Source organism: Delphinus delphis, chromosome 7 (assembly GCF_949987515.2).
Source record: "Delphinus delphis chromosome 7, mDelDel1.2, whole genome shotgun sequence".
In the NCBI taxonomy this organism is placed as follows: domain Eukaryota; kingdom Metazoa; phylum Chordata; class Mammalia; order Artiodactyla; family Delphinidae; genus Delphinus; species Delphinus delphis.
The window spans coordinates 31,922,986-31,995,074 of NC_082689.1; the positions used below are offsets into that span (position 1 = coordinate 31,922,986).

General features: G+C 39.7%; 1 protein-coding gene across 1 annotated transcript; it reads right to left on the minus strand.

Annotated features, from left to right (window-relative positions):
* Nucleotides 1–23,380: 23,380 nt before the first annotated feature.
* On the minus strand, nucleotides 23,381–43,380 carry ICOS (inducible T cell costimulator). The gene is made up of 5 exons (XM_060015395.1): nucleotides 43,323–43,380; nucleotides 27,977–28,315; nucleotides 27,151–27,257; nucleotides 25,792–25,876; nucleotides 23,381–23,466 (listed from the first exon to the last, which is right to left on the minus strand). Exons 1-5 carry the CDS (start codon nucleotides 43,378–43,380, stop codon nucleotides 23,426–23,428), a joined length of 630 nt encoding a protein of 209 aa, XP_059871378.1. The 3' UTR covers nucleotides 23,381–23,425.
* Between the last annotated feature and the right edge of the window lie 28,709 nt (nucleotides 43,381–72,089).

The window sequence follows — 72,089 nt, forward strand, 5'->3', positions numbered from 1 at the left end:
ATTCCCTTGTATGTTATTTGTTGTTTTTCCCTTGCTGCTTTTAATATTTTTTCTTTGTATTTAATTTTTGATAGTTTGATTAATATGTGTTCTGGCATGTTTCTCCTTGGATTTATCCTGTATGGGACTCTCTGTGCTTCCTGGGCTTGATTAACTCTTTCCTTTCCCATATTAGGGAAGTTTTCAACTATAATCTCATCAAATATTTTCTCAGTCCCTTTCTTTTTCTCTTCTTCTTCTGGGTCCCTATAATTCGAATGCTGGTGCATTAAATGTTGTCCCAGAGGACTCTGAGACTGTCCTCAATTCTTTTGATTCTTTTTTCTTTATTTTGCTCTGCAGTAGTTATTTCCACTATTTTATCTTCCAGGTCAGTTATCCATTCTTCTGCCTCCGTTATTCTGCTATTGATCCCTTCTAGAGAATTTTTAATTTCATTTATTGTGTTGTTCATCACTGTTTGTTTTAGTTCTTCTAGGTCCTTGTTAAACGTTTCTTGTATTTTCTCCTTTCTATTTCCAAGATTTTGGATCATGTTTACTATCATTACTCTGAATTCTTTTTCAGGTAGACTCCCTATTTACTCTTCATTTGTTAGGTCTGGTGGGGTTTTGCCTTGCTCCTTCATCTGCTGTGTGTTTCTCTGTCTTCTCATTTTGTTTAACTTACTGTGTTTGGGGTCTCCATTTTGCAGGCTACAGGTTCATAGTTCCTGTTGTTTTTGGTGTCTGTCCCCAGTGGCTAAGGTTGGTTCAGTGGGTTGTGTAGGCTTCCTGGTGGAGGGGACTAGTGCCTGTGTTCTGGTGGATGAGGCTGGATCTTGTCTTTCTCGTGGGCAGGTCCACATCTAGTGGTGTGTTTTGGGTTGTCTGTAGCCTTATTATGATTTTAGGCAGCCTCTCTGCAAATGGATGGGGCTGTGTTCCTGTCTTGCTAGTTGTTTGACAAAGAGTGTCCAGCACTGTAGCTTGCCGGTCGTTGAGTGAAGCTGGGTCTTGGTGTTGAGATGGAGATCTCTAGGAGATTTTTGCCATTTGATATTACGTGGAGCTGGGAGTTCTCTTGTGGACCAGTGTCCTGAAGTTGGCTCTCCCACCTCAGAGGCACAGCACTGACTCCTGGCTGGAGCACCAAGAGCCTTTCATCCACACGGCTCAGAATGAAAGGGAGAAAAAATAGAAAGAAAGAAAGAGGATAAAATAAAGTAGGATAAAATAAAATAAAGTTATTAAAATAAAAAATAATTATTAAGAAAAAAAAATTTTTAAGTAAAAAAACAAAACAAACCCGGACGGTCGGAACCCTAGGACAAATGGTGAAAGCAAAGCTATACAGACAAAATCTCACACAGAAGCATACACATACACTCTCACAAAAGGAGGAAAAGGGGAAAAAAATAATATATCTTGCTCCCAAAGTCCACCTCCTCAATTTGGGATGATTCGTTGTCTATTCATGTATTCCACAGATACAGGGTACATCAAGTTGATTGCGGAGCTTTAGTCCGCTGCTTCTGAGGCTGCTGGGAGAGATTTCCCTTTCTCTTCTTTGTTCGCACAGCTCCTGGGGTTCAGCTTTGGATTTGGCCCCGCCTCTGCGTGTAGGTTGCAGGAGGGTGTCTGTTCTTCGCTCAGACAGGACGGGGTTAAAGGAGCCGCTGATTCGGGGCTCTGGCTCCCTCAGGCCGGGGGGAGGGAGGGGTGCAGATGCGGGGCGAGCCTGCGGCACAGAGGCCAGCATGACGTTGCACCAGCCTTAGGTGCCCCATGCATTCTCCCAGGGAAGTTGTCCCTGGATCACGGGACCCTGGCAGTGGCGGGCTGCACAGGCTCCCGGGAGGGGAGGTGTGGATAGTGACCTGTGTTCGCACACAGGCTTCTTGGTGGTGGCAGCAGCAGCCTTAGCGTCTCATGCCAGTCTCTGAGGTCCGCGCTGAGAGCCGCAGCTCGCGCCCGTCTCTGGAGCTCCTTTAAGCAGCTCTCTTAATCCCCTCTCCTCGCGCACCAGGAAACAAAGAGGGAAGAAAACATCTCTTGCCTCTTCGGCAGGTCCAGGCTTTTTCCCGGACTCCCTCCCGGCCAGCTGTGGCGCACTAGCCTCCTTCAGGCTGTGTTCACGCTGCCAACCCCAGTCCTCTCCCGGCGCTCCGACCGAAGCCCGAGCCTCAGCTCGCAGCCCCGCCCGCCCTGGCGGGTGAGCAGAAAAGCCTCTTGAGCTGGTGAGTGTCGGTCGACATCGATCCTCTGTGCTGGAATCTCTCCGCTTTGCCCTCCGCACCCCTGTTGCTGTGCTCTCCTCCGCGGCTCCGAAGCTTCTTCCCCTCCACCACCCGCAGTCTCCACCTGAGAAAGCGGCTTCCTAGTGTGTGGAAACCTTTCCTCCTTCACAGCTCCTTCCCACTGGTGCAGGTCCCATCCCTATTCTTTGTCTCTGTTTTTTCTTTTTTCTTTTACCCTACCCAGGTACGTAGGGAGTTTCTTGCCTTTGGGGAGCTCTGAGGTCTTCTGCCAGTGTTCAGTAGGTGTTCTGTAGGAGTTGTTCCACATGTAGATGTATTTCTGATGTATTTGTGGGGAGGAAGGTGATCTCCATGTCTTACTGTTCCACCTTCTTGAGGCTCCTCCTTTAATCCATTTTGAGTTAGTTTCTGTGTGTGGTATAAGAGAGTGGTCCAGTTTCATTCTTTTGCATGTGGCTATCCAGTTTTCCCAGCACCATTTATTGAAGAGACTCCATTGTATATTCTTGGTTCCACTGTCATAAATTAATTGAACGTATATGCATTTATTTCTGGGCTCTGTATTCTGTTCCACTGATCTGTGTATCTGTTTTTATGTCAACACCTCATGTTTTGGTCACCATAGCTGTGTAATATAGTTTTATTATTTATTTATTTATTTATTTAATTTATATTTTAAATTTTGGCTGCATTGAGTCTTCGTTGCAGCAAGCGGGGGCTACTCTTCATTGCAGTGCCCAGGCTTCTCATTGCGGTGGCTTTCGTTGCAGAGCACGGGCTCTTGGCGTGTGGGCTTCAGTAGCTGTGGTATGCAGGCTCAGTGGTTGTGGCTCGCAGGCTCTAGAGGGCAGGCTCAGTTGTTGTGGTGCACGGGCTTAGTTGCTCCATGGCATGTGGGATCTTCCCGGACCAGGGCTCGAGCCCATATCCCCTGCATTGGCAGGCGGATTCTTAACCACTGAGCCACCAGGGAAGGCCTGTGTAATAGTTTTAAATCAGGAAGTGTGATGTTGCCCACTTTGTTCTTCTCAAGATTGTTTTGACTATTCAGGGTCTTTTGAAGTTCATACAAATTTTAGGATTGTTTGTTCTATTTCTGTGAAAAATGCCATTGAAATTTTGATAGGGCTTACATTGAATCTGTAGACTGCTTTGAATAGTATAGACAGTTTAAGAATATTAGCTCTTCTAATCCTTTTAGTCTTGGTAGGTTTTATGTTTCTACGAATTTATCCATTTCTTCTAGATTGTCAAATTTGTTGGTGTATAATTGTTTGTAGCAGTCTCAGGATCTTTTGTATTTCTGTGGTATCAGTTTAATGTCTCCTCTTTCATTTCTGATTTTATATTTTTGAGTTCTGTCTCTTTTTTTCTTGGTAAGTCTAGCTAAAAGTTTTATTTTTAAAAAAATCTTTTCAAAAACCCAGCTCTTAGTTTTATTGATCTTTTCTACTGTCTTTTAGCTTACGTTTCATTCATTTCTGCTCTGATCTTTGTTACTTCCTTCCTTCTACTAACTTTGGCCTTAGTTTGTTCTTTTTCTAGTTCCTGGAGGTGTAAAATAGTGTTTATATGAGATCTTTCTTGTTTCTTAATGTACACATTTATCGCTATGAACTTCCCTCTTAGAACTACTTTTGCTATGTCCCATACATTTTGTTATGTTGTATTTCCATTTTTGTTTGTCTCAAGCTTTTTTAAATTTCTCTTTTGATTTTTCTTTGACCCATTGGTTTTTTTGGTAGCATGTTGTTTAATTTCCACATATTTGTGAATTTTCTAGTTTTCTTCTGGTAATTGATTTCTAGTTTTATACCATTCTGGTAGGAAAAGAATGCTTGATATGATTTTTAATCTCCTTAAATTTATTAAGATTTGTTTTGTGGCCTAACATATGATGTGTCTGGAGAATGTTCCATGTGCACTCGAGAGGTATATTCTGTTGCTTTTGGATGGAACATTCTGTAAATGTCTGTTAAGGTCATCTGGTTTAATGTGTCACTTAAGTCCAATGTTTCCTCATAGATTTTCTGTCTGGATGATCTGTCCATTAATAGTCCTCTACTATTATCATATAGCTGTTTATTTCTCCCCTTAGGTCTGCTAATATTTGCCATATATATATAGGTTTTCCTATGTTGAGTACATGAATATTTACAAATATTGTATCTTCTTGTTGGATAGTCAAGAATTCTTTATGTCATACCATTTCTACCACACAGCCCTCACTGTCAGGAACACATGCTTGGCACTCAATCATGCATTGCCTTGTGACATCATTCACAGGGTATCAAACAAGGGAATGGAATCCATGGCAATCTGTATTATGTGAGGGAAGGTAAATTATTGCTAACTCACTTCTCATGTGCTGGTGACTTTTTACCCCCAAAATTTCTAAGTTACTTCCAATAACCATGTATTCAATGTCTGTGAGAATGAGGACATGATCTACCATCCAGAGGAAAGCCTGCCTCTTCTCTCTCCCCCACTGGCTGTACACAAACAGTCTGGAAGTCATGTCACTCTGATTCTTCAATATTGCTCAGATTGGTTATTTCATTTATACCACTGCCACTATTGCCTTAGTGCAGGTGCTCACTGCATCTTCTTCTAATTTTTTGCCTCCCTCACTCCAATCCATCTTTTTCACTCTGCCATTACGTGTCACTCCTCTCCTTAAAAACCACCAGTGTTTCTTCACTGACTACAAGATAAAGTCCAATCTCCTTAGTATGACCAGAAGTTCTTTTCCTTCCAGAAGTTCCTTGCCACTCCTGCCACTTCAGGTGTTCTATGATCCCACAAAAACCTACCTACCTTTATCTGAACATCCCAAGATTTTCATCCCCTTGTGCATTGGCACATACTGTATATTCTGCTGTTTTTTCTCCTCTCACTGTTGAGAACATTGAACTCCATGTTTCAATGCTTACCTCAAAAACCACCTCCCTTGGGGCTTCCCTGGTGGCAGTGGTTGAGAATCTGACTGCTAATGCAGGGGACACAGGTTTGAGCCCTGGTCTGGGAGGATCCCACATGCCGCGGAGCAACTAGGCCCATGAACCACAACTACTGAGCCTGCGCGTCTGGAGCCTGTGCTCTGCAACAAGAGAGGCCACAACAGTGAGCAGCCCATGCACTGCGATGAAGAGTGGCCCCTGCTTGCCACAACTAGAGAAAGCCCTCGCACAGAAACGAAGACCCAACACAGCAAAAATAAATTAATTAATTAAAAAAAAAGATTAAAAAAACCCACCTCCCTTAAATATATACTTCTATTAATTTTATTTATTTATAACACACACCATGACAAAAAAAATAAGATGATATAACGTCACCTACAGAGATACATACTATATAGCAAAGTGAAATATAGTCTAAAATTTAGCAAATGATAGGAAATTAATACAAAGACAGGAGTCATGTTAGGCCACAAAGTGCTTCTCAAACAATCCTACACATCTGATAGCCCCTCAGAGTTATTCACTTCAGTCTCTGGGGGTCTTTATGTGTTTATGTTTCTTCCTTCTCTCCTAGATGTTGAGTCCTTGAGGACAAGAAATTCATATTATTTATTTCTCTATTTTCAATGTCTCGAACAATGTCTAGCACTTGTTAAGCACTCAGTAAATGGTTATTGGATAAATGAGTAAATGAATGCTTCAGGGGCTGTCATACTCATCTTTATTCCCTCCCACTACTGAATAATTTATATATAATGTATAAAACGATAGAATTCAAAGAAAAATATCCAAGTACATGGAAATACAGTCATCCTCTTTGGAGAAAATAGATTAATTTGGGGGAATGCACTGAATATCAGAAAGAAAACTTGGAAATAAAAGAAATGGAGAAAGGAACCAGTGAAAGAGAACAAAAGAGTGTCAAAAAGGAAGGAGCAGTAAGGAGGCAGGGAAGACAGAAAGAGTGATGAGTTAATAACTACGAATGTTCAGGCTCAGCGAGCTCGTCTTGAGCCTGATATGTTTTGCATTCACTCTGCCCTCTATATATTTTGTACTAAATAAACATAGTCATGTCAGAAGTTGGGCAGAGAAATGTTAAATTCCCAAGTCTGAAGCACAGAAGGGTGAGTGACTTCCTTGTCCTCGGATTTAGTCTGTGCCCTCATGTGAACACATCTTCATACTATTTGCTATGTTTGTATTTACATCATCTTTAACCACTTTTGGCTACCTTTTCCTCTAGACCCTAGAGCTGTCAAAAACAACCTGTTTGTCTACACTTACCCACCCTGCTTGTTAACTCTTGAGGAATAGGCATTCTTTCCAGATCCTGGTTGATTTCTCATCTGCCTAGGTATTCCTGACTTCCTCATGCCCTGGGATGTAACCTGTGGGTCTTCCTATGCAGTCCTGAGTAATCTCACCTAACCCTTCAAATGTGCGTTTGCCAACCTGGGCAGATACATGGCTCAGAAATTCTCATCTTCCCCATTCCCAGCCTTGACCTCTCTTGGCTCTGACGGGCTCAGAGATTGAAATGTTCTTTGTCTCTTGGACTAAGTTTTTGAATTTACTGAAAAAGAAGACTGTTGCTTTGGTTTTTTTCCACTATAGCTTTACTGAAAATCACTATAAATTCTTAAAAGACTGACAGCTGGTAACAAAAGACAGTGATTACATTGAAATACTCTGTATAAAATCTGTACCATGTTTTGTGAGAAATTTCATCCAACTGTTTCTGCTTTTGAAATTGCTCACTTGTAATTGCTATTTAAGTCCAGGAAGCATTTAAATTGCCATCTATAACATTTTTAGTTTTTCTCTTTAAAATCACTTAAAAGAAGCTTTTACCACATATATTCATATTCTGCAAACCTAAAAATTAAGTGGTTGCTAATTCAAACATATTACCCACATAGAATTGCCACAAATAAAACTGCTTGTTTTAGTTTGCAAAGTCATTCATTTCCACCCATTCTAATAGGGGCAATCCTTTTCTCTCCATCTAACTTTCAAGGGGAAAAATACTCACAATATAAAAATACTAAAAATGGGGAAATTGGCACTTCCAGATTGAAGAAAACCAAACTACCTCTTCTCTAAACAAGTTGTCAAAGGGTAGAAGGTGGAAGTAGAAAATATCTTGTGATTTGGGTGATTTCTGAAAGCTTCGGAGCTTTCAGAGTTTCCCAGAAATTAGAGAAGTAAATTGCAGAATGCCTGACTATACAGCTTTAAGAAGTACAAGGCCTTACCAAAAAAAAAAAAAAAAAAAAGGAATGCATCTTGCCAATGTAATTTATGATGCTTTACATACAAGCATGGTCATCTCACCCACCTGAGGAAAACCAAGAGCTGAAGTACACATTTTCATCAGTGAACTGATAGACTCTGATAACTTCCAAAAGGATCACCACAAAAGGATTTTAAGAAATGCTGAAATTCAAGTGCTGGGGATGGAGCTAAAGATTCTAAAATGCTAGAATAGTAAAATTATAGCAATAGAGGAGACTTCAGAAGCTATTTTGTAAATGAGGGAAAGGAGAGCTTGAGTGTATTTGACTGGCAGTGAAGTGACTACTCAGTCACTTTGAAGATAAATGCACAGATAAAAGGCAACACGCTTTGAGTAATAAGAAAAATTATGTGCGAAGGTTAAAACTAAATGGGATTGGGTATAATTGGGGTGGGATACGGTGGCTTCATCTGCAAAAACCCCAAGCTTCAATCCAGGATCACCTATAGCACACTCTGAGCTTCCTCCCCCGTGAGTACAAAGAAGTTGGCAACAGTGAAAGTGGTAATATAAAGAAACTGAAAAATTCAAAGCTAGTGATAACTGTGAGAAAATGAAGAGGTGTGAGGTATGAAAGCCAAAAAGCTCACAATAATTATGAGAAGAGAAAATTGACTAATTTTAGACAAATTATTAGTGAAAATTGTATAATTACATTCTAAACTTTCTTTCAATCATGTAATTAAAAAAGGTGTCCTCACTTACTTTTTAAGGGTCATTTTTGAATTCAGGTTTGTTTTTTTTAAAGATTCTTATGTGAATTCATTCTACAGCAACACTAGGTACCACTTCTTTAGAAAAGCAAATTATACTTGGAAAAAGTGCTTAGCAAGAGCTTCTGTTTTGTTCTTTGTGGCGGTGACAACGTTTGTAGATCATAAGCACCAGAAGTCAATCTCATTTCCTCTCTGAGCACGACGGGGTCTGAACTTTGCTCTGCCTTTAAGTAAATATGGTTCCCAAATGGCCCCAACAGCCACCGTGGTTAAAGGTGCTTTACAAGTAAGCTGGGTGGGGCGCTTGAAATTGTAATATTCAGTGCCTCCAGGCACCAGAGATTGCTGTTGATAATGAAGATAATAAAAGGAGGGGAAAACCCAGATGACTTCAAATAAGCCTAAACTTCAAATATTCAAAACCTAGAGGCTGGTAATTTGAGTTAAGGATCTTCTGTGGGTTGACCCTGACTTAATTGATGCCCTGGCCCTGCCTTAACCAATAATATATTCAAAAAAGGAAATTGAAGTTGTCTTTTGGAAATCGGAGGAAGGAAAAATTAGGTCCATTTGGCCTAAGAAGAGAAGGTGGAGAAAAGGTTTACTAACCACCTTCAAGGATATAACATGATATCATGAGAGGGTTGGTGGACTTGTCCTAGCAGGCGTTCAGTGATAGTTACTGAATAAGTTATTTTCATTAATGGCAGGAAGAAATGAGTTTAAATTTCAACAAACAAATACATTCTAGTGAGAACTAATGAAAAATAACTATATGGGAAACATCCACCTCGAATATTTTAAGAATAGAGTAGAAGGCAGCAGAATAGATTACATGTTCTCAAGATCATATCATACTTGAGCACATCAAAGTTCATCTTATGTATTAATTGCTCTTGTAATATCTCTAGCATTATTTCAAGGGAAATTAATGTATTTGTCTGTGTGCTCCCAAATTCCTATGTATAGGTTTTACACAAGGAAGAGAGAAAAGCTTTCTGAGGCTACGTGCTTTCCTTGTTAAACCTACAAGCAGCAGAGAATGAAGGAGGTGGGCTGAGAAGCCTGGGAGGGAAGGAGAGATGAGAATGCTCAGAATCAGAGGACCATCTCAAACCCAAGGAAGCACATGACTGCTGAGTCAAAACAGAAATCAGGGATCCCACTTCCACCGGAGCCCAAGCTGGGGGATAGGCTTCTGGGAACACTGATTATAAGGTGAAGATAGTAGCTACCAACTCGGACTGTCCTACACCATGTTAACTGAAACCAAGTTTGTAGAACTCCTCTCAACCCCTAGGAGATCACCCTTCCTTGAAACATCCCAAGTCAAGACAGGAAACAAAGTTTTCAGAGTTGATTCCTTATTAAATTGACCAAGATATATCAATATTTTCCAAACTTTTCCATCTCTTCTGAAGCTACCAGACTTTCTAAAACTTGGGAAGAATAATATCTGATGAAAACTCTCAACTATCAGTTCTCTAGAAGATCACCAGAAAAACCTGTAAATCAAGCAAAGCTAAATATACTAAATGTATTGAAGTAAGGGAGGACACCACTTTGACAGTCTCAAAATAGAATACTGAGACAGGTTATCAATAGTGTTTTAGGGCCTAGACTAGATGACTTTAAGGTAGGTCTTCCAAGGCAGCAAACTGGTTGGGATTGGAGAGTTTATGACAAAATAAGTTGATTTAGTAAGCACAGTATGCAAGGTCGTGAAAACAGGTCTTGATGAGCAAGCAGTTAGAAGTAAGCTATAGAGCTGACATTATAGGTTGGGTTCTCCATGAAGCAGATTCTGGGGCAGTTTAGTATTTCAGATGGTCATTAGGGTGTGCCCTTGAGGTCAACACCTGTGAAATGGGGAGTGGGGGAGGAGAGCCAGAATGGCCAGGAGGAGAAGTCAAGCTGTGATGCAGGCTCCACAATCCCAGCCAATCCCCCATAGGGAGCTCTATGCATTTTAAATGACTCATCAGAAATGTCCCTCACTGGGCCATGTCACTGTACATAGCCTACCCCTGGAAGGAAGTTATGGTTAAGGCAGTTTTGACCAAGTAATTAATGGTCAATTGCAGCTGAGGCAATCTTGGAAAGGAATGACAGATAAAGACATTTAGCCAACAACATTCTCCAGCAGCCAGGGGAGCAGTCTTTCCTTAAAGAGGGATCTGGACTGGGTGGCCCACAGTCTCATCATACATGAGCACACACTCCCTAAAAAGCAGCCATTGTTATTTGCTTGGTCTCAGCACTAATTAGCATAGGAATAGGAAAATATGTCTCATCCCACTATTGTTTAACACAAGAACAAGGAATTAGGAGAGTTTGTTTTCAAGACAAGTTCAGCTTCTCTCCTCCCCATATGAAATTTGTCTGGATCTCAGAAGAGGAAGTACCCTTCCTTTGTATCAGTTGGGCTCTCTATCCCATCCCTCCTCACCCACTTTTCTCCACTCATGTGTTACGTGTGTTATTCCTTTATCCTCTGCGTATCCCATTGTCTGTCACCATTGATAACATTTCTGCCAAAAGTTTTCCTTATAAATGAATAAAATTTGATTTATTTGGGCTTGTAGATCTCTATATAATCACCCATCTTCCTTTCACCATCAAATGGCTTCACTTAAAAAAGAGAAAAAATAGTTCTTATTGGCTTCATTTCTCTTACCAACCCTTCCCATTCTAACTTTGCTATTCTTTGGAAACTACTCTTTGGGAAGTCATCGGTAATCTCCCTTGATATTTACAGTATTTGTTCATATTGACCACCTTCTTCTTAAAACTTCCTCTTGACTTCTTGTATTCTGCAAGTTTTCCTTCTGCCTCTAACACAATTCTTTCTTTGTCTTGCCTTTTCTTCCTCTTCGTCATTTCTCTCAAAAATGAAGATGGTTCCCATTTCTATCTTTTCTACTCTAGCTATACTTTCCTAATTGTTGATCTCTACTCATATAAACAGCACCTTCATGTGAATACTATATCCCTGTTTTTCTTCAATCTCCATTTGCTAGAAATCTAGAAGTGATTCATTTGTGAGTACTCCAAACTCATCATTTCTATAAGTAGACTTGACGTATACTCCTTCAAGACTACACTTCTCGTATTTCCTATCTATACCCCATGTATATCCTTATTCTATACAGAATATAGTACTGTGTGGATCCGAGTTCAGTGAGGGAAACAGAAATCACACCAATTATTCCAATAGAGAAAATTTAATACAGGAAGTAATTTAAATAGACTTTGGAGGATTGAAAAGGCAAAGTAAAGGGGAATATTCTGAGGTAACTCAAAGATAGTAATTCCAGGAAGCAGCTACTACTCAGTAGGGCTGTTGGAACAGAGGGAAGAAGTTAGGGTTATTAGAACCTAGAACCTTGGATCTGAGAAGAGGTCTCTGCCTGGCTGGCACTGATGCCTCAGGAGCTCAGAAGAAGATGCTCGTGTTGCCAAGACTCACGTCCCTGTGGAGGGGGTGCCAGGCAGCGGGTGTTCATATCTCTGAGGCTGGTCCTAGGAGTGTGGGAAGAAACTGGAAATCAGAACCCACTGCAGCTTCCAGGGTAAAGAACCATTGTAATGGCCTTGATGGGAACAGCAAGCAAAACAGGAAGGTGTGTGTCCCTTCTCCCTGCTCCTGACCTCACAGAGAGCAGCAGGCAAAACAGAAAAGTGGTTTGCAGAGTCCCAGCGCCAGCATCCCAGGAGGGTGAGTTTACAGCTCAGAGATGATAGCTTAATTCCAGCACTGGTGCCATAACCTTCTAAGCCAGGGATCAACAAAGCACAGCCTGCAGGCTGCATGTTTTAGTAAATACAATTTTACTGGAATACAGCCTTGTTTGTTCATTTGTGTATTGTGTGTGGTTGTTTCATGCTACAATGGCTGAGTTGAAAATTGCCATGAAGACTGTATGGCCTGTGGAGCCTAAAATATGAATCTTGTCCTTTACAGAAAAAGGTTGCCAACCCCTGCTCTAAACTTCCAAAGCTGAACAACTGTATTATTTTGGCAACTACACTTCTTTCACCCTCAATAGAGAATCATCTGTCAAGCTACACTTCTATGATATTATTCTTCCTTCTCACCCCTGTTTCCTTGGCCGTTACCTTCCTCTTTTTTTTTTTTTTTTTTTGTGGTACGTGGGCCTCTCACTGTTGTGGCCTCTCCCGTTGCAGAGCACAGGCTCTGGACGCGCAGGCTCAGCGGCCATGGCTCATGGGCCCAGCCGCTCTGCGGCATATGGGATCTTCCCGGACCGGGGCACGAACCCGTGTCCCCTGCATCGGCAGGCGGACTCTCGACCGCTGCACCACCAGGGAAGCCCCATTACCTTCCTCTTGGTCATCTTCTTTCATCCGTCTTCAGTCTATTTGCATGCAGATTATTCTCTGGAAAATTCATCTCGGAAATGCTTCCTCTTTTTGTGAAAAAACCTGCTCAAACACCTCCAATGCTTCCTCTTTTTGTGAAAAAATATAAGTCTAAAGCCGTACCCATGTTTGACCCCAAAGTACATTTCCTGGCTTGTTTCCCACCACTTTCATGCATAGTCAGATCACTGACTTGTCTCTAACAAATTCTACTCTTTACTCTCTTTGTGATTTTTGCACTGATACCTCTGGTTTAACAGAATCCAAAAACAAAATAACACCTCTACCCCACACCTGAGTTAAAAACCAATTGAGAAACCCTCTCAATTGAAGTCAGGAAAAAGGAAGTCAAAATGTTAGACATTACTATGAAATCTACGGTGGAATATGTGGTTTATTTATGCAAGAAAAATGGTGTACCGACACTCTCTACTATACTACCTCCCATTCATACCCCAGTTAGACCTTAGGAAAGCCAACTCAAGGGGAAAACTTTGCAAAATAAAACAATATCTTTGTTTTATTGTTTGCAAAATAAAACAACATCCAGTATCTCTGTCTCACACTGATCCAGGATGGAGAGGACATAATAGAAATTAACACCACAGTGCTTGGAACTGTGTGATAGATCAGCTCCATTAAATAGATCAATGTGGACCAATGGATGTCTCCTACCACCAGAAAGGATGGAGTAGGAAAGAAGATGGGTAAAAGATGGGGGTGTTAGTTAAGGACTCCCATATAAAATTTGAAAACAGAGTAGATTGAGAAAGGAGGATGAGTTAGTTCCCCCCAATATTTCCCATGTTATTTTTCTCTCATCCTTTGGGATTCATCATGAATTATATCAACCAAAACAGTGACTAACCTCCGAAAGGGAGGAGACCAGCTGTTGATCAAGGCAGTCTTGTTTCCACCTTCATGGGTTGCTTCCTCACCACCTATTGCTCCTTTGGTATCCTCCTGTGGAAACATAAAAATGCTCCCAGACAGTATATTAATTAGATTAACTCCAAATCTACACAGTATCCAAGGCTGAGACTTTGCTTCCTCTTCTATTTCACATCCCAAATGATGCCCAACTACACTGCCCACTACAGCTCACCAGAGGTTAGGCAATACAATTAAAATGCTACACCAACATATTTCACTCATAAATTTCCAACAACATAAAGATGCCTGAACTTTGCATAGAAACTCCCTCCCATTGTGAAATTCCCAGAAGAAACTGAAGTCCAAAGATTAAATTCTCTTGCCAATTCAGGTCCAAATAATTTAACGTGCAAAAGAATTAACATCCTTAATTCTTCCTCCCCAAGTTCTTATTCTACTTGGGCTCAGCTAAAGGATTTAAGCTCAGATATCTGATGGAGTCTAGGTTCTTTCAACCACTACTGCCTGCAATTTTTATCACTGAAATGAGCATCATTTTTGTTGTTCCCCCACGTTTAAAGAACCCAAAGTCATACTAAGATTATTGCTGCTGCAGCACTGCACTAGTGAAATTGAAAACAAGACAAAACCTAGAGAGCTCATCTCAGGCAAAACTGCTCCATGAACACAATACTTAGTCTAGACTCACATTCATGTGGCCAAAGATCATGGCAGTGAATCAGTGGTATTGAAGGGCAGCCAGAGAGGAGAAGTTCTCAGTTTTAGTCTTGCCAGAATGTCAGTCAGCTGATGTCAGTTATCTAAAGTTCATGACTATGAACTTAAGCCCACCTGGGAGAAATTCCTCATAAGAGGTTAATATCACATCTGAGGAAAAATCCAAGAGCATACTCCCTTTTTCCTTGGAGAGAGGCGTTGAAGATTCAGTCACAAGGTCTTATTTCCATTTCCCATTTTTAAATTTAATTTAATTTAATTTTATTTTATTGTGGTATGCGGGCCTCTCACTGTTGTGGCCTCTCCCGTTGCGGAGCACAGGCTCCGGACACGCAGGCTCAGCGGCCATGGCTCACGGGCCCAGCCACTCTGCGGCATGTGGGATCTTCCCGGACCGAGGCACGAACCCGTGTCCCCTGCATCGGCAGGCGGACTCTCAACCACTGCGCCACCAGGGAAGCCCTCATTTCCCTTTTGAGTGTTATATTTCTGGTGCCCTAGAGATATGGTCTCAGAAGTCAGGGATCTAGCCCTCATTTCCACTGACCTCTACATTCAAAAACAGTTTTTGGCCAGACTTCTCATGTGTGGTTAGAAGGAGAAGGATCTTGGATGAAGAAGAGGGTTACACCAGTGTCTCTTGGGTCAAGGGCAGAGTGCGATATTGGGAGGACCCTGGCCCTGGAGGGCAGGCAAAGGACTTGGAGGTGGGGACAAGTCTTGGTGAAGAGGGAGGAGAATGAAAAGGAAACTGGAATTGACAAAATGGCCCCCATAGAGGCTCTCCACGGGCTGCCCACGCATCCTCCTTCCTTGTCTTTTTCAGTCTCCCTCCAGGGGCGGAGAAGATGGGAGATAAGAGGGGTGAATTAATGTATAGGGAGAGGATATAGGGTCTATGAAATTGGGTTGTGTAAGATAAAGCAGGTGGGAAAACAGATAAGCAATGGTGTCAAAAATAAGAGGTGTAATTTCTAGTGTTTTCCTGATACTCACTAGGAATGTAACCGTGAGAAATCATTTTACTTCTTTAGCCCATCTACAAAGTGGACAGTGGTTGCAGAGCCTGTGGAGATTCTGTGGTTGTTCTTTTTTTTTTTTTTTTTTTTTGAGGAAAGCTTCCACAATTTATTACGGAAAATGTACAGTGACCGAAGCACAGTGATGCAGCCCAGCCGGGGTCTGCCCCTGAGGAGGATGTAAAACGACATTGTTCTGCCCTCAATCCTTGGAGTCCCTACTTCATCCATAGGTGCCCCTTTATTGTATTGTAGTTTAGTGGTAAAAACTTGGGTCAAGAAGAGCTACGTGAACATTTATGTTTAATTCTGTGGTTGTTCTGTTGAGCTCTATAAATACCTTTTCCTGCGATCAGATTTGAGACCTCAGACCTGGCCTTCACGCACATAAAATTGAATATTCTAGACATTTAAAAAATCTGGACAGTTGGATTTCTATAACATTGTGCTTAAAATCCAGAATTTTACATAAAGTTCCTTTAAGATGACAGAGTGGGATTAGGCAGGGAAGAGAAGGGTGGAGGGGAAATTCTGACCCCAAACAATTTAATTAAGTCTAGCCTACTTCCCACATTAATAAAGTGAACAGACATTAAAAACTAATGTCAATTTCTTTTAGGATTCTGGCAGGCCCTGCCAGAGGATGCAAGAAAAAAACTTTATTTCACAGTAATGGGGACAGAGTGACACAAAGAACAGGACACAGTCCTGGCTCACTGAGGCAATTGTGTCTTTTCTTAACCTGAGTTTAAACTGCACTGACTCCCAAGTATAGTTTGTTCTTTGGGGATGTGCTTACTATAATGGACCAACGAGTAAACAGTAAGTAAAACGAGTAAACCAGTAAGTCAGCAGTCCCTTTTGGTGAATGTAATGGAAAGGAAACTGGAATTGACAAAGCTGCCTTCACCATTGCCCACTGGACTGAAACCCCTACTGGCCCACGTTCCTTCCATCTCAACACCTGTTCTGCTAAGGGTAATGAACCTCAGCCTTCCAGTGGGTTGAAGCCTAAAACTAATCACAACTCTAGGACTTAGACTTGGAACACAGTCCACTGGATAGGGAAAGACTCTAAAGGAGGCAATAACTGGAGCTTTGTCAAAGAAGGACTTGGAGTCTTAGAGAGAATAGAGAAAGGGGTGAGGCATCCTAAATATAGAGACCCAAGTTGGGAGTGGAAGGAAAGGTTCATAAGGGGTTCCCCACCACCAACACCCTGATGGTTAGGGGACTATGGTAGACTGAATGATGGGCTATGAAAGGTATCCCAGTCCTAAGCCCTGGAATCTGTGATGGACTTTACGTGGCAAAAGAGACTTTGCAGATGCCATTAGGGAAGGATCTTGAGATGGGAAATTATCTTGGATTATCCGGGTGGGCCCTCAATGTAATCACAAGTGTCCTTATAAGAGAAAGGCAAAAGGAGATTCCACAACCATGTAACTACAGAAGCAGAGATTGGAGTGATGACGAACCAAAGATCACTGGCAGCCGCCAGAAGCTTTGGAAAAGCAAGAAAATGGATTCTTCCCTGGAGCCTCCAGAGGACCAGCCTCGGTCCATACCTTGACTTTAGGCCAGCAGAACTGATTTTGGACTTCTGGCCTCAGAACTCTGGTCAAGAGAATAAATCTGTGCTGCTTTAAGCCCCCCAGTTCATTGGGATTTGTTACAGAGGCCCCAGGAAACCAATACAGGGACAAATGTGAACTAGGAAGAAAGAAAGAGCTCTTTTTTCAGGCGCTGTGCATGGGAAAATGGGGGGAGGAGATGGAAGAGATGTGCAGGCTGCTGGGAGAGGGCTTTAGGAGAAGAAAGGAGGGGCTGCTGCTTCCAGAGCCACCTCCAGGCATGTAAGAGGCACTGATGATAAGGACAAGGGTATTTTTAATGAACTTTTGCTGTGCTTTGTGAATGAAACCCATCCCTATTTGGGCATGTTCTCAAAAGACTGGGAAGAGGTATATTTTCAGTTAACATTTATTTATGATGGAAAGTCATTTTTTTTCAATTAATTCTGAGTAAGCTCAGAGATATCTGGATTCTATACTGTTGATTTTAGGAGAACTTATCTGATGTTTTGGACTTAAAATGGGGGGTATTCAGCTGCATTTTGAATTTGTCGTCTTCCGAACCTAGTTCAAGAGAGCATTTCACTATGACTTCCAAACTTAAGGGATAATAATTGAAAAGAGTGTCGTGTCCATTAGACACGCTGCAGTCATTTTGGACTATGGCCATAAAGCCAAAAGGACATAGCAGAGAGAAACCATACTGAGGAGAAGTCACAAATAGGAATCAGTGTTTTTGTCAAAGAACCATACTTAGATGCCATTATACTCTTCATTTACATGAAAATTAAAAATTCCTCGATGCGAAATGACATTCGTTTTTAACCCAACCTCAATGGAGACCCTTTCTTTCTTTCTTTATTTAAAAAAATACTTATTTATTTATTTGGCTGTGCCCTGTCTTAGTTGCGGCACCTGGGATCTTCACTGCAGCATGCAGGATCTTTAGTTGCAGCATGCAGACTCTTAGTTGCAGTATTTGGGATCTAGTTCCCTGACCAGGGATCAGACCCAGGCCCCTGCATTGGGAGTGTGGAGTCTTAGTCACTGGACCAACAGGGAAGTCCTTGAATACCCTTCCTTAAGAAGATAGGTCCGTGGCAGACATCCTGGTTTGGTTGAAGGCTTTTGTCCAGCTCTACCGGCAGAGACCAGGTTCCTGGAGAATCTCCCTGACAATAGCTATTAGCTTCTTGAAAATGAAAAACTTCATAGGAAGCACTATGCTAAGGAGACTTGGGGACAAAGGATGATTTTTAGTCATGGTTAGAGCAGTCCCTGAAATGAGACAAGAATGAATAGACCTGGAAGACAAAGTGAGAGTCTGCAGGCGTTGCTTTTAAGGGTTATTTCTAGCTTTGATGATAGACTGTCTCACTGCCTTTAGATGGACTATATGGCAAGGTGGAGAATAGCTTAGATTCATACATTGAATCATAAATACTAATCAACAAGAGAGAACTAAAAGGTGGCATATAGTGAAAGACATCCAAGGGTAGCTTGCCTCTATGTAGGAAAGACTTGGTGAATTATCTTATGGAGAACATAGACCCTGGAAGGGGTATTAAATGTTGATACTGATGAGGTCAACCTCTTAGAAAATTTCAAATTTCCCAGTTCCTCATTTTCATAGAACAAAGGTTGACAAGCAAGTAGGCTGAGCATAGCCTATCTTCCATGGCACAAAGAAAAATCTTATCCACCCAGTACAAGAGAAAAATTTTTAAAGGGAGTAGGCTGGAAATGGGAAGAGGACTTGGATTACACAAAGCAGTGGTCCCGTCTCATAAAGAATGTGAATTTAGGGCTTCCCTGGTGACACAGTGGTTGAGAGTCCGCCTGCCGATGCAGGGGACATGGGTTCGTGCCCCGGTTTGGGAAGATCCCGCATGCCGCGGAGCGGCTGGGCCCGTGAGCCATGGCCGCTGAGCCTGCGCGTCCGGAGCCTGTGCTCCGCGACGGGAGAGGCCACAGCAGTGAGAGGCCCATGTGCCGCAAAAAAAAAAAAAAAAGAATGTGAATTCAGCAAAGAAAAACATGTAACCAGATGGAGAATTGTATTCATCAGAGTTCAAGATGACACTCTTAAGCAAGGAGGTCAGATCCTAGGAGGACCCTGTGTCCCAGGGTGCTGGACGCAAGAGAAAGGGACCAGAAGGAGCGATAGGTAGCAACTTAGAAGCTAAGTGAAGAGGGTGATGACGGGATTTTCCCAAAGGTGTAGGCAGATTCAAGGAGCAAACAAGGGAGGATGAAGCACCAGGGACGAGCAACAGTGGGAAACCAGGCTTTCCCCTAGCGCCGGTAGGAAAAAAGGGTGTCTGAACTGGAGTTACTGGAGATATAAGGAAGTGAGACAGGGAAGGAGCAGCTGGCAATAAAGGGTATCGAACCAGTAATCACTGTAGGCAATCAGAACTTAACACAAAGGGCAAACTCTGGGAATCAGTACAAAACACAGGCCATAGGTTAGGCATCCCAGGCCAAGGGAGCCACTGTGGCCCCCAGCTGAGGATGAATGAACCACCCAGCCTGGGCTGTTAGAGCCCAAACAGGGTAAAAAGGGCATACATGGCGTGGGAGCACGCAGAGTGGGGAGTCAGAGCCCTGGCAGAAAGAGGAAGCTATCATGGGGGGCAGGGGATGTCACCGAGATGGGAGATTGGTTTCATACTGAGGCATTGATCAAATAAGTGAACATATTAAGGATAATAAGAGGCAGGTTTCTCAATGTCATAAGAGGAACAAATAATAGAAAGGAATAAATCTAGAATGAACTCTGTAGTGTTGTATTAGAATTAAAGGCATAGGTATGAACTCATGGATTTCAACATGTACAGATATAGGTACAGAAATCAACACAATTGTAAATGTGTATATGTATGCATATATACGTATATACATACACACATTTACATCTATACTTAAGTATACATATTATATATACGTGTATATTTAAATCCACACGCATACACATATGCACACACATTTACCTCTGAATTTGTGTGTGTGTGGTTGTGTGTGTCCCAGTTCTGTCCACTGAGGATCCCGGAGCAGGGAAATCGCAATAAGAATGAGCATTTACTAATGCTTAAATCTTGGCTTCTAAAAACCATTGTTCACTCAAAGAAACCAGGACCCCTTCGGAAAACAACTGATTCCAGCACTGGGACAGGGAAAAACACGAGCTGAGCCTGGAGGATCTTGTTCTGCCAGAAAGCAAGGAAGTGCTGAAAGAATGATGGGGCCCTGGTCAAAGGATACCAGAGCCAGTTTGAATAGGCTCCTGCTGGCCAAGGATGGGACAGTTTAAGCATCAAAATGGATCATGGGCTCTAACTCCCAGGACAATGCTTGACAGTGAAAGGTGGATTTCTTTGTTCACAATTTTAGCATGATCTCCAAAAATAGCCTAGAACAATAACAAATGTTTTCCCTTTGAATAAAATAGGAAATCATACATACATATATATATAGATAGATAGATATATGGACAAATGAATAACTTGACACTTTGCTGAGGAACAGATGACTCACAAAATTTCAAAGTACCTCCCTATAAACTGTTACTATAAAGAGGAATAGAGTTGGGAGGGTGGGAGGGAGGGAGACGCAAGAGGGAAGACATATGGGAACATATGTTTATGTATGACTGATTCACTTTGTTATAAAGCAGAAACTAACACACCATTGTAAAGCAATTATACCCCAATAAAGATGTTAAAAAAAAAAAGAGGAATAGAGTTACTTTACAGAGGAGAAGCTTGACAGATACTAACTTAGTCAAGTGATCAAAATGAATGTTATCAGTAACATAACAAGTTGAGATTTTGAGCCACCTGATAAGATGTAATTAAAGGAAAGTAGCATCGTTTCTGTGTTATTTTGGCTAAAGATCAATAACCTGATTTTAATTATGGAGAAACATCAGACTGATACAAATCAAGGGACCTTCTGCAAAATAACTGCTTGTAATCTTCAAAAGAGCCAAGGCCATAAAAGCCTAGGCTGAGGAACTGTACAGACTGACATTCACAACAGAGATGTGATAACTAAATGCAAAGGGAGATTCTGGATGGAATCTTTCACATAAAATACATTATAAGGACACCTGGAAAAACTTGAATGAAGTCTGAGAATTAGGGGCAGCAATGTAGCCATGTTAATTTTCTGATGTTAATGATTATATTGTGCTTATGGAGGAGAGTGTATTGTTTATAAGAAATATATACCAGTCAGAGGTGATAGGGCCTTTAGGTCAGAAACTTAGAAAAATAACAGTCCTTTTGCTGGCCTTCCAACTTTTTTGTATTTGTAGTTGTCTCAAATTAAAAAACAAAAAATAGGGCTTCCCTGGTGGCACAGTGGTTGAGAGTCCGCCTGCCGATTCAGGGGACATGAGTTCGTGCCCTGGTCCGGGAAAACCTCACATGCCGCGGAGCGGCTGGGCCCGTGAGCCATGGCCGCTGAGCCTGCGCGTCCGGAGCCTGTGCTCCGCAACGGGAGAGGCCACAACAGTGAGAGGCCTGCGTACCGCAAAAAAAAAAAAAAAGAAAAGAAAAGAGGAACTGTTCCAAGCAGTGTAACGATCTTTAAGAACAAGGTCAAATTTGCAAGTGCTGGCTGCAGTAATCATTTCCCTCCCCCAAGAAAACAGATATTTTCAGCTGAACATCAAATGTTTATTCTTTAGTTTCCTACTACTACAAAAATGTATTTCATAATTAGCTCCTCTTAAAACCAGTTTTTATTTCACAGAAACTGTATTCTTTAATAATTCACTTTGAAATGTACAGGGCTAAGGATGAGGATGCTTCAGGGCACAACTTGGACAATCAGGAGAAGCAGACCACATGAGAGTGGTCCTCCCCACTTGACACCCACGCAGAAACCCACAAACAACTCAGAGAACACCTCTGCCAAGACAGCCAGGTTGCCCAAGTCAGCGAAACACCGTACTTGATTCAAATTACACGTTCAGTACTGTACTGTACATATCCAGCATTACACATGCTTAAAATAAGTATGTATAATGACATATCAGGTATCACTTTTAAAGTAAACTATAAGCAGGCAACTACAAGTTTTAAAACTACTAAATAATCCTTTTTTTACCTAAGTTGGAAATATCGCTGCATACACATTGGCTGCTTCAGAAGCCTTGGGTATGCAGACAGGAAGTGGAGAAAGTATTTCAGCTAAGAATAATCACATGTCACATGTACTTAAGAATCTTTCCAGCTAAACCAAATTCAAAGGAAGACTGCCTTGAAGGGCCAGGGTCGGTTTCCAGGCTGAATGGTTTCTAGGAGACGGAATCATACAGATGTTCCTTGACACATCTATGCTCCTTCACAGATTCTGGAGGAAAATGCAGGCAAACCCACTCTGGTCCCCAGGGTGACTTCAGCCTTTGGGGGCAAGAGCACCTGTTTGTCCTGGCTAAGCGGAGTTTCTCAATTCTGGGAATTCCACCCAGGTCTGGATGGCTGCTCCAGGCTGATGGGGGCTGTTTCAACCTATAAAGCCCAGAGGCAGCGTGGCTATAGTTTGGCAGTGACCTCTAGGAATTGCAGGTTTCATGCTGAATAGATCATGTGTTCTATCTCCCAGGACAATGCTTGACAGTGAGAGATGGATTCCTTTGTTTGCTTGCAATTTTAGCATGATCTCCAAAACTAGCCTAGCTTGTAATTAAATAGCACCATGAAAACACAGATAACGGTAGAAAAGAATATCAAAAAATGAAGTCACTTTTGATTCTGGGCAATGTTTCCTACTACTGGTGTCAATGAGTCAGCAAAGTAAACCATTTGAACTGAATTTGGGAAAATAAGATATCTTTCTGGAGCAAAAAATATGCTTATTTAGGGAGAATATAGGCAAGTTATATTCACTAGGCTGCAGCTATATATATGAAACTAAGCAGCAGAAGGAAAAAATGTAGACATAGCTCCCAACTCAGCATATCTGTCAAGTACTTATGTGGAAGTATTTTTAAAAGGAAAATCGAGGGCAGAAGAAGGCACCTAAATTGCTTGTGCAGTGGTCAACTGGGGTTCAGAAGTTGGAGAAGGGTACTGTGTTCCACTGTATTAGTAGGCTATCCTTACACAGCCACACCTCAGAGATAAAATTACTGCAGTTTTGAAGCATCTCCCTCTACTGCCTGATTATAAAAGGAATGCTCCACCCTACAGAAAGAAGAGGTAGCCTGTTAGTGAAATGCAGACAGACTCTGGCCCTCAGCTGTCCATTTGCTTTGCAGATTCCATACCCTTGACATCTTTAAAACATTTTTATAGATGTGTTTGTTCTCCTGGCTGATGCATTGCTTAGAAGCAGATCTGAAGACAGGGTTTCCATCCCAGTGAGGTCCGTTTGTTGAGCACACACAAGCTGGGCTTTCTATAAAGCTAGTTGCGAGAGGGTATTTGTTTTGAGAGAACTCTAACGGTACTAAGGCAGTCTGTTAAAACCCCTATTGACTGATATAGTCACTGGTCCAGACGGAACAAAACATCGGCAAAAGATGTATGTAGTCAAATCAAGTCAGACTCTCTGTGGTCCAGGAAATAGAGAATCTTGCTCTTCAAGTTGGAGGGAACTGGCCAGTGCGGCTCATGCCTGGGTGCCAGAGAGTTCCAAATTACGGGTCACATCTGTAACAAAAATTTAGCATAAATTCTTTAAAAGCTCTCCATGTGCCAATCCCCTTCAGCAAGGCTTCCCCTTTCCTCTGCCTCTTGTAAACACGCACACACGCATGCACACACGCACACAGGCAAACACATACCCCGTCCAAACTCTTCTTTATGCTTCAAGACCGAGCACCATTTCCACATTTTCCATGGAGTTTTACCCAGCCCACTCTTTTTTTTTTTTTTTTTAATTCATTCATTTATTTATATTTTTGGCTGTGTTGGGTCTTCGTTTCTGTGCGAGGGCTTTCTCTAGTTGCGGCGAGCAGGGGCCACTCTTCATTGCCATGCACGGGCCTCTCACTGTCGTGGCCTCTCTTGTTGTGGAGCACAGGCTCCAGACACACAGACTCAGTAGTTGTGGCTCACGGGCCCAGTCGCTCCGTGGCATGTGGAATCTTCCCAGACCACGGCTCGAACCCATGTCCCCTGCATTGGCAGGCAGACTCTCAACCACTGCGCCACCAGGGAAGCCCCCCAGCCCACTCTTGACTCTTTTTGCAAACTTTGTCTGAACTCTACCGCTTTGCAATTAATTGAGGACTTTTAACGCTATCACGTGACTCCACCCTCCATGCAAACATATTACCTCTCCCAGTGACATTATAAACTGAAGACAAGGACTGTCTTAGGGCTTCCCTCCCTCTACCCTCTATACACATTACTCAGCACGGTGTTATTCACATAATAACAAATATTTGACAGAGGTGCTGAGTCATGCTCTGCCTGGAATTGTTTATGTGTAATGCTGTCGGAATACAGAAGAAAGACCCTGCCTACCCTCAAGAAGGTAGCCCTACACTAGAGCTACACTCTGGCCTACACTCTGGCCATTTTCAGTTACTATTTGTTTACATGTAATTGCAAGATATATGCTAGGCTTGGTAGATCGGGCATGAAACTACCCCCCTCTGATTTCAGCTGCACCACTTCTGAGTATGCTGACTATTCTCGCAAAATAGCCCCACCCTGCATTTCTCTGCTTTTCTGCCTCAGGGCTTTCTCTGAAGGCTTAAGAGCAGCCTCATGGCATGCACAGAGCAAGACTCAGGAACAAAGGAGATTAATGCATCCTGCAGGCAACCCCAAGCCGGTGGGGATGGGAGCCGATGGATAAATGCCCCATTTGCCATCCTTCAGAAGAACAATTCTGGGAGACATCTGTATACTTCTCAGAAGTCCTGTGGCCTCTAGCTGAGATCTTAGTAATGCGACCTTCATCTGCTTTCTGCCTTTCCTGTCTCCCTCTCCCTGTTCCCTCACCCCTTCTTCCTTCCAAATAAACTACTTGCATCCAAGTGTCTGTCTCAGGGTCTGCTTTCAGGGACCCAAATTAAGAGAGACACATTATTACAAGCACAGAGATTGAGAGAAAAGATTTTTTTTTTTCCAATAGCAGAATAATGAAACACAAGCTCTTTGCTAGTGTCAAAGCTATGGTGTCAACTCTCTGGAGAACCAAAGAATCACCGAACACCAGAAGAAACATCAATTTCTTTCATCTAAAAAAAAATGAGGGCTAAAGGAGATTCAGCCCCTTCCCGCGCTTTAATTCCATGATTACAGGTGTTTTGTGCATCCCTTTTATACAAGTCCTTTACCACTGAGTGGTGGCAAAAATGCAGTGGCTTCTGTCTCATTATACACCTTCCATCACTGCAACCTCAAAGGCATAAGATTTACAAGAATGGATATTTCAGACTTTCTGGGATGGTCCTCAACTTAAGAACACTGCAGTTGACAACACTCACTCTGAATGAAAAAGGTCAAAGTCCCACCTAGCTGACTTCCACAGCCATCCAATTTCTCTAACCATGCACATTTTTTACGTTGAAATAACAATATCTTCACCAATTTCTCCTTCTTCCCCTTGGGAATACCAGCCCAGATCTTTCTTCCAAATCTCAGTCGAAAACCTTCATATCTTTGTATCCCCCACAGTGCCTCACTCAGTAATTTACACTAAAATGATATTCAATAAATCTCATCGTGTGACTTAATGAACTTTTTAACAAGGAAGACTTAGAATCACCCTAATTTTTAAAATATCGATTGGAAGATTGCCTTGATACCATAGGGGTTTATGAACTTTTTGGTTTTTTTAATAGTGGTTTACAAACATGTTTTCAATGAACTAGAGAGAGCATAAATTCAGTTAAAATGAAAATTTGACTTTTTACAGAAAATACTAGAGACATTTCCCCTTCCTTTAAAATAAAAAATTTAAATTGTAGGCTTCATGTAAAGAACGCTCTTCCCTTCCCAAGCCCCCATGTGTCACTGTACCTGTGGGTCCAGGCTTTTTAGCAGTGTTCACTGCTGCCATGAACATGTATTCACTATTAGGGTCGTGCATGCTGGAAGGATACTTCTGCAAGAAAAGTCAGAAACGTGGTTTGTCATCTGCTCTTCCCCATCTCCATTCCTGTGGGGGATGTGTTTGTGTGTTTGTTACTGTTTTCTATTCTTTGTTGAAGCAGTATATGACAAAGTGTTATAATGTGACTTAGGCTCCTGACTTTAGGCTAAGTAGGAGAACAATATGAAAAGGGCTTTAAATAAAAACTGTTTCTGCTCAATGTGTTTTCTCATTTATGCCTTTACTGTTCCTTCCCCAGTAGACTTAGACCACAGGGCTTATCTTCCTCTCTTCCTTCTTTATCTCTCTTTCAAATTCCCTTCTGACACAGATATACACACCGTATGGCCAACCGTCACACTATGGATACACTTGAGGATGCTAACACCCTTGCATAATATGCAAAATGGTATAGGTTCTTTGATTGAGAACCCGTTTTGTGATAGACTAAAAAGAATATCCCCTGGCACAGAGAGATTTTGGTTGTTATCGGTGTTGTTCTTCTTTCATCTTTCTGCCTAGCTTTTCAGTGGTTTTCTTTAAAAGCAAGGAGTCCTAATAAGTTACCATGTAAAGAAGCTGTCAATTTCCTTCTCAACTACTGATGGTGCCCTACGAGATTTTCTCACTGACTGTTTTTTAATTGACTGGTTGTGGAAAATTTTGTTTCATCTGCCCTGACTTTGGAAACTTAGAATCAAATTTGCAGCCCACATGTAATAATTTTTAAAAGTCGGAAGCATCTATTTTTATCTTTTAACCCTCCTCCCTCCTCCCTGCCTTTTTGTCTTTCTGTGGCCCCAATTTCCTTATCTTTTTTGAGTAATAATAATGACATATCTCTTTGTAAGCCACTGAATTCCTTTTGGAATGAAGTGGCTATAAAGTAAAAGAGCTTCTGTTCCAAGTTAGTCGTTTAATTAGTAGGCATATCTGGAGGAAAAGAAATCATCTACCTGTTGATCAAATTACTCTGGCAAGAGCAATACATACTTTGATGAGTAAATAACTGCTCATATTCCTCAGTAAAGCCAGTGCAAGAAAAGATCAATGTTGCTCACCTTTTTTTTTTTTTTTTTTTTTTTTTGCGGTACGCGGGCCTCTCACTGCGGTGACCTCTCCCGCTGCAGAGCACAGGCCCCGGACGCGCAGGCCAAGCGGCCACGGCCCACGGGCACAGCCGCTCTGCGGCATGTGGGATCCTCCTGGACCGGGACACGAACCCACGTCCCCCGCACCGGCAGGAGGACCCCCCACCACTGCGCCACCAGGGAAGCCCTGCTCACCTTTTTTGTAAGCCAACATGTAAGGACACATCCAAAAATGCACACTACAACAAAAGCCGCACATCCTATGGGTAACCAGAACTTCAGCTGGCAACAAACCTGTGATTCTGGGTTGGAAAAAAATTAAGGTGAGGAAAAACTCTCAGAATCAAATCTTCTCTTTCAGTGCTGAATCACAAGTTCACTTAACAAATTTAAAAGAGCTGTTTAAATTAAACAGCTTGCCATAAAGCTTGCCTTCGTTACAATCATGAAATCCAGTCAACAGTAAATAAATAACATCATCTCAGTATGATAGCAAGGATCCAGAAACTAAAAACGAAAAGACTCTATGCACGTATATGTCTATAAATGTGGTTAATAGAAAAGACTTCGCTATCTATGTTTTTGAAAAAGAATAAGTAGGAAAGTAAAGGTATAAAACTATTGTTTTCAATCATCTCACTTAATTCCACAATTCACAGCACAAAACCCAAACCTTAAACTTTAGGTGAATAGAAGCACAGCCATTAAGCCATGGGTTTGGATATTTCTCCTAATTTTTTTTCCTGATTTTCAATGGCACGTGTGTTTTAGAGACAACGTAACCTATTTCTAACTCAGCAGTCTATATGATTAAATTTCATATTACTGATTAATATAATTATTTTTATTATTAATAAACATCCTTGTATTGATATATTTCATCATAAATTATTGCCTTCAATTGCACCGAAATGAACTCCAACACAAGAGATATTTATTTGTTTAACTGTTTTCATTAGTGAGAAAAATTGTTAAAATGCCTATGTACTCTTAAGTCTGGAAGATTAAAACAATGTCTTACCGTAAATATTCAAATATTCTTTGCTTAGAATATCTACTTGAAAAGGAGGAGGATCAAAAATTGATAGTTTGCAGATGTAATAGCTGGCATGAGAACTGTCCAAGTTATACAGAAAAAAAGAGACACTGTTATTGGATAACTGAAATTGACAGACGTTCAGATTCGTGATGGACACCTTGTCTCCGCTTCCCTTTGTTTTAGTGAGATCACAGAGTATATTATTTCCTTTCAACAACTGCATTTTAAATTGTTGGACAGTATCAGGGTATTTGCATAAAATTTGTACACCTCCATTGTGAAATATAAACATCTCAGACGTGGCAGAAGCATTGAATTCTCCTGGATAAAAAAAAAAAAAGCAAAAGTGACATTTTATGATTCTGTTGACCTAATCATTATATTTGAGCACAAAAGTCATCTCTTCTCTTCATAAAGTCACCTTTATTGCAACAAAATGAAGGAACTTCACAACCAAAAAATAGAACATGAAGGTAAAACTGTGTCTTGGGAAAAAACCTAACTGGAGACTTGTTTATCATATATGAATATATAATATGTAATATATTAAATAACATATTTACATAGTATGAATCAAACAGAAATTGTTCCTGCCTTTGGGCAGATTTCATATTGGAGACAGATGATGGATAAATATAAAGTTATGCACCATAATTCATGCTAGGAATGGAGTACTATTCAAGTAAATGTAGATGGAGTCACATTTTGATTGGAGAATCAGATAATGCCACTTGGAGAAAGCGACTTTGAAAATTGAAATTGAAGGAGGATAAGCACTTCAGTCAAACAATGAGAGATTTGGGGAAAGACATAGTTTAGGGAAGAAACATTTTAAAGCACAAAACAGCTTAAACTAAAAATGAACGGTTATATAAGAGTATATATTTACACTATACCCTCCCGCTAGAGAGTGAAAGAACAGATGAATCATTTTCAAATGATAGAAACATGTCTTCTCTGAACCTCATCCATTGAGAACTGAATCAAAGTCTGATGATAAAGGTAAAGACCCAGATTTTTGTTTACTTTTTCATTTTTTAAAATAAAGTTTATAGGAAACCAAGGTTGTTTTTACAAGCTACATGGGGATCACAGAAGAAGGAAACTGAAATGGATTCGGCCTGGTTGCAGATTCTGAGTTATTCAGTTACAAGTTCAAACAACTCTTTGCCTTCCTTTTTCTTTTTCTTTTTTCTTCTTCTTTTTTAATATGACTTTTAATAAGTCTCATGCTGAAATTGTTTGGGAAAAATTATTAGCGTGACAGTTTTTAGCTTAAATTTTGAAATTCCTGTTTTTATTCTTGAGAAAACTATGTAACAAGTACAAAGAAGTTTTAAGGAAAAATATTACCTACTCCTCCTTTTCCAGTGAAATAGAAATACCATTTGTGCATTTTTGCTCTTTACCTTCCAGACATATACTTATTTTATATAGCAAACCTATTCCTTTTGTTCTTCTATTGGCAGTTAATGTTATCATAAACATTCCATTTTTTATGTAGTCATCATATTTATCCTTTTTAATGGCTATATAAAAGGGCATAATGTTCATCTATCATAACTTGTTAAAGCATTCTACCAATGTTGACTGTTGGGGTTATTTTCAGCGTTTTGATTTTATGTAAATATTTTGACATGTGGGCAAAATATTTAAAGACTCTGAAAACACTCTGTACCGCCATGTTGCTTTTGGAAAGAACTGTTCCACTTTATAACAGGACTAGCATTACCCTCCTGGATTCACTTGTCATGGCTCTGCTTACACCAGTGCGTTCATTTTATTTAAAATCTACCATAGTTACTTATTTTTCCTAGTACCTGTAGGCTTTAATTTATATCTCTCATATTGCTAGGGAATAGATTTTCAACTTGGGGATTTGATTGTGAAAACACAAGCTTTCTAGTTTTCAGTATGGTGGTCCAGACTATTCAAACTAATTCCCACACCAAAACAACCAAAAATGCTGAATGAAATGTCTAAAAATATTAATGTAAAGGATTAAAGAGCTGAAAAAAAGAAGAAATTACTAGATTAAATTTGAAGAACCAGAATCCAGAGAGATAAGCAAAGGTTAGAAGTTGCTTTTACTTCGAGAGCATGTGCTGTTCTCCCAGATTCACACTTCTGTTTTCATGTCTCAACTCCCAGAGTCTGAAAGTGAGAAATCTAGTAAAAGACATTCTCCTCAATAAGCTCCTCAAAATCCCAAAGCGCTACATCCTTGCAATACAGGTTAAACCAGAAGTAAACCAGCCTTCATGCAGATCATAGCCCACCTTCAAATCACTTCAGTGGTCCAGAAAATCTTAATAATTGAACTTTGTCTAAGGTGATTTTGGATTATTATTACCCCTAAGCTTTTGAAAGTAAAAATGCAAACTATTACAGAAAGAAAAGGTTTACATCCTAGGCTTCAACTCATATCTACAAATAATAATTATAATGACAAGCATACCATAAAAAATAATCAGACATGCAAGGAAACAAAACAACCACAGAAAAAACAGACTCCAAAAACAAATACACAATTATATATTTAAATTATCAGATCCCCCAAATAAAACAATTGAGCCTTCTGTGTTTAAGGAAATAAAAGACAAACTTGTAATAATATCTATAGATCACAGGAAACTTAAAGAAAAAAAGTCAACTAATTTGAAAAAGAACCAACTAGAATTGGCAAAAAAAAAACCCACACTGAGATTAGAAACTCAGGAGATAAGTTAAGAGCATATTAGATGGTTAAACAGAGCTGTTGAATTGGAAAATAAAACACAAGCAGATTTTTAAAAAATATACACATCTAGACAAATCATAATAAAAATCCTAAAAACAGCCAGGGAAAAGAGACTGACTACCTTCTAAGAAGCAACTGTGAGACTGACAGGTGGTATCTCAACATCAACAGTAAAAGTCATGATACAGTGGAATTATACCTTATATCTTTAGAGTACTGAAAGAAACTGTCAACCTAAAACACACTGTCTAGGAGGCTAGAAAAGGTGTATGTAACTTGAGACTTTGACAAATGAAGTATGCATGTTGTGATTTCTTGCATAATGACCAAAAGAATAGAAACAGAATATATAACCCAAATGAATATCTCAAAATTCAGTATGATGCTTCTGTATAAAGGGGAAAAGGAATTGGAACCGGGAAGGAAAACACAGGGTGGAGAGCCTTCTGTGGGCTGACAATGTTTTACCTCTTGACCTGTGATAATTGTAGGAGTAAGGTAGTATGTCTTGTAACTATTCGTTAAATTGTACATTTATATTTTTCCACTTTTGTGAGTAGATGTTTTGTTCTAGAATAAAATAGTTTTCAAGTATAAAGAAGAAAAATAATGCTTGTTTCATTTAAAGAACTGAAAGTAAATATAAGCAAAAGGGAAAGGGGAAAAACTCATCACATGAGAATAGGTGCAACCTACATTAGATTAAAGTGAAAGATAATTTGCATGGGGACTTATTTGTCTGAAAGTAAATTATGTTGCACTACTATTGCTTTGATGCTTGTCTTTACTGTCTATTGCAGAAGATAAAATCAGTGAGCTGGTTCACAGTTCCTTTAGAAACGTTCAGAGCAAATTTCCCAAGGACTTTAGAATGGCAGCATGTAAACCACAAAGAGATCTTGGAACAAAAGTGTCTGCGGCCACCTCGTGCACACACAGACATAGAGGCATTGTCTTCTGCTTCTGAAGATGATTTTGTCAGCAGCTTTTTCTCCTTTGGGGCCCACACTATGACCTATAACCCAATGCAAGATGAAATATAATGGTTAGCGGTGCAGGGTGATAGAAGTGCAATGCAGTGGTTCCCAAGGAAACCAGAGGAAAATTCTGGCTTTGCCATTAGCAAGTCTCTGTGACAAGGATACCTCTCTAGACTTTAGTCTCTTCAGCTGTGAAATAAGGAAGTAAGACCAAGACATCTTAAAGTTCTTTCCAACATTTACTGTCTATGGATTCAGGATGAGAACGTATCTAGATGAGACCATGAACAACTAAGAGAGCTACTAGTTTGCTGTTGGGTTCTCCAGAGGAGAAACCATGTTTCCATAATACTCTCTCTGTCCCAGCATCTTACTGGGCTTTTCCATGAAGTCAGGAGGAATGAAAATTAATGAGACAATCTTCCTGGCCCATAATAGCATTTAGGTATGGCAAGGAAAACACTCCAAGTTTTTCTTGAGTGACAGTGCCATTGACATCAGAGGAGTAACTGGAGATCCCAAAGTGTCATTTCTACTGGACACTCTTAGTTATTCATTTTACCCTTTTTAATCTAAAAACTACCTAGGTCACCTTTTTATTATTAAATGTGGTGACAAGAAGCCTGACTTAAGTGTCCACATACCCGATGCTTAAACTTTCCTTCTATTTGAATGTTTTCAACTAAAGGAATCAGTTAGGGGATTTAATCAATTGCTTCATAATTACTTTGGCACCTGTAGAACAGATATGCTCAAATACCTAATCACAAAATCTCCTTAGTCTTTGATGATATTTGAAAAATAGTATCAAAAGGAGATCATCCCTATAATCATGACTAAAACATTTAATGGATAGACAGACAATTTAAGGAAAATCTGAATATGTTAGTTCCTTATAACTGCTGAAGCAGCTAGAATCTTTTCTACACCTTCCCTGGATGTTCTTATCTCCAAGTCTAATATTCAGTCGGGAGTACTGGTACGATAGCACCATTTTTTATACCCTGTGTCTGCTTTGATTGGGTGTCAAATCTCTTTGGTCAGTTCCCCTGTCATACCAGTAGTTGAAAATTACGACTATTCCCCTCATCGATCTCTTTCTTCTTGTTCTTTCTTCCCTTATATCAAGCTTAAAATCACTCCACATACCACTTTTTAATATAAAATTATCCTCCAAAATATTCTCTCACACTATCTTTGATATGTTCCTCACTCTCCCTACCATAACCATCTCCATTTCCAATCCCCATAAGCTCTCATATACAGTCTGTACATGTTTCAGACATCCTGTAAACACCCCTACCTTCACACTTGTGTTTCCTGTAACATGATTCAACTTCTGCCCAGCGTCATACACAGTCAAGCCTAGCAAACACACAAGTCATACAGCAAGTCCAATTTTTCCACATACAGACAGCTGATGACCCAGACAGATTAGATTATTTGTCCGAGGTCACACAACTTCTTGGGCAGATGAAAGATTTGGGGTACAGTCTGAGGTTGAAGTGTCACTAGCAACAGCAAGAGGAAGTATAATGGAAGCAGGCAACCACGTGAAGCTACAAAGTGGTCACTATAGACTGAGTCTTAAAGGATCACTGTTGAAATCCTTCTACAGGAAGAAAGTCTAATTTCCTGCCCCTCTCTTCTATTTCCAGTAGAATCTACCCATTTCTCCATCTAAGCTGCAACTGGTCCAAACCAGCATTATCTCTCTCTGGGATGAAAAGAGCTTCCTAACTTTCTGCTCTCACTCATGCCCATTCACCATCCACTCTCCTCAGGGGAACCAGAATAATCTTCTTTATAATCAGATAGTATACTTGCCCTGTTTATAAAACACCCAGGGCCTTCCCATCTCATTTAAAAGAAAATCTAACTCTTTACGCTACTTTCCATGACTTGCATGATCTACCCTGTCCCCCTAACACCATTTTATACCAGTCACTCACCACACTGCAGTCACACTGTTCTCCTTTCTATTCCTCAAACACAAGAAGTTGGTCCCCAGGGCTTTGAATGTGTTGTTTCTTTGCCTGGAATGTTATCTCTGATTTTCACATGGCTGCTTCTCACTTCTCCAGCAACCACTGACCACTCAATCCAAAACACACCACAAGTCATTTTCTAGCATATTACCTGAGGTTGCTGTCTGCTTTGTTTTCTTGTTTACTGTCTGGCTACTCCACTACAACATAAGCTTTAAAATGAGAGACCTTGTTGATTTTATTCACAGATTCATCCCAAGTATCTACAATAGCACCTGGTAAGTAGTAAGTCACAATAAATATGTATTGGATGGTTGGATGGATGAATGGATACGTAGATCTCAGTGATGTTATAAATCTGGGGAGATAAAGCATAGACTATAGAATATAAGAATCAAAAGGGCTCTTAAAAATTATTCAGTTAAGCCTTTCATTTTAAATTGTACCCTTAAATTTATCAAGCTAAACTGGGGCCAGAAAACTGAGTATCTTTCCCAGGATTACGTAGCTCATAGCTGGGACACGATCCCAGGGTTAGCTATGGCATGTTGCCTTTCTTCTGCAGACAAGTCCGTGCAAATATACAATCAACTTCAAAAGACACCTCCTCGACTGGGATGTCAGGTTCTAATGAATATTATCTGGCTGAGCTATAAAGAAGCACGTTCTTTAACTATTATAAATATCTACCAGGTTCATAAAGACTTGTTTAGATGGTTGACTATTCTCTTGGCTCTTTTGTGTCTATAGAAGGGAAGACAGGTTTAAACCTGGTTATTATTTGTATCCTCTAAAGTGCAGAATCATTAAATTTGCCCAATGGATGTCCAGGACAGGTGCCTCTGAACCAATGATTGTTTTAATACATCCAGATGTTTCATAACCAGAGCATGTTAGTGATTTGCAATAGAAACACCATGCTATAAAATTTAGCATTTAATGCATTGCTAAAAACACAAACAGGAATATGTTCTCTTGAATCCTGGTGATGAGTCTAAAAATCTGAATATTCAGACTTCATTTTCGTTTTGCTACCATATCTGTTTACTTCTTGTTGGTGCTCCTAGATTATTAGTACTCTAGAAAATAGCTGCTATATCTTAATCACATTGATTACCATGTCTAAAGGGTGTAATCTTTCCAATAGAGGTTCAAACCTGTTAACTGCTGCTATGATTTTTATAACCTTACTGTTGATATCAGCAGACTAAGGTTTCAAGAGTAAAATCAGAATGTTTATATCAGATGATTCCTTTAGATCTTCAAAATTTTTAAAAGATAAAAGCATTTGCATATTCTTTGGGGGGAGCTGTTAAGAAAAAAGTCTCTGAAGAAAAGGGTCATTCAGCTGAGAATCGCATTATGATTCAGAAGTTTATTTACAAATTGATTCTTCTACGTCTAAACTATTTCATTTCTTCAGTGTAAGATTGTCTTGATAGAACCCATCCTGCCAGGACTCTTTATAAGCAATTGTATCATGCCTGGTTGAAAATCTTTTAGCAAAAGCACTTAGAAAACCCACACAGTGAAGGGGATATGAGACCGATCAGCAATTTCACTTTATTCTCCTTAACTCAGACTTCTAACCACAAACCTCCACAAAGGTCTGAGTGATCGAAAGATAAGAGTTCCTGAGTTTGCAATTATTGATAGTGTTTATTAAAAATATTTTCTGTAATCCAACAATCATAAGCTTTAGCTTAGCACAGCACATGAATGTGACATAAGAAATGAAGTTCTAAAAATTGCAATGTTTATATTAGGGTTTTGTTACATTTGATCTTTTCCTAAGAAATTCTGGCATTTAAAAAATATGCTTTCTACCCCTTTTTTTTTTTACCTCTCATAAAACCACTGTCATTTCTTATGCGTCTACTAGCTAAAACTTTTGGAATCTTGATTAGCATATTTTTATATATGCATAATTTCTATCTTTACATTATTATTCAAAGGCATCCATAATCTAAAATAGTGATTGAAATCGGTAGCAAGGGTAGGCAAAATAAACCCAATCCCAAGTCTTAACATTTGCCGAAAAGGAAGTCAAAAAAATGTGAAGAAAAAAAGTAAGGAGAAGGTTAAAAAGGCAAAAGACTCTGAGCACACCTGCACGTGCACACGCACGCAGACACACACACAATGTGTGACTTTTTTATTCTCCAAGGAACTCTGTAGAGGGGGTAAAACAACTTTGATGCTCTAAAATGCATAATTTTTTAAATGAATGATTGATTTTCTCCTCGTAAAAACTGATTTTCTTTGTGAAAATGGAAAAATCCCAAGGGTGTTGTAAAACTTTGTAGCGATATTTACAAAGTAATTAGAATAAACTCTACTCTCTACTCCAGTAACCCACACCTTCATCTCCAGCCCACTCCTTCCCTTGGCTTAGTCCCTTATTCCCAGTTTCCTTTCAATACCTCTATCTGGATGTGTCCCCTGACACATCAAGACTAACATTTCCAAACTGAACTCAGCATTCACTCACCTAACCCAAGTCCTGTCCTTTAAGGCATCAGGACCTCAGAGTCTTCCTCATTACTCCCTCTCTCTGACTGTCCTGATCCAATTGGTCACCAAGTCCAGTTGACTCTAGCTCATGGATGGTTTTTCCCCATTCCTATTGCCAAACTAGGACTTTTTCACATCTTCCTTCATCTGTTGAAGCATCTTCTTGACTGGCTTTCTCAACAGCAGTCTCTCCCTCCAAATCCATTCTCCATGCTGCTTGCAAAATTGTGTTTCTAAAAAGCATTTCACTGCCCAGTTTGAAAATATTCACTACCTTCTTGCTTATGAGGTAAAAAAATAAATCAATTTTCTTGGAATGACACAAAATCCTTTCACAATCTCAGGGACCATATAGCTTCAAGCTACGCCATACTTTTTGGCCATTACTTTCTCATTGTTACTTCTGTCCCCATAGACTAGAATATCCCATTACCCCTTTATTTGCTTAGAAATCCTCATTCATTCTTTAAGAACCACTTTAAAGAACCGCTTTGTCCCTGAGACCCCCAGACAAAGACTCCTATCTCAATGATTTCAATAAAGCTTTGTTTATACCAATATATTTATAATGTGTATGAGCTTAGATCATAATTATTTTTGTCTGTCTTCCTCACTTAAACGTAAACTTCACAAGGATAAATACTGGATCATGGTCACAAATAATCCTAGGACCTGGAATATATTAGATGCTCAATAATAATAAATGAATGAATGAATAGAAGAATATCGAAGCTGAGCATGGTTGGTAAATGTCCTGCAATGAGGTGAGGAGGTGAGCAAGAAAAACAGAGCAGGGGATCCAATTTACCAGATAATGGAGGATGCTTGTTTCCAAGTCCAAAGGCAAAGTCTCACACTGAATGATGCCCAACCAATTGTCTGAAGCCCAATAGTTCTGGAGTTATATAAACATCTAAGCTTTCAAAAACTTCCAAATAATAATAATAATTGCAACTTACAAGCATTTGCATGTTTCCCATGTATTAAGGTTTCCAATTCATTACATGCAATATATCATTTGATGTTCATAACAACATTTGACATCAGATTTTCTATTTTTATTCCTATTTTACAGGTGAGGAAACTGAGGCTTCAGTAACTGGCCCCAGGTCATAGAGGCAAAATGTGGTGGAGCCATGATTTGAACCTAGACAATTTGACATCAGAGTCCACATTTCTAAGGAGCCTCTTAGTCCAATGATCTAGTCCAACCCCTTAATTTTATAGAAGCTGAAGCACAGAAGCTAAAGAGACTTGCTAAGAAAAGAGAAGAAAAAGAAAAAGAAGCTTTTAACATTAAGCTAGATTTGGAAGTTATTTTCAAGTATTTCTTTTCCTTCAAGATGTATTGGGTGTATAATTGTCCCAAATACTTAAAGTAGTATTTACATTGGTGCCACATATGTATTCTATGACTGAAAATGTTACTAGGCACCAAAAAACATATAAAAATTATTTATTTGATGTGAAAATACATCGTTTAACATACCTGTTTCCCTAGACAGCCTCATTCATGGATCATTGTGTGTTGAGCTGCCCTGTGTACTTAAACCTGCAACAAAGTCTGGGTCCTTGCTCTGATGGGATCTAAATTCTTGATAAGTATTCTGTAAATTATCTGCCTGTAGAAATGTAAAAAGATGGATTGACATCTACAAGAAACTCTATTATAGTTAAATGAGAGCAAACAGGAACTACTAGGAGATTTTGCTTGTCTTAGTACAAAATGAACAAAACTTGAATTGTGAGTGCAGTAGAGGTTTTGTTTCTTGCTTTTTTCATGAATGAACTTTTTTCTGTGCTAAGCCCTAGGAGAGTGTAAATGGTGGTTATAAAAGTTTAATTTCTCGGGCTTCCCTGGTGGCGCAGTGGTTGAGAATCTGCCTGCTAATGCAGGGGACACGGGTTCGATCCCTGGTCCGGGAAGATCCCACATGCCGCGGAGCAACTAGGCCCGTGAGCCACAACTACTGAGCCTGCGTGTCTGGAGCCTGTGCTCCACAACAAGAGAGGCCATGACAGTGAGAGGCCCACGCACCGCGATGAAGAGTGGCCCCTGCTTGCCACAACTAGAGAAAGCCCTCGCACAGAAACGAAGACCCAACACACCCAAAAATAAATAAATAAATTAATTAATTAAAGTACCCTTAATTAAAAAAAAAGTTTGATTTCTCATATTCAAAAAGGTTCCACTTAAGTGACTCTTTGTTGCCTGTTGGAAGTGCCACGTCTATGGCAACACACTCAGAAAAACAAAAGACTTTCAGAACTAGTGGTTGACTGACTCAAAATTCTTGAGTCCATCACCTTCCTTTAAAGACAAACTGCTTCTTCTTAGCTTTTCCTCATGCAAAGTAGATGCAGCCATCAGTATGTTATACGAGAGCCAGAGGAGGTCCATAGCCCAACTTCTGACTCTCTCTTTAAACTTGCAAATCTCAGTCTGTTTCAATCGACCATACAGGCCAAACTGGAAAAAAATTTCTTGTTGACCAACAGCTTTCATTTGTGTTACATGTTTTCTACATACTTAAGTTCCACTTTCCAAAGTATAATTCTGAATTTTCCTGAAAAGGTATTGAATGCCACATTCTTATTTTACTTAGAATGACGAAAACGTGTCATTTAATAGACTCAATTTATTAGAAGAGCAGTAGCACCGAGATGCCATTTATGGAGTAAATGGGGTCTTTTCTTTGGGTATTGAAGGCTACAAATGATTGGTATATATATGTGTGTGTGTGTGTGTGTGTGTGTGTGTGTATACATATATATTTATATATGTATGTGTATGTGTATGTATATACTGGGCTTTGAATTTGCAAAGCCCAGTACATCCTTTTATGTATAAAACTTATATTCTTAGGATAGGGAGACAGCATAAGCTGTGGGTTTTGCTCAGTTTACAACTGTGAATGCTGAGGCCAATTTTTTTTTACGTCAAACAAGTCTATGGATACACAGTGAGCAAAGCTCAGATGAGAATTGAGGTCCTCCCTACACACCTACATTTTGTTTCTACCAAGAATGGGAATATGCTGCTAGCAACTTAAAAACTGTAATATTCCATTTCATCTGAGGGAGTTGTTAACAGCCATGGCAAGTTATGAAATTCATTTTGCTCACTAATGATGAAAAAACAAGGATCTCGAGATCTTACATAAAAATAATAGGCATGTCTAAAAAGAAGGAAAAAAGACAAAGAAAAAGATATGACTAAACAATTACTGGGAGAAAATATCCCCGAAATTTAAAAAAACCCAAACACCTGAAGTCTGCAGATTGAAAAGGCTAACTCAATCTCAAGCAATGTTAATGGAAACACTCACAGAACTAGGCATATCCTAGGGGAATTCCCGAATTCCCTTGTTGAAATGAATAACAAGATTCTAGTGATACTTTGTAATCTACTTGCAAAGTAATGAGAGGCAGACTAACATGGAACTACTCACGTGCAACCCTAGAAGCCAGCATACAGTGAATGAATACCCAGAGACTATTAAAAGAGTGCAGTCCAGGAATACTACTCCCAGAAAAGATATTAGTCACCCAACAGAGTAAAGGAAGACATCTTTACCCATGCTGGAATTCAGAGTTTGAGGTATCTGAAGAAAATAATGGAAGTCTTCTGATCATTGGATCGGAACAAGGATGACAAGACAGGAGCAGATGGCAAGAGTGATGCTGCCGCTGAAAAAAGGTGAAGTGAGTGTAAAGAGTTCTTGAACCAGAAGAGAAACACTGTCAGAGGAAACTTAGCAATGATCTGCAACTACAAGTTTTCAGTTATTTCAACAAAACCCATGTGTGGGGCAGGGGTTCACTAAGGGGAAAGCAAGAGAGTGAAAAGAGAACATTCCAAAGTTTTCACGTCACTGCGGGGGATGGGAGGTGGGGTAAACACGTCAAGCAAGGCTACTGTCATTATTTACTTTACTACAATAATAGATATTCAATTAAGCTGCTCTGAACATGATAATGAATTAGTCAGCTAGGACGTGTGGTCAACCTTCCAAATTACAGAGGGAAAGAGGGGAGTTAAAAGAAACTTCCTCATACCGACAAAAATAAAAGAGAATACCACAACCAAGGAAAATAGAAATAAACATAATATTGAAGGAGTGAAATCAACGTAGGCTTCTTCTGCTGAGCGAGGATGCCCTGAATTCATCTATTGAAAGAAAAGATGGACAATGTGGATTTTTAAAATTCAGCATGAACACTGGAAGGAGGTGCTGGGAGGGGCTTAAATGTCAACTCAGCTCCGCAGGACTCTCCCTGAGCTCTGGGGAGGGGCAGGTGCTGGAAGCGCCAAAGGGCTGGGTTTTTTGGAGGTGATGGAGTTCAGGAATCACTGCTTCAATGCCTGGGTGACAAAATCAAGGCTCAGAATGAGCCTGAGGGTTACCCTTCCAGCTTCCACCCTGAACATATCATTAGACATGCACATATATTAAACACCACCCAACCTTGGTCATTCCCACTCCACTGCTTTTAAAGTGGTCTTTCCCAAACCAGAATTCATCAGGTCACCCACGTGGTCTCCACTGCCCATAATGTCTAGAAAGAGTGTCTTCTAAATGCAGACAGAGTGTCTCATTTTTCTCAGATCCTTTTACAATTAAGAGCCTCCTATTGTTCCAGAATCATTAAAAGAAGATGACTTTGTTAAGTTTTACACTGAGATCAATAGAAGACTGAGAATCACCAAGATTTCTTTCCTCTTAACTCACCAACCAAATAACAAAACTGATGAGAATTTCTCTCCTCTGAGATTCATGTTATATCTCCACTACTTCAACATGGTGTGGAAAGAATGTGATTATTGGAATCAGACATATTTGAATTCTAATCTTGGTTCTGCCACTGATTACTAGGTAACCAAACACTTAGCCTTTCCTGGTCTGAGATTCTTCAAACATTAACTGAAAGTAAGAATGCCTACCTCTTCATGGAATGAGAAAGCCTACATAGTTGGGAGGATTAAAAATATGCCAAAGAAAGGATCTGCAAGAGCTTAGTTGACTTCAGTTTGGTTCTTTACTTTGCATTTAGAGCCTTTCAAATGGTAGTTGCTGGATACATGCATTATGGTGATATTTTGAATATGAAGATTGTTCAGCAGTTCACTATCTCCATCTAGCCATTTGTGCGCCAGTTTTGCCACCTGTCAAATAGGATAACAGCTTGCCCATGGCATGGTTTTCTGTTGATGAGGGGGAATGTTGGTTTTATTCCATTAGAATCCAAGATAAATATCATTCCAGAAGTACAATTTATTCATCAGCTTTATCTGCCAACTAGAAATAATTCCACCTAGGCTGGATCAGTCCTTCCACAGTGGTAACACCATTGCTAATTCAAATCTCCTGAGCATAATATCACCACCATAAGTGCCTAAATGGGTTTGGCATATTGGATGCTTTTTAGCAGTACAAACCCTTCAATGACTTCAACGAATGTTCTTGGAAGAAAATCCACAATCCTTCACATGGTGCATATGGTCTGAATGGTCTGGTCTCTGCTTTCCTTTCCTGCCTTATCTTACACCATCCCCAACCCCTTTCCTCTCTGTACTCAGGCACGTCCACTTTCTTCCAGCTTCCTGACTTACTTCATGCCTTCCTGCCACAGGTCCTTTGCACTTACTCTTTTCATGATATGGAATGTTCTTACCCACCATCCCACCATTCTCCCCATTTATTCCTATTTGTCCCCCAAGGCTTAGCTCAAGTGCCACTTCCACAAGAAAGACTTGGATGAACCCATCCCCCAACCACACCTCCACACCCACCAGTCTATGCAGGTTTCTTTGTTACATCCTCTGACAGAACTGAGTTCTGCCTGTAATTGTCATTCATTCATGGGATTATTTGATTAATGTCTCTCTCCCCGCCATTCAATTAGCTTCATGAGAGCAGGGGCTGACCTGGTTTTGCTTATCATTGTACACACAGCAGCTGGCACAGTACCTCCTGCATGGCAAGTGCTTGGTGCTGAAAGAATGGATGAGTGAATGAATGAATGGTTATCAATTCCAAAGCTATTCCTTTGTTGCTCATGCAGCTAAAGGATTTCATTGGGTTGTATAAAAGCCAAAGTTTAACAAGCAAGTGGCCCCAAACTGCCCTTGGGACCTTAAGTAGATTCTAATTCCTCTTTCCTCTTTATTTAAGAGCATTGGAGCCACCTTGAGCCACCACAAGATCAAATATTTGACCAATACATTTTTGTTTTTTAATTCTTTGGAGAGAAAAATAAAGTCTATTTTTGGTACCACTGCAAAACTTATTTCTAAATAAAGTTACACCTACTAAAAGTTCTCTCTGCACTTTTAGTGTTAGTAGAACTTCCCAATGTAATATAATTTCACTTTGCTTTTTCTCAGCCTCAAGAACATGAGACTCAGACTTGAAGATGAAACAAAAATAATAGAAAATGTACCAAGTAAGAAGCAGCAGAAATACATATTAATTTCATTGTAGGTAACATTATTTAAAGTATTCAAGTAGAGTGTGATATATACCATGTAAGAGAAAGAATTGAGGACTTCAGAATGATTTTTTTAATGTCTACAGAGGCTAGAGAGTGTTTTTACATTATCCACTACTCCGTAGCCTTTTAGAAGGACCTTGACATTAGTGTCGAAAAAACTCTGTGGCAGCCAGGGAGTTTCTGACAAAAGACCACCCAGATAAGACTAAAATCAAAATCCTTCTTTTCAAAGCCCTTCCATCTTATTTTCTCCTTCAGAAGGAATCCCCAGCCCAAATGCCAGGACTACTTAATTTTCATTCTTTTGACACAAGTCATTTTGCCTTTCATCTCTCTCTGAGAACAGTAAGCCACTCTTCTACTTTATCCACTAAAAAGTAACTTCAAGCAGGTAATTTAAAGTTTTAATGATCCAATGAGACATTTTTCTTCATCTTAAAACAGTGACATAAACATCCTTGGCCATGGACTTGGGCTCTTCTGTAATCGTTCTTACTTTCTGAAAACAAACAAAAAAAACCTTTCTATTTGGTGCCTAACTTTTCCAATTGGTTTTTCTTAATGTTCACTTGAATTATAACTTAATAATAAATATTCAGTAGGTCACTTACCTGTTAGAACTTCAACTTGGAAGCAGAAGAGAAAGAAATACCAGAGATCTGACTTCATGTTTGCCAGAAACAAACACAATTTTCTCCTTCAGTGCTTAAAGCTGCCAGTGAATTCATGTCCTCTGCTGTTTTCTGTTTGCTGGAAAGGAAGTGGGTTTTTTTGGGGTTAATGAAGTGTCACACTTACCATCAAGGCAGGGTGGTGTCTCTTAATTGATGTCAGTGGCTATATGGCATTATTGCTCATGGAGGTTAAGCTTAATCCATGGATTATTAATGATTTTGAAGACAGAGGAAAATTTTACCCTCATTTCAGTTCCATGAAAAGAAGTGAAAGAGACAATGCCTATTCTTTTCAGAACCACCCTATTCCTCTGAATCTATAGTTTTGGGCATAACATGATCTAAAATTAACCACATGATAAATAGCATGTATTTTGACACATTTCTATCTTATGCTATGTGCTCCAGAGAGAGAAAGCCTTTGAAATAAGACAAGAAATAAAAGCAATTGCAACAGAACTTAAAATGATGATACTGAAAGAAGAGCAACATAGGAATCTAGGAAAGAATATTTACATGGCATTCATTGTAGATGGTAATTTTCCAAGTGTTAGAGTTGGTTTTAATCTAACTTAAACCTTGCCTTACATAATACAGCAGAGTCTGTAGAAATCAGGATTCTACATCTATAGCCTCAGATGAAAGCAAGAAAGCTGAAGAGCCTACCCATGGTCTCTCTATCCATGCAGGGAGATAGAGTAGACAAAAACAACAGTAATAATAATATAAATAATTATGTTTATATGTATATAAATGTTTTACATGAAATAATACATGTTAATGTAAAACATACATAAAGTTAAATGTAAAATAATATATATTTAATATGTATAAAATATGTGAATATAGCTAATATTATATTTATATTGTTTCACATTTATGTAGGTGGATTATTTGTATATGTTTATATGATGTCTTATACATGTATTAATTCATTTAATCCTCTTAACCATCCTATGAGATGGGGACTGCTAGTCTCCCCATTGTACAGATGAGGAAAACTGAGGCACAGAGTGGTAAATTACCTGGCCCGAGTCACTTAGTTAGTAGGTGGCAGTGCTTGGATTTGGAGTGTGTGCTCCAGAATCCTCACTCTTAACCAAGCAGGTGAAACCAGTCATGCCAAGGCCTGCTGAGCCTGCCACTCAGAGGTCTGGACTGGCTTTCAGAATGCTGGATCCAGGTTGGGTTTCTGGGGAGTAACAGGGCAGGATAGATTCTCAGCCTGCAGAGCTGACAGCTAGGTGAGAAGCTGGAATCAGCTGGGCAGGGCAACCAAGATGTCAGTCCAAAATGTCCAGGCCCTGAAGCAGAATCCAGGATGGTCCGTAAAAAAGCAATTAAAGATACTGGAGAGTCAAGGGCTTCCAAAGGTAAGGTAGGAGACTGATCCTGCAGTGATTTCCAAGCTGCTGAGGTTTCCCAGGTAACTTTTTTAGGGCTCCTGGGCCTCCATAGTGGATGTGAAAGAAACCATTTGAAGTGTAGAACCTGAGCGGTACAGACTGGGTCACGAGGTCCCCTGGGAACCTGCTACCCGTATTTCCTTCCTTTCCCTTCTACTCTGCCCTGACAGCATCAAGAGTCCCACTGACATTATACTGGAGTCCTTTCCCAGCAAAGACAGGCAGTAGAGAATAACTGACTTCTTCTAACCTAGTTGTGGCCTAGCTCTGGAACTGAGAATAAAGAGATTTTACTTCATTTGATAAAAGCTGCTACAAATTCTAGAGTTTGGCTGCAGTTATGCAGAGGAAAATGCGGGAGGGAATCTAATAATGAACATTTATTGAGTGTGTACTGTGTGCCAGGTACTGCACTTCCCATGAATTGTCTCATTCAGTTCTCACAACTACTCTCTGAAGTAAATCTCGTCATTATTCCCATTTCCCAGATGAGGAAACTGAGATTTAGAGAGATTAAATAGTAGCTCAGGATCACACAGCTGCTAAGTGATGGAGCCAGGTCAAACAAAGACAATGGAACTCTGTGAATTCCATGCTCTTAATTACCACAATATACTCACAGGCTAGCCTTCATTTATCTGGCCAGAAATTACCGGTGACATGATGTTTTGGCCTCAGATTTTGGTGGAAGAAGGGCACTTAGGTCCTAGATGAAGTTCCCAAGTATCTGAATGCAAAAGAGACTTCCTAATAAAATTTAGGTGCAATGATTCTATCTTGGGGGAGAAAAGTTACACAATTATGGTTGAGCTCGCTTTAGTTCAATTGGATACGCGCGTTTTTGTTTGATAGGGATCTGTTTGAAACTGAGTTGAAGTAGAGCAGGCCCTGTGTCTATGTAGACGGAGCCTTGTAGACGGAGCCTTCTGTCAAAGACCCCTCTAAGGGATCCTTCCCTTTCCTCCTTGTCTCAAAAATCTCGGTTCAGAATACAATTACTTGTGGTTTTGATTATTCAGAACTACTCTTCATGTGCCTGGAAAACAAACTGGGCAGAAATTTCCATTCACCCCACAGGAAGCCCTTTTTGTTTGCTTTTATTTTTTTCACTTTTTCATTCCGTGACTTAAGAGGGTTTTGATTTGTGTGTGCAGATGCCCAGGGTGAGGGTGGGAATGGAAAGTCTGCTACATTAAAGATGCTGTGTTTATTATTACTTGCTTTGCGGGCACCGGAGTTGGGGAGGCTAACTGCTTGCTCGTTTGAAGTTCCACAGGTGAATATCTTTCTTCTGCTTCGCTTGAAACTTGTTGAGACCAATAATCGCAGGTGTAGGAGAGCCCACACACCAAGGCCACTGAGTCCAAACAACAGGGCTAAAAGGACCCCCAAAGTATCTCTGCTTCACCTGAACTTGGCTTGCCCATCTGAAACAGAAAGGCATTGGAAGAGAAGGGTTCTTCCTGATCAAAATTATTTCTCCTCCTATGTCCCCAGTTGTTGGGTGACACCATCATCCAGTCAGCCAGGAACCTGTGTGTCAGCCCTCCCGGCTCCACTAGTTCACCAAGGAGCCCGATGATTCTACTTCCTCGCTCTCTGCCAGGTCGTTTTTCTTCCCCTCTTGTCTCCAGCATCTTGCCCCTGCTCTTTCTGTCCCACTCTTGCCCGGTTTCAATCTGTCTCCACACTATAACCAGAGTAAGTCATCTTTGTAAAATGTAAATCTAATACATCTGCCCCCCTGCTTCGCACCCTCCCCCGGCCTCCTGCCAGATAGCTAAGGCACCCAGACTCTACAAGACCCTTTACAAGAGGGTTCCCGTGAGCCCCGTCTCCTGCCTCATGTGTTCCTTCTCCTGCAACCACCAGGAGCCCTCCTCTTGTCCTCACTTCCCCTCCTCACCACCCAAGCCTCCCTTCTTCTGCAGAAATCTTACCAGTCTTCAGGTCTTTGCTTACATGCCCACCAATTCATCGAAGAGGCCTTTCCTGATCCATTTACTCCATAGCTAGCGTCCATTGGGTGCCTTTTCCTCAACCCCATAAAGTCCCTCTGTATCCCCCATCCTAAAGCTCATCATGCTAGTGCAATGGCCTGTTTGCTTCCCTACTGGGCTGTGAGTAGCATTAGGAAAAAGACTGAAGATGGCTATCTGTAGCCATGTCTTCACCGCCCCACACAGTGCCTGGAGCAGAGTAGATGCTCCGTAAGTATTGGTTGAATGAGTGAGTGTTGGAAGAATCCTTGACTTTTGAAGGAACCATGTTACCTCAGGAACCATCACCAATTAACACTTTGCTCTTTGAATGGTTAATCTGAGGGCATAAAATAGTCAAATTTGTTTGTATTTCACGTTGAAATTAATTCAATAATATAATCACTAATGATACTGATTTATCTCTTATCTGATCATTTGTCCATCCCTAATCATCAAACAAAAGAACATTCCATTTTAACAGCCAAATAATATTTTCTCATTTAAAAGTTATTAATCCATCCTTAAAGCCCAGAAAACTAATTGCACGTTTCCATGAATGGTGAAAAAAATCATAGTGTAAGATGTGACTATAAAGTGATATCACTGATATTTTTAACAAAAATACCTCAACTTGGTCACTTTGGCAGCAAGGCCCCCATTCTAATGATGGTGCCGTTGCTCCAAACATCACAAAGCACCTCTCTGGATCCCATTCCCTCCAGAATCTCCAGGGTTCTGGTTCCCTCAGTCCCACCTTTTACTCCTGCCTTTCAATATCTCTTTCCCTTCCATTTATAAACATGCTAGAAGCTCTTCGATCATTAACACATACAAACACATTTCCTCAGACCCTGCAACCCTGCCATCAACTTCCCTCTCCTTTCTTAGTAAAGAGAAGATCACCCTCAGTCTCTACCCTTCACTGCTTCCTAGATGTTCCTCAACCCACTGTATGTTGGTTTCTGTTTCTATCATTTCATTGGAACTGCCTTCCCTAAGCCCAGCATGACCTCCACATTGCCAACTCCAACCAACACTCTCCATCCTTCCCTTCCTTGATTTCTCTGAACCATTTGATGCTATGCTTACTTGGTGTTGATGTTACACTTACTCTATCTTGAAAACAGTACCACCCAGTCCTGATGGAATTATCAGAACTAAGAGCCATTCTGCTCCTTTAGTTTATTTTGCTGCCTCTACTGTGATCTATTCTGTGTTGAATACGGTCTAACTCTCAGAAGGGAACCTTTTTCCTCCTAATTTCAAACATTTCATCAAAGCCCCTCTGTGGTCTGCATCAGAGTGATTGGTCAGATCATTGCTCTCTCCTTTTTAACCTCCATCTCTCAGACCCCTTTTCTTCTTAGCCAGTTCTTCTAATTCCTCTCTCCTCCTAAATGTTGATGTTGACATTCCCCAGAATTTGAGCTTCATCCTCTGCTTTCTTCATTCTATATACTCCTCCTAAGTCGTCAAGCAGATAATGCCGCTGTTAATTAAGAAATTAAATGGGCTAACATACAAGCATCAGTTTTCTTGTGTGACTGTCTTCTTTAGTTTTATTTTTTATTTTTTATTTTTTTTGTGGTACGCCGTCCTCTCAGTGTTGTGGCCTCTCCCGTTGCGGAGCACAGGCTCCAGACGCGCAGGCTCAGCGGCCATGGCTCACGGAACCAGCCGCTCCGCGGCATGTGGGATCTTCCCTGATCGGGGCACGAACCCATGTCCCCTGCATCGGCAGGCGGACTCTCAACCACTGCGCCACCAGGGAAGCCCTGTCTTCTTTATTTTTGAGTGGCTTGACACAATAGAAATTTATTGGCTCACAGTTCCAGAGGCTAGAAGTCCAAAATCACGGTGTCAACAAGGCCACGTTCCCTCTGAGACTCTGAATAGAACACTTCTTTGCCTCATCCTAGCTTCTGGGGGTTGCCTGCAATCCTTGGTGTTTCTTGGCTAGCAGCTGCGTCACTCCTGTCTCTATCCCTGTCCTCTCATGGCATTCTCACAGTGTGTTCTTACAGTGTGTTCGTGTGTGACTCTTAACCTGATTCTGAAAGCTTCCAAAAAAGACTTTGAACTATAATACAATTGTTGAAAGGAGTACATAACCTTTCCCGGAAGACTGAAACACAAAAGACTTGCAAACTCATATGCAAACAGGGGGCCAGGCAGATGAAAGAAACGAATGAAGTGGACCTGGTATAAGGAAATAGGGAGTGGTGGAAAGTGGGGCAAGTTGGAGAGCACACAGGAAAAGCAGCCATTCAGATCCAGCTGTACATTGCTACAAGGGAATACAACTCCAATGTAGCCATATCTTCTGCTTTTTTCCAAATATATATGAAAGTCTAGTCTTTGTGGGAAAGGTCCCAATTTTTAAATTTTACAACTTATTCAAAAAATTTAAAATACAGTCTGAGCGAGTACTCTGGGAGGCAAATAGAACATATCTGAAGATCCAGTTTGGTCTAACCTCTGCTTTAAAGGATAACGCTCATTTGGCACTATATACGTATGCATACAAAGTCAGAAGATCCTTGTTCAAGACCTGGATTCATCATTTACCAGCCATGTGGCCCTGAGCAAGATGCCTAACCTCTCTGAACAAAAGTTTACTCATTTAGAACCTTGGACGATTCTTGCGAGGACCAAAAGGTAATGGGTATAAAATTTCTTAAGAACTGTTACATGATACCGAAAAGTATAGTCATTATAATTTTTAAATTTCATAACTTTTTCACAGTTTTTTGATATTTTTTAAATATATCATTATATTTTGACTCATCTTGAATTTTTATACACAAAATCTGGATTGGTGACCCCCTTTCAGAAAAAAAAAGACAATAGCATAATTGACCTTATTTGGATGGCTAACTCAGAGTAAGATTTTAACAACCTCTTCCAAGTAATTGATGTATTTTTAGGATATAAAATGATAAGTATAAGCTTATGAAATTCATTTTATTTCAAAACTGTTCTTTTTTTTTTCTTCTTCTTTCTTTCTTTGCAAGCACCTTAAGGGCAAAGGTAGCATCTTCTCCAATTTCTATTAAGAACCTAAATGCTCTTCACCCAAGGGACTCAGATAAGCTAGAACACAACACTGGAACTTGATAGAAATTACAGAGGTTAAGTCAAATTACATTATGTTTCCTGCGTTGTGCTTTGTGTGAATGGATGACACCTACTGGCATAAACTGAAAATTTGCTTTTTCTTTTTAAGAACAAAAGTAAATGTTCATCTTTTAAGCCAAAATAAAGAAAAGAAAAAACAAACCCGACATCCAGTAGAGTCCATGGAATCATGAGAAAATGTTCATGATAGAGTAAGTGAAAAAAGCAAGTCACATGTATTACATAGGTATAAGGTTAATGTTTAAATTTTTATATAAAAATTTGTAAAGAAAAAATATATAGGGGCTTGCCTGGTGGCACAGTTGTTAAGAATCTGCCTGCCAGTGCCGGGGACACGGGTTCGTGCCCTGGTCGGGGAAGATCCCACATGCCGCAGAGCAACTAAACCCGTGCGCCACAACTACTGAGCCTGTGCTCTAGAGCCCACCAGCCACAACTGCTGAGCCCAGGCACCACAACTACTGAAGCCCGCGTGCCTAGAGCCAGTGCTCAGCAACAAGAGAAGCCACTGCCATGAGAAGCCTGTGCACCGCAGAGAAGAGTAACCCCAACTCGCCGCAACTAGAAAAATCCCATGCACAGCAACGAAGACCCAGTGCAGCCAAAAATAAATAAATACATAAATAAATTTATTAAAAAATATATATAGAGAGAAACTATACATTAAAAGTTGAAAGGATAGGCAGCAAAATATTAATTTGCTTGCATACAAACGATTAGTTTTCCTTAGTGTTTTGCTGCACTTTTGCAAATTTCTCCTATGGCCATGTATCATTCTCATAACAGTAATAAACAAGCACAGTCTGTGTGTGTGTGCGTGTAATTGTTTTTTTCTTTCCTAAAACTTTTATGAAATTACCTTATGCATGAGGAACCCGAATACCTAAGGCACAAAGGACGAAAGTGATTACAAAGCTTAATAATGAGCTTTAAATTTTGGCCAGGTAAGCCCTCTGATTTGTTTTTCTTTTTTAAAAATATCCATTGTCACCTAATTGTTTTTCCAAATGAACCTGATAGTCACTGTCAAATTTTTATAAGTTCTCCCTGTCTAACCTCCCCAACCCTCAAATTCCATTGGGATTTTTATTTAATACAGTATCTAGTGTCCAGAATTCTGTGTTACTACTTCTGATCTCCGGAGCATCCTACAGCCTAGTAATTCAAAGCTTTCGTAAACCATTTTATTTTAAAAGTCAAATGAAAGTTTAACAGATATAAAACTAATCTCATATCCTTATCAATGTTCATCTTTATTTCTTAATCACTATTTCATGTCTTGAGTAGACATCGGTGGCTATAAGAAATTAACATGTGGTGAGAGTTTTCCCCATTCTTAAGAGCTGAACTACTTGAGAAGAGGGGCAAGGATCTTGCAAAAAGGCTAGTGGAGTCACCAAAAAGTAAATGAGCAACGATAACTAATATAGGCAAATGAGTAGCTGTTTGGGACTCATGATAGGTCAAAAAAATCAGAGTTGGCTGAAAAGTTTAACAGAGAAGATAGGGCAGAATGCCTTGATGATTAAAGAAGGTAAAAGAGACAAGAGACAGAAAATATATTAATTCACATTTGTATGGCATGGGACAGTTTACATGATACCTACACATACATTTTATGTTAAAAACCAATGACTTGCCCAGAACAGCTACTATCATTCCCATGTTGTAGGAATGGAGATCTGAGTCTCAGAAGTTAAATGTTTTGCCCAAATTTGCTAAGCCAGAGTCAAAACCCGACTCATATACGCTCACTTCTAGATTAGTGCTCTTATAAGTGTCTAGAAAGAACGAGAGGAACAAAAGTACTGGGCCTATAGAAGGTTATACTGGAGTCTTGGTTGTATTTCAGTCTCTCAGAGTTTAAGTTTTCCTATGCGTAAAGAATGCAGTTGTAGGGGCTTCCCTGGTGGCGCAGTGGTTGAGAATCCTCCTGCAGTTGCAGGGGACACGGGTTCATGCTCCGGTCTGGGAAGACCCCACATGCCGTGGAGCAGCTGGGCCCGTGGGCCATGGCCGCTGTGCCTGCGCGTCCGGAGCCTGTGCTCCGCAGCGGGAGAGGCCACAGCAGTGAGAGGCCCGCGTACTGCAAAAAAAAAAAAAAGAATGCAGTTGTAAATAATCTTGGACCCAGCCTCCCCTCACAAAAAACCATTGATTATTCTCTAGATTATAGATTCGCTGAAGTGTCCAGACCTATTTGATGTTAGCTCTTCATAAGTCATTTGACATAAAAATATAAGCAAAGTTTTCTCTGGTACAGTTGTAAAGCCATGAAAATTAATTTTGCATTTTATTATCAAAACTCCCAACTTAAATTCTTAGAATTGCATCATGAAAGTTATACTAGGTTTATTATCAAGACACTGTGGGCCCAGTGGAACCCCCAGCTCAGAGGATGAGCAGTTTCCTCAAATGGCATATTGAATAACCATCCCCAGGGAACAGGGGTGAAGACCATGAGGAAGTGGTCAGAGTGATACTAAAGTTCATCCAAAAGAATAAATTTTTTATACTAGACCTGCCATATATTAAAACATATTGTAAAGTTATAATAATTAGATCCTTTTATACTGGCACAAAGGTGGACAATTCAATGGAAAGGAGTATATACCCAGAACTAGGCACCTGTGTATATAAAAATCTAATATATATTTAAAAGCAGAAAACATACTGAATAGACAAAAACAAATTATAAATAATTAATAAAAGTTCTGTTTTTGGCTTTTTTTTAAATAAATTTATTTATTCATTTATTTATTTTTGGCTGCGTTGGGTCTTCATTGCTGCACGCGGCGGGCAGGGAGCTACTCTTCGTTGCAGTGCGCGGGATTCTCATTGCTGTGGCTTCTCTTGTTGTGGAGCACAGGCTCTAGGCACGCAGCCTCCAGTAGTTGTGGCACGTGGGCTCAGTGGTTGTGGCACACGGGCTTAGTTGCTCCACGGCATGTGGGATCTTCCCGGACCAGGGCTCGAACCCGTGTCCCCTGCATTGGCAGGCGGATTCTTAACCACTGCGCCACCAGGGAAGCCCCTCTGTTTTTGTTTTTTTAAAAAAACATTATCTTGAGCAAGACTACCTTAGCATGAGAAAATGTTAGAAGAAAAGAAGAAAATACAGATACTGATGAGATTTTAATTTTGAAGAAAATACAACATCCAATATGGGTACCTTTTAAAAACATGGTTGAAATGGCCAGTTTTCTGGGATACAGAAAATTGAAACAAATAGAAAATTGAACATGCTTATAACCTTGGAAGAAAATGAAAATGGAACAAGAGACTAGCCCGTACAAAAGGGCTGAACCCAGACTATTCTACAAGCGAGTTCTTCAGTGACTTTCAAAAAGTAAATAACACTCGTGCTCTGGACCTCTAGAGGTAAAGACTGATAGCGTTTCAGTTTATTTTGTAAAGCTGAGATAATGCTAGTAACAAAATCTAACAAAGTTGACTCAAAAAAAGGTCCACAGACCAATCTCAGTTATGAATATAGATACAAATATTCTAAGCTAAATACTAAAATATCTAACCCAGTGGTTTATTAAGGGAATAACCCACCAAATGGGATTTACTCCCTAAATACAAGAATTGCTTAATATTAAGGAATCTAAATCTCGATAACTTAAAGGGGAAAAATATACAATCATCCCAATAGATGCTGAACAGAACTTCAATGAATTCATGATTTTTAAAAAGAAAAATCTGTAAATATATTAAAACTAGAAGGATACTTCTTAACCTAATGAAAAGTTTCTACCCCATATCACTAGACATTATCATCTTAATTACAAAAAGTTGAAGGAATCCCCTAAAGTTTGGAGGAAGACATTATTATGCCTGCTGCTTTTCAATATTTAGAAAGACATTTAAAGAAAATAAGTGCTACACATGTTTCAAAAGAGGAGAAACAATCACCAGATATTTGTTCTGATGTAACCGATTACCAAGAAAATCCAGGAGAATAAACTGAAAAGGTATTACAATTAATAAGAAAGTTTAGTAAGGCAGCCAAGAACAAAATAAACATAAGAAAACATGTAGCTTTCTGTAAGTCAGGGGGAAAAAATGAAGGGTTAGAAAACTTTAAGGAAAAAATAACAATAAGTACACACAGTCTATATCCAGAAAGCTATGAACCTTACTAAAGGACCTAACAGAAAATCCAAATTAATGGAAAGGCGCATAACTCTTCTGAATGGGAAAACTCAATGTAATAAAAATATGAATTCTCTCAAATTAATTTATAAATGTAATGTTTTTCCACCCAAAACGTCAAGTGGATTTTCCAAGTGGAACACTTTACAAAAGGATCTCAGCATTTGGGGGGAATAATTTAGTTGAGAAAAACAAAATTAATTCACAATTGACTGGAATGTGGAGTGACAAGGGGGTTGAGCCCTAAGAATGGTGTAAGAATTAGCCAAACTGAATACAAAATCCAAAAGCAAATCCACATAACTTAGGAATTTAGTAAAATGATAAATACATAGAATTTCAAGTCAGTGAGTGAAATATGTATTTCTCAGTAAAGAGGTAGGAATAGTTAGCCAAAAATTCAGTTAAGAGCCCTAAGTCATAGAATAAGGCAAATAAAATTCCTGATTCAAAATTAAATGTAAAAAAATGAAATCATAAAAGAATTTGAAGAAAATTTAGATTAGAAATGTATACCCTAACTGCTTGGAAAGATAAACTCCTGCACAGTTTTTTCTCAGGTATTCTCCTCATCTGTATTGTTATTCTTTAAAATCAATAATCAGGGTTAGAAAAAATAATGACATTTTTGAAAAAATATATAGATGACTATTTGCCTGATCTCAGGGTGAAGAAAGTATTTTAAACCTAAAAACAGGGCTTCCCTGGTGGTGCAGTGGTTAAGAATCTGCCTGCCAATATAGGGGACACAGGTTCGTGTCCTGGTCCTGGAAGATTCCACATGCTGCAGAGCAACTAAGCCCGTGAGCCACAACTACTGAGCCTGCACTCTAGAGCCCATGAGCTGCAACTACTGAGCCCACGTGTTGCAACTACTGAAGCCTGCACACCTAGAGTCCGTGCTCCGCAACAAGAGAAGCCACCGCAATGAGAAGCACACGCACTGCAACAAAGAGTAGCCCCTGCTCGCCGCAACTAGAGAAAGCCTGCACACAGCAATGAAGACCCAACATGGCCAAAAATAAAATAAAGTTTTAAAAAATCAATATTAAACCTAAAAACAAAGGAAAAATAAAACATAAAGGAAAAAATCTTAATAAATTTAATTCATAAGAACTCACAAATTTTCATGCATCATAAATCTAAAAGTCAAACAGTGAAGGCAGGAAAACTATTTGCAATTTAAATGACAGCAAAAAAGGCCAGTGTGATCAATATATAAAACTTCTTACAAGTCATCCCTAATTAGATGAACACTCTAACTTTAAAAGGCAGATAAGAGGCCTAAGTGGGCAATTCACAGCAGAAGAAAGGCAAAAGCCCAAAATCCACATTAAGAAAAACAAGTTCACGCTCACTAGTAAGCAAAGAGAAATGAGATACATGAAACCATGACATACTTTTTTGTCCTACCAAGTTTGCCAAGATATTTTAAAATAGTATTTAAAAGATATTAAATGATATCTTAAAGATATTAAATAAAATCTAATGTTCAGTTTTGGTAAGAAAATGGGCATTTTTTCCACAGCTGGTGGGAGTGAACATTGATACAACCTTCTGAAGGGCCATTTGATAATAGTATCAGAGGTCTTAAAGTGCGTTACACAGTCCCATGATCAACCAGCACCTTCTCAGGAGGCCTCTCCTTCCATTTTATCAGACATTTTGCAACAGGTCACTGCCCTCAGTGAAGCTCCAATGAACCCCAAATCCATATACAGATATGCATCCCCATTGTAAATTAAAATAGGTCTTCATAGCCATTTAAAATCATCCAAATGATTGAATGAATTTTATTCTTTCAATTATTTAGTGTTAGATGGAAAAAGCCTGAACAGAAATGTGGCAGAATACATACCTATTCCAGCTTTGAAAAATTTCTCTGGCAATAGCCTTGGAAACATATTTATGGCCTGAAAGAGAATAATAGTAAAACACACAGAAAATGTAATAAGAACTATTCTGCATATCCTTCCCAGACCGAGGGAAAGAGGCCTTGGAATATAGTTAACGTAGCTTAAAAATTTATAAGAAACCAGAATAGTTTCTAAGTGTGTTGTATCTTTCATTGCTTTAGTAGCCTTGTCACTATAAACGAAAACTAAAAATTATTGTTCTGTATTCCTCTGGACGGCCCATGTCTGAATTTTGCATTATTTCATCAAACAAGTGATGTTCTTTATCATTGTTAGGTGGCTTCTATTCTCAAGAAAAAAAGTGTCAGCTGACAGCCTGTAAAGTATTTTATTTTTCTGCTGACAAATGTATTTTTAACAATGCTAACCTACCTGTCCCTCCCATGCGACACTGGAGAACAGAAGTGAACCCATGCCATTTGATGATGAACAAGATGTGTAGAACCCAACATAAAGCAATATATTAGCCAGGAATTTCCATTATAAATGACAGAAACCCAAATTGTCTTAAGAAAAGAAAAAGAATTGTGGCTTATCTAAGAATTATAAGCCATAATGAAACTAAGTAAGTCCAACAGAACTTTAGGTACAGCTAGATCCAAGAATCTATCTTTATTTGTATCCCCTTCCTGCTGTTTTCTGTGCTGGCTTCATTCTGAAGCAGGTTATTCCAAGGAACATTGGTGTCACATTCTCCCAGCCTTGCCAATGTGACAGCTTATTGCAGCACTAGCAGAAGCCCTACGTCTGATGCACTAGGCTGATACGGGGCACGTGCCTGTTTTTGAAATAGTCCCTTTGGCAAAGGAGATGCAGAGCTCTGATTGGCTTGGTCACGTGCCTATCCCTGGAGCCCAGGGGCAAGGTCAGTCCCAACCCAATGACCTGAACTGAAAGTTGGAGGAAAGTGGCCCCTAAAGGCAAATCAAGGTACTGTTACTAGAAAAGAGGAAAAGGAATGTTGGTCAGACAAAAACAGCTGAAAGTCTGCACAGGCACAAACGGGAAAATGCTTCCTTCATCTTGATGCTGGGGGTAAAATAAATGTCCAAGGCACAGTGTGAAAACTCACTGTGGTAGGATGAATAATAAAACTTTTAGGGACTTCCCTGGTGGTGCAGTGGTTAAAAATCTGCCTGCCAGTGAAGGGGACACGGGTTCGAGCCCTGGTCCTGGAAGATCCCACGTGCCGCGGAGCAACTAAGCCCGTGAGCCACAACTACTGAAGCCCGCGTGCCTAGAGCCTGTGCTCTGCAACAAGAGAAGCCACTGCAATGAGAAGCCCGTGCACCGCAACAAAGAGTAGCCCCTGCTCGCCGCAACTAGAGAAAGCCCGCGTGCAGCAACAAAGACCCAACGCAGCCAAAAATAAATAAATTTATTTAAAAAAAAACTTTTAGACTAAATAATTGACAGTGATTAAGAGAAGCTTTTTCTTAGTCATTTCAACATTCAAAATAGAGAAGGAGAAAAATGGGGGCCTGGAATTAGCCCTCATTGTTTGACTGTTCCAAGGCCTTGAATAGCTACCTCATGTGCAACAAGAAATGAAACACCTGGTGTGAGAAGGACTTTTCCACCCTGCTCTGTACTTTGGGAGACTGACCCTACAGACCACATCAACTTCCTCAACCTCTGCCTTCCATGTGCTTCCAGCTGGGGGAGATTGTAGGGAGGAAAGTGAAGCTGAGCACTTATTCCCTAGACTGCTTCCCTTCAAAACCATAGCTTCTATCTGGGAGCCCTCTCACAGCTACCGCTATCCCTGGCTCTGCTGGGTTCTGGTAAGCACTCTTTCCCCTTGACCTTCAGATCTAGAGGTGGTAACGGCTTCCTGCTGTTGCTTGCCCTGGGATGTTTCTCCATCTCTTAAGGTTCTCTTTAACCCTGCTTACACCTTTGCAAATAGTCTCTTTATTAAACTTTCCTCAATTACTTTTGCTTGAGTTTATTGCCTATTTCCTTTGTGTGTATGCTGGGGCAGTTGGGGGGGGGTGATGCCCCCCACTGATCCGAGAAACAATTTTATAAATAGGTGAATTTAGTAGGTGTCTAGCTACCTATTGTTATTTCAGGGGTGAGACAAGGAAAATCTCACCTCCTCCCCCATACCACCTATTGATGTACTCATTGATAGGTGAATTTCCTTTAAGTGGACACAAAGCCTTTCACTACATTATTCTGGAGAGGACATAATGTGCAAATTGCCCTGAGTTAAAATTGCTTCGCTATATCAGATTCTTTCTCGAGAGATAGCATAGCATTGATGATGGAGGGAGACAGAAGGGTGAGGCGGAGAATCTGATTAGGATAAAGAAGATGCTGACAACACAGTGGAGAAAGGATCCAGGAAAAAAAATAAGAAGACTGTGTATACCAAAGATAGACTTTTTCAACTTGTAATTTTGAAGGCTAGCTCTAAAGCAAAGGATCTCTTCTCTAACAGCCTGGAATAAATGAGGTTATCCAGAGTTAGGGGTTGGATTGTGTCTCCCTTATAAATCATGTGTTGAATTACTACCCCCAACACCCCTGAACATGACTGTATTTGGAGATAGGACCTTTAGAGAGGTAATGAAGGTAAACAGAGGTCAGATGGGTGGGTCTTAATCCAGTATGACCAGTGTTCTTATAAGGAGAGGAGATTAGGACAGTGACATGCACAGAGGAAATAGCCTGTGAAGACATAGGGAAAAACAAAAGAGCGATCTATCGGCCAAGGAGAGAAACCTGGAATAGATCCTTACCTCACGGCCCTCAGATGGAACCAACCCTCCCAACGCCTTGACCTTGGATTTCTAGCCTCCAGAATTATGAGAAATTTCTGTTGTTTAAGCCATCCAGTCTATGGCCCTTTGTTTAGGCAGCCCTAGCAAACTAATACACGCACCCCCAAGGCTCCTAAAGTAAAGACTTCCAGGGGGAAAAAAAATCTCCTCCACTACACCAGGAAAACCAGATCAAACCATTGTTTTAGTATCATGAAACTGCAACTTACGTATATAAACCCTAAGGTGACTTAGCCATTGTGTTACCTATCTGTCCATAGATGTATGCTACCAGAGCCATCATCTGGGGCAACAGAATGGTCAGTGCATTTATTTGCCAGACATTCTGGGGAATTAGCCTATGGCCACACTACTGCCTAACCTATCAAATATTGGGATCAATCTCCATTTCTAAGTGAGGACTTGGCATTTTAGTACTTAATGTGTTACCTCTTCTCACACAATGATATTAGGCAAAAATATACTGGATAAAGAGGTGTCGAAATTCAAATGATATGAAGAGTAAGAAATAAAATAAGGTTAGATAAAATCCCTGGATTGCAGAGGTCAGCACCTGCCCAATCCCTAGGTGTTGCTACTCCAACAAAGGGTATTTATAAAGCCTTTTCTGAGACTGCCGGGTCTCCTTGAGGCCATACCCTCACCTAACCCAACTCCATTACTTTGCAGGATTTGCTTATTAAGGATTAGTAGTCTATTTAGTTTGTTACTGGCCACTACTATATATGAACAAGGAAAAGTCTAAACAGCAATGGAGAGCAAAGCAAAGAAAGAGCCCCAAGCAATCCCATTTATTTTTTCTCTCTATAGGACTAAATGCTTCCAGGATGCCCCGTACTTCTATTGCAATTATTAAGAAGTAATAAAATTCTCTTTTGAAATTTGGGCTTGGGAACCCATTGCCTTAGAAATGAATGTAAAAGCATCAGGTAGGTTTGGAATTGATTAAAAAACAAACTCAAAGAAAATCAAAACCAAATTGCTAAAGTTTTAGAGATCTCAGCCTCAAAAATTGAATGTCATATGTGACAGAAACCCCAGTAATGGAGTCATTTGTTCTATAACGTCTCATCTTAGTTTCGAGTTCCAGAGCCGTTCATTTTTATTTAATTTAGTGAGGCTCACTGTTCTTCACAATAGTTTATACGAGTGAGTTTTTTCATCCAAGTATATAAAATTAGAAGTTCTGCTGCATTCTCAAACGTGATGTTTATTACACGCCAGGGCCCAGGAATTTTTCCAGTGGAATACAATTTGATTTCAGAGCAGAAAAACTGGATTTCCTTCACAGACTGTTGTTGGCTCCAAACTCTGTTGGAGCAACACAGCTTCACCCAGAAGGCCCAGGGCTTGGTGCAGGGATTAAGAGCTGGGCTTCTGGAGCCAGGCCTTCTGGGTTTGAACCCAAGCTCCCCACCTTAGTAGCTGCAGGCTCACTGGGCAAGTGCCTGAACTTCTGGGTTCAGTTTTCTCATCTGTAAAATGAAAATAATAATGACAATACCTGCCTCCTTAGTTTGATGTGGTAATTAAATTAACACAGTAAATGTATTTCCATCTAATATATTTTGTTTGCTCAATAAGTATTAGCTGCAGCTGGTGTTAAGCACAGAGAAACAGCTTGTGACTCTCGCCTCTTTTCCACACTGCTCAGGTCGGCCTCCTATTTCAGTCAAACAGCCAATGGAAGGACCAAGGGTGCCTGTGTGAATTGCACAGTGACCCCGTGGTTAGCTGGTAGATGCCTCAAGCTGTCTTTTAGGGCTCCTGAACCAGGCCTGTGGTGATGGTGGTGAGGTTTTGTGGCACAAGCTTTCTTGGTGGGTTTTGTTCTGAAGATGCAGAGGTTGCTTAATTACCACTAAAAAGAACCACTTCAAACTTTTTCTTGCTTGACCTATAAGATTTAGCCAAAATTTAAAGCTATTCCTTATTATGTGTGCTCCAAGTTGAATAGAGAAAGAAGACAACTAACATGAAATGTGAAATGTGAGAAAGGAAGAGAGGTGTGAAGAAAGCTAAATGCAGAATTCGAATTTGAATTTATTTTCAGGTCTGAGGTGGAAAGTTTTCTTATATTATCTCATAGTGGGAAAAAGTCCCTTGAAGCTTTCCTTCCCATCAGACTCCATCCATAACAATGATGGAAGAGAAGGAAATAGTAATTACTTTCCCCAAAATAATTTCCAAGTTGACTGCCTTGTTGGATATATCTAGTTTCACGCTGGCAGTGTTTTCCCTAAATACCCCCAGAATTTAATGCAATAATACCAGTTCTTTAAGGACATCAATTATCCAAGCCAGATCCATTTTGATGTCCAAACTGTGCCTAAAATAGATAAAACAGTGTGCTCCATAACCTCGAAAACCCACCTGTCTGTCTGGCCCAAGGAAGTCTAGGGTGACTGCATCATGGGCAATGCTGTCATTGGGGCATAGTACCCTCCAGGTGCCCAGAATTGGAACCCAGAAATTGTTAAAGTAACCTCAAAGGGATTCAAAATATCCAGGGAAATTTCTGTGTGTACGTTGGTCTTCTTTTGAAGATATCAGAGGAAGCCGAAAGCAGCACCCTGATTGGTCAGAGGGCAGTACATGCCCCATCAGAGGTGGGCGGTGATTGGTGGGTGAGGACAGCTGAAACTTTGGTGGGAGATGAGAGGAAAACGTGAGAGGGAGTGGCGAAAGGACTCGAGGGTTGAGAAGTAAAGTGAAAGGGAAGGGAGAGACAACAGCTAGAGGAAGAGAGGACTGGGAGAAGGAAAGCAGTCTTTCTAGGGAAAGATCTAACAAGGGAACTGATTTATTGAGAACATCCCACTCCACCTCGGCAGGCTCAATTGGTTTCTTAAAGGCTTCTGTAAGAGGGCACCTCTGAAACTAAGCATTGAGCTACAAGCTCCCCAAATTTTAAACCTTCTTGTAGTCACCAGATGATTTTTGGTTTCGTTTTTGCTTTGGGGTTTTATTTCTGTTTTCATTATTTCCCAGTGCCACTTGGGCTATGATTACCTTAATATTTGTATTTTTACTAAATTTGTCCTTTTATTTATATCTTTATTTTAAAATTAAAGGAATTTCATATCAGTAATTAAATGGAAAGCCAGTATTATTTGCCATAAATAAAAGGTGATGACAAAAATAAATAAAATTGAAACAATGCAGTAAATTCTAGCCAGAGAGTGTGTTTGAGATTAGCAAATGTTAGGGGAGTGGTAAAGATATAAGAGGACTGCATGAGACTTGTTCTTAAATATAATCAAAAAGAATGAAAGAGAACTGAAATGAGAAAAAATATTCTCACTTTGTGTGTCAATGTGATTTTTTGTCATGTCCAAGTTCTATCTGAACTCATTTTTTTTTCTTATACCCCCTAAAGCTAGTGGTATCCACTAGCTTTGAAAAGCACTGTGGCTGTGAGCATTTTATTTTCTAGAAGGGACCTTGCTCTTTATAAATTAATACATTTTCTCCTTAGAATAGTCATCAGTGTCACCAGATTTTAGTTTACCTGAGCCCCCTTCTAGGAGTTAATCACCTCTGGGAGTTCTAAGAGTTTATAAGAGGAAGTCCAGGATCGGAGCTGGGAGAAGCACCACCCCAGAGAAACACTGCCAAGTAGTCACTGGGCCACTGGATGACATCCCATCACTGCATCCACCCCTGCACTGTCCAATATGGCAGCCTCCAGACACACATGGCTACTGAGTACTTGAAAATCGCTAGTCCAACTTGGAGATGCACCTCAGTGTAAAATACACACCAAATTTTTTTAGGACAGTAACCAAAAAGAGGTAAAATCTCATTTAAATAATTCTACAATGAATACATGTTGAAATGATAATACTTTGGATATATTGGGTTAAATCAAATGTTGCTAATACTAAACTCGCTTGTTTCTTTTTAACTTTTAAATTATTTTATTTTGAAGCAGTTTTAGACTTACAGAAAAGTTGCACAGCTGTACGGAGTTCCCGTATATTCTTCACCTAGCTTCCTCTCAAGTCAGTGTCTTCTATAACCACAGTACAATTATCAAAAGCAATAAATTAGTATTGATACAGTACCATGAACTAAACTGCGAACTGTACTCAAATTTCACTTTTTTCCACTGATCTCCTCTTTTGTTGTTGTCCCTGGATCCAATCCAAGATACAACATCAAGTTTAGTTCCCTTAGTCTCTGGCATCGGTTCATTCAAATTCCACAGCTCAAGATTTACCAACTGTAAACTCTGTTTTAACTTTTTTTCTACATGACATAGAGTGGGAGAATTGACCTTTATTTAAGCTTCCATACACTGTGCTAAGATTTTAACAAACGTTATCTCATTAAATGCTCACAGAAGTTCTATTATACAGATAAGAAAATTGAGGCTCGAGAAAATAACGACTGGCAGAGGCTGGGAGTCACGTATTTGCCTATCTTCCCATTATATTCACATATGCTCCAGTTAGCTCAACTGCCTAAGTGTTTTATTTTATCAACTTTTTAATGTTTTAATAATTTTGAAAAATTGGTTCTCTACTGTAGGGATTCTATCCATCATCAGGTTTTATGATGACTGGTAATGACCCTGATGTTCAAAATGGAGCTAGCTCCCTGTGGTTGAATACAGAATCCATTGTGTTCATCAATACCCACTCCAGTGGCTGAATGACAGACTCTTCCTTAATAAAGGAGTAGAACTGGGCACCACTTCCTGGGGCTGTGCTCCTTAAGTGGAGACAGGCAGAGTGTGGTCCAAATGGAATATTCCAAGGACTCCCGAGACCAAAGCAGAGAAATGTAGTTGTTTCTATTTGTTCAATTTGGCTGCCTTTAAAAAAAGGTAATTCGGTGATTTTTTAAAGTCCGGTGTAATTAAACATACTTGGATCAGTTGTGGGTGGCTGATATTATTAGGTATTAAAAAGAAAATATTTCCAAGGGTGTCCTACTTTGACATCGCAAGAAGTCTCAGAGACTTCTACAATTCCCAAATATAGCCGCTAGGGGGTGCTGCTGAATCATACTTAACTAGCAAAACCCACAGCTGTATAAATGCTTTTGTTCCTTTGCTGCAACCAAAAAAAAAAAAAAAAATCAGGAACAATTTCCACAGGTTTGCGTGCAATTCAGTGTAAGATTTTGTTTGTTTGTTTGCTTTTGTTTTGTTGTTTTAACAGTTTGCAGTACAGGCCTATAGAGCAACTGCAATGAATTCCTGTATTGCCAACAGATGCAAGTAAGTCTCAGCCAGATGGCCAGATTGATGTGGTGATACCTGCGCTTGAATTGTTCTCTTAAAAGAATTTTGTATTTGCATTGAAGGAGATGACTGCCTGAAAACCTGTGCATGTTTTGTCGTGCTTTGCTTTGGGGCGTGAGGGGGTGTGGCAGGGTAGTGGGAACGCTTCCACACACAGAGATTTGAGAAGGAAACTGAGATGTCCTTGGAGGATTGCGATATCCCAGTGAAGGCAAGAAAACCAACTGAAATTGCTATGCATCCCGTCAGGCTCATCTTGGTCCATTACTACCTCCTCTAACTGTAAACGCACTTCATAGTGCTTGCCTGATCAGCGGTAGATCTGCACCCCACAAAACAAGATGAGTAACTTGAAACAAAATTCGTATTCCCACATGCAGGGAGAAAACAAAAGGAAGGGCAAAGGCTGAGAACAGAGCATGACCCCAGCGGCCGCTGGGATACGCCATGAATCAGTGAAGGGACAGTCAGGACTCAGGCATGCCCCAACTCACTGAGAACATACACTCTGGAAGTTCACTGGCAGGCCCACATTTGGAATTGAGAAAAGTATGAAGGACAGTTAAGAGTCCTTAGGCTGCCAATCAAAGCACATGCAATCCGTAGGCTAGACCATATCAGGAGCAGAGGGAAGCAGCCTGCACTGAGCACTTACTGTATACACCACCAACCATACCTTTCCCTATTTTATTCTCAAAGCCAGGCCATGGGGCTGCAGAATAGTTGCTGTGGAACAAACAACTACCCAGTGCCCCTCAGCAAATGCTCAGGCACTGGCTGAGTTACAAATCCTCTGGCTAAAGGCCATGAGTGTCAAAAGGGAAAGAAAGGGCGTTCTCTCCCTGTACCAGGCATGAAATTAAGTAACACTTGTTTAGAGCTTATTATTTGCCAGGTCCATGTTTAGTGCTTTATATTTATGATATCATTTGGTTCTCACAGTAGTCCTGGGAGGAAGGAATAATTATCCTCATGTTTAGATGGGAATACTTGTGCCAGAAAAGTTACTTAACCTACCCAAGGGCATGCAATTAATAACTAGCAGAGGCAAGACTAAAAATGTAACATTTGTTTAACTTGGAGGGATTTCCATGAAGTATTATTGAATTAAAAAAAAGCCAAAGCCAAAAATTACCTAAAATATACATATGTAAAGAATTACATTAACATGGAAAAAACATAGGAGGAAACATCTGAGGTTGTTAATCTAGGTTATAAGAGAATACGTGTAGTGTTAATGTTATTTTTACTTATGAATGTGATTTCTAATTTATTAAAAGGCTTTGAGACACATGTTTGTAAATAATGAAAGAAAATGTCCAAATGTTCACTTTACAGAATTGTAAATGTTTAATTAAAATTAACGTTGTGAAGTAGGTTATATATATATATACAAGAGAGTGTGTAAAGATAAACAATCATACTAAGTTGAACACCCATGTACCAACCACATAGGTCACAAAATAGAATATTACCAATACATACCTTGAAACCTCCTTGTACGACTCTCCCCAATCAAATCTATGCACGTAAACCTCCTCAAGGTAATAATTATCTTTTAAATCATTCATATTTTCTCCTTTTAGTTTTATCACCTATATATGTAACCCCAAACAATAAATGACTTCCCTTTTCCTTTGTTCAAATTGTATATAAAATGGATCATACTGTATGTAAAAAAAAAAAACAAAAGAGAGGGAGAATATGTGGTCAGGATGTAAAAAGTACATACATCACACATTTTTCCCATATGTGAAAATTATGCATGTGTGTGAGGATATGTACATATAGTTATGCAATTTATACAAAAGTTAAAATAAATAAAAATAAACTAATTTAAATACATTAATAGGTATTTAATAAAAGTCAATAGTCATTTTTAGTTAAAGCTCTTAGAACACCTTATTGTTATGGATGTGTCTTTCTAATTCTGGGATATTAACAGAAATCAAAAGCATTATATTTCAGTTTAAAATTCTGGGTGTATTCAAGTTAAAGTCAGGAACAAGACCAGGAATCCAACTATTATTCTCTATTATTCAACATTGTTCTACAAGTTCTAGTTCATGCAATAAGACAAGAAAAGGAATTAAGAAGGTGAAAGCATTAGAAAGGAAGACACAATATTGCATGTTCAAATGATTCTGTTATAAAAGAAAAAAAAAACATATATACATCAACACAACAATGCCTTTACACAACATAGGACCAATCCTAGATACCACTTTTCAACTGGCAAAAATTAACATTGGTGCCATTTTAACTCCTTTACTACCTATCACCTACTAGTTTCTACCCCTCCAAGTCTTAGTGCTATTATGTTTCTCTAAGCCCTAAAATTACCCTCTTCTTCCTTTCCTCCTTAGTAGAAGAAAATGACCCCCCACATACAAACTAATTCACACTAAAATGGGAATGACCCCTAAAATTCCATTTTATTGCCTTTGCGCCTTTGTCAAAGACCAGTTAACTATATTTATGTGGGTCTATTTCTGGACTCTCTATTCTGTTCCATTGATCTATTTGTCTATTATTTCACCAACACCACAATGTTTTGGCTACAGTAGCTTTATAATGTCTTGAAGTCAGGTCATCTCAGTCCACCAACTCTGTTCTTCAATACTGAGGTGGCTATTATAGGTCTTTTGCCTCTCCACAATAACTTTAAAATCAGTTTGTCCACATCCATAAAATAACTTTCTCAGATGTTGATTGGAATTGTGTTGAATCTATGTATGATATTGGGAAGAACTGGTATCTTTTTTTTAATTGAAGTATAGTTACTGTACAATATTATGTAAGTTACAGGTGTACAGCATAGTGATTCACAATTTTTAAAGGTTATACTCCATTCATAGTTATTATAAAATATTGGCTATATTCAAGAGCTCATGTCTTGACAATATTGAGTCTTTTTATCCATGAATATGGATTATCTCTCTGTTTATTTAGTTCTTCTTTGGTATTTTCATCATATAGTTTTGTAGTTTTCCTCATATACATCTTGTATGTATTTTGTTAGACCTATATGGACGTATTTCATTTCTGAGGGTGCTAATTTAAATAATAATGTGTCCCCCTGCACTATGAATTTTTCCAATGCCTCTCATTTTTTTTCTCCCCTTAGGTGGGACAGGATGGGGGGAGGGGGGAGGATTGGGTGTTTCCTTCCCCTACATGGAAGGCTAGAGCAAACTGAAGTTGGGTATTTCTCTTCCCTCAGGTAGGTTATGCTCTGATAAATCTTGAGCAGATTAAGCTCTGGTAACATAGTTTCTTCTGAGAACAGGAGAACAGAATGCTCTCACATATTTCAAAATGGTTCTTTTACCTCTCCTTCTAGAAGCACAAGAAGATTTTTCTCCAAGATTCACCGTGAGACCTGGTAGAACTCCTAGAGTTAAAACACAAAAGTGTGCGGGCTTTCCAATGACTGGGTCTCTCTGAAGTTTTTAACTCTCACAGTTGTCTACACTGAGTGTCCAGGAATTTGTCAATTACAGCTCAGGTTTTCCTACCCTGGCACTGGCTTCTGCAGAGGTTTCTACTCTGGTTAGTTGTGATTCCCTGTATCTGCCTGCCTGTCATTCTAATTTTAGGAATAGCAGTTGGCCCTGTGATCTTACCTCTCTGACAAACTCAAGATATCTGTTGATTTTTCAGTTTGCTCAGCTTTTTCCTTGTATTCAGGATGGTAGGGTGACTTCTAAGCTGCTTACATGCTGGACCAGTGACTGGAAGTCTGTTTCTTTGTATTTTAAAGGAAAATGCTTGTTAAACTAAATGAGGCACTAATTAATAGAATTCCAGTCAATGAAATAAAATAAATATTAAAACATACAGATAAATGTCAGTTTGGACACCATTGTATTTGTCAAGTTTCTCCAGGAAAACCAGACCAACAGCGTGTGAGAGCGTATGTGTGTGCGTGTGTATTATATGGAATTGGCTCACACAATTCTGGTAGCTGACAAGCCCTAGGATCTTCAGTTGGCAAGCTGGAGACCCAGGAGAGCTCATGGGATAGCTCCATTCCAAGTTCAAAGACCTGAGATCCAGGGAAGCTAATGGTATAATTCTGTTTTGAAGACCAACAGGTTCTACGCCAAGGAAGAGCTGATGTTTCAGTTCAAGTCTAAAGACTGGAAAAATTGATGTCCTAGTTCAAAAGCACTCAGGCAAGCGAAAGGAATTCCCTCTTACTCATGGGAAGCTTAGCCCTTCTCTTCTATTCAGCTCTTCAACTGATTGAATGAGGCCCACTCACATTAGGGAGGGCAATCTGCTTTCCTCAGTTTACCAATTTAAATGTTAATCTCATCCAAAAACACCCTCACAGACACACCCAGAATAACATTTGTCCCAATGTCTTAGCACCTGTGGCCCAGTCAAGATGACACATAAATTAATCATCAGAACCATATGGGAATAGGCAGGACTGTCCTTGCTAAGAATCTAGCTTCAGAATTGGTCCCGACTTGTTCCTGTTTTTATGATACCTGCCCTTCCCGTGCCTCTGAAACCACAGATTATTTAATAGCTCCAGGTGGTTTTTAAAGTGGGTTCTAGGGCAGCAACAAAAACAGCAGGGGGCTCTCACCTCTAGAAATGGGAGAGGGATTGACAACACTGGCTGCTGTGAAAGCAAATCATTTCTCTGCAGAAACACAGGTGAAATCAGACCCAAGAAGTAAGGACTATGTGGAACATTAGCATGGTAAGGGTACACACACATTCATGCACATACACACACTTATGTACATGTGTCTTTACACATAATACAAAAAATTGCAAGTATTAAGGGCCAAGCATGTAGCAAAAGGAAATTTAAAAATTAAAATCAGATTCTAACTGTCCAGAGAGAGGGAAAGAAATATATTCCTCACAAAAGGAATGAGAACATCAGATGGCATCAGACTTCTATGCCAATGAAGATATGCCATCAAAGTTCGGAAAGAAAATTATTTTCAACTTACATATCCTTAATCAAATGGGAAGGCAAAATAAAAACTTTTTTCAGACTTGCAAGGAATAGAGTTTTTGCCTTCCAAACACCGTTTCTTAAGAAGGTACTTGAGGATATAATTTAGAGAATAAAGGTATGGCCTCAGAGAAAAAATGAGAGCCAAAACCAGGCCTTTCATTTTTGAATCTGCTCACCACAGAGCCCAGTGCTCGGACATAGGTGCCAGGGTCCCTGGAGGTGAGGGGTGATGGAGAGATTGGGACAGATCCCAGCTCCCCCCACCCACCCCCTGCCTCTGTGAGAGAAGCTTCACTTGGAACCATTGCTTCTTGGACTGAGTTTCTATGGAAGGGTTCATTTGAAGAAAGAGTTGTGCAGCTTTGGATCATTCAGAAGCTTCTAGACTGGACAATCTCAAAAGTCCCCCAGACTCCAACACTCCACAAGTCTGTGAACACAGGCGAGTCTGATCAATCAACTTTCGTTGAACTGCACGGTACCAGAGCTCCATTTTGTAAACTAAATAGTAGCACAGTTCATCCAAAATAAAAAGGCTTTCAGAGATTTCTCTCACTCTGCTTGACTCTTTCTCTTCAGAGTTTGTTTCTTCAGAACAGAAATCTGAGGAAGACAGTCTGGCGTTGTGGAAAGAACAATAGGCTAGAAATCAGGAAATCTGGCTCAGATCCTAATTTCATTACCTCAAGCAAGATGGTTAACCTCTGTGGGCCTTCACTCCTATCATTGCATAAATAGAGAGTTGGAGAACATTTTTTAGCTCAAAAAGAACAGAGTGCCATTCAGAGCAAGAGAACCATTGCTGTGATGTGAGGTCCAATGTTATAAAACTACATGACATTTTAGATAGTGATATTTATTTCACTATTCTGAAGACAAGGGAAAAGAACACTCCAGGATCACCAAAACTTTTGTTGGCTTTGCCTGCAGAAGGTTGACCAGGTTTTATCATTATGAACAAGATAATCATAAAATAATTGAAGTCAACAGAACATTATTGGAATTGACATATGTACATTAATATGTATAAAATAGATAACTAATAAGAACCTGCTGTATAAAAAAATAAATTCAAATAAAAAAGAAAGAAGACATTGGACAAACAAACAAAAAAAAACCCAGAACATTAAAAATGAAGTCATTCAAACTATGGGTATTATTCTTTTTTGTCTCTTTTCTGGTCAAAGTACATTTTTGAAAGCCCATGGGTCAGTGTCTATTTATACACCTTACGTAAAGAAGTTGGAAAGTTCACGAGCACACACGGTGCAGTAAGAATCATACAGGAATTTGGGGTAGGTCATCAAAATGTTTTGTAATCAGATAGCTTGCCGGAGAGAACCCTAGAAACCTAGTAAACATAGCTAATGTAACTGAAACCTGCTTTTCACAGATTCTCAAAGTTCACAAAGTAAATTTCCAAAAATAAATAAAAATTGGGGAACCTCATTAGCTTTTCACTCTGCCAAGTAATAGCACTGAGTAAATAAAATTGTAAAAACAGCAAAGATCCTAGTATAAACTACCATGACAAATTCGTAGAAAGAAAGGGACACATCTGACACCAAAAAATTAGGAAGACTATATTCTTAAGATAAGGACAATTCTTTAAATGGAATTAAAGCTGTGCTGTATCAATCATACTTTGTTTTCATCTTACTACAGTCCAGTGAAATTTTATCAAAGAAAAGCACTCCTCCTCCTAGTGCTGGCGTTTGAAAACCACCAGACTTCTCCACTGTGACCATGAAATTAAACAGGAGAGCCCAAGATGCAGCCAGCAGAGGGTGCTTTCACAGTGCTGCATAGGAAACACCTGGCACGTGTAAGTCTACAGAGCCTTCTTAATTTGAACCCCCATCAGAAAGTGACTGTATTTTCCAAAAGAAGCAAACCACTAACCTTCACCATACTTTAGCTACAACTGTTGATCTTGTATCCTGCAACCTTGCTGACTTTGTGTATTAGTGCTTATAGTTTTTTGGTGGACTCTTTAGGATTTTTCTACATATATGATCATTTCATACACAAATGAAAGAGTTTTATTTCTTCCTTTCCAATCTAGAGGCTTATATTTCTTTTTCTTGCTTAATTTCCCTAGCTAGAACCTCCAGTACAGTGTTGATTAGAAGTGGCAAGAAGAGACATCCCTGTCTTGCTTCTGTTTTCAGAGAAAAAGCTTTCAGTTTTTCACTATTAAGTATGATGTTAACTAGGGTTTTTAGAGATGACCTTTATCAGGTTGAGAGAGTTTCCTTCTATTTCTAGTTTTGTGAGTGTTTTCATCATGAAAGAGTACTAGATTTTGTCAAATGCTTTTTCTGCATCTATTGAGATGATCTTTTATTCCATTAATATGGTGCATTATACACTGATTTTTGTATGTTGAACCAAATTTGCATTCCTGGGACAAATTTGATTTAGTCCCAGTATATAATCCTTCATATATGCTGATGGATTTAGTTTGTTACTATTTTGTTGAGGATGTCTGCATCTATATTTATGAGGGATATTGGTCTGTAGTTTTCTTTTCTTCTGATGTCCTTGCCTGGTTTGGGTATTAGGGTAATACCATCCTCATAAAATGAGTTAGGAGGAAATCTTCTTTGGGGAGATACTGATGCAAGAGGCAATGGACAGAAGCAACAAGAAGAGCTCAAAAGGTGATAGAAAAATAAAGAGAAGCTGTGCCCTATTAAACAAATAACTGATAACAGGCATTTTGTAGACTATACTATAAACAAATGTGCTTTCAGAAAATAAGAATCTTACACAATTGGTAGATACAAGATACAAGCTAGACCCAAGGAAATAACCATTGTAGCACTGAAAATGACCAGCATGACCTGATACCTAATTCTTAATGGAGCAAAACTTAAGTTTAATATTAAATTAGTCATTGAATATAATTATGCTTAACTGTACAGGAAAAAAATTTACAAAGTTTTCAGTCCATAGTCACAGTTCAGTTGTTTTCAATCAGCCTTTGTGACAGAGTTTGCTAATTGTCCCCCAGCATCTTGTCCCTTTTCCTTTTTTCATAATAGAAAAATTTAGCTGGACATATAACTCCGCCACCA

Coding starts and splice junctions, on each gene's coding strand:
- ICOS (XM_060015395.1), bottom strand. CDS start 43,380: ATGAAGTCAGATCTCTGGTATTTCTTTCTCTTCTGCTTCCAAGTTGAA. Junction 28,316..43,322: donor CCAAGTTGAAGTTCTAACAG/GTAAGTGACCTA, acceptor TTTTTTATCCAG/GAGAATTCAATGCTTCTGCC. Junction 23,467..25,791: donor TAAAAAGCCTGGACCCACAG/GTACAGTGACAC, acceptor TTTTTGTTACAG/ATGTGACCCGTAATTTGGAA.